Here is a 60,948-nt window from a genome sequence, read left to right on the forward strand (position 1 = left end):
TTATACTAATGATCCAATCAAATGATCAAATCATTATATTACTTTGGTCCCTCCAGAACTCTTGGTCAAGATCCACCACTGCTCACATAGGCAAGAGCTTCTCGTTTGGGCGAAAAACCACTCGCTTAGGCGAGTATAGGAGAAAACCACCTGCGCTCACACATGCAAAGCCAAAAAGCAGTGCAGAAACAATCTACAGTCCAATGCAAACATCAATCCAGCAACAAAAAACACATGCATGGGTTAAAACAAGTAAATCATCTAAAAAAAAATTATAAACCCTAGCTTTTCTTACCTCGACTAAAGTTAACACAGCAACAAAAAAAAACCCAGCCCCAACGGAAAGGTACTACATCTCCAGAAACAACTACAGAGTTGAAAAACAAGGCACGTGAAGAGAGAGTGAATCTCCATACAAGAATCGAAGTGGAACTATAGCTCCAGAATAGAAAAACGAAAAGGAAACAAATGTTGGGGATTGACTTACGTGGAGGAAGGAACGTTCCGCTAGCTCGGAGGAGGATCTCTCAAGAGCCCTAGCTCAACTCCTATTTCAGAAAGGGAAGAAAAGAGTGTGAACTATTTTGGTTGAGAAGACAGAATGAAAAGTATGTTAACAACTAAAAGAGGTCCTGAAAAAAATAAGTAGGTTGCACTACAACATTTTGTAGTTTAGACCACACTAAATTAGACAACGACTAAATAAATGTGGCCTAAACATATAATAAACAACATTTTTATAAATGTTGTATAAATATTATGAAAGTCCATGATTATATAACTGTTGCTTTAAACTATGTGGGCAAAACAAGTAAAAATGTGGTCTAAAAATATAAGTTAGGTCTAAGATCAACTTGAAAAACTGTTGTCAATTGTGAGGATTTTAAGGAACAGTTTTAAAAGTGTTGTTGTACTAAAAACCGTTGTCTATTATCTATAGTTACACTCACCTATACCACATCTAAAAAATTGTGGTCTAATCTTTAGACCATGATTTTTATAATTTACATCACATATTCATATGATTGTCTAAAATGATTTTTGTTGTAGTGTTGACATTGGACTCTCTAATAAAGTGAGACCCAAACCCAAAGATTTTATAAACAGAACCAAGTTTTACGATTCTTAACTAGAACAATTTATATTCTTTATTTATGGCATGTCCTTCTTTTATATATATATATATATATATATATATATATATATATATATATATATATATATATTTATTGTAACATATGTATATAATGAACTTTGACTTCTGCTCAACTTTAGGTGTCGATGCAATCATTTTTAGTAATTTTGCATCGTCCGAAGAATTTGTGATGGTTTAAGAAGTGGTTCTAGGTTGTTGCTCGGTAGAAGAAGTTTCCTTGTTATTGTGTGTAATTAATAGCGTTTAACTTGATAGGTTATATATATTTCATATAGGTTATGGTCATGGCATAGTTATGGTCATTGAGAGATTGTGGTTCTATATGGTTATATGACATTAGTCTTACACATATAAGATCTTAGACACCACTTTTACACCAAAACCTTAAGGCAATGTTGTTATGAGTCTTTATTCTTATATAGTGTTTAACTTTGTCTTTTCTATCCAATGTGAGACTTTTTGACTCACACTTGGACTATTCCCAACATAACTCTTTGTGCATTATTTGTTTTGTCTGTTTGGACGATCATCATACGTTGTTGTTGTCGTTGGTGTTGTCTAACGAAAAGTGAGGTTGCCAACCCATACAGAAAGATGCTTCAACCTTATTACCAGGCTTCTAATGCTCTGTTTTCCACAATCCTTTTTGCATATGCAATCATAATCATTTTCCAAGCAAACAAAACACAATCATTTTTATGTACTATAAATTTACGTCACTTTGCTTCACATTTAAGAAAAAATGGTGAGCCCGTTATACAAATGAAGGAGTAATAAATCATTTGTAATTGCAAAAACATGCGCTCTCAGTTTCGTATGCTATTTAGAATCTGGGATACATGTTTTGGATGTAAATAATACAAGTTATGCAAAGTAGCGTTCACTTAAATATGAAATCATCATGTTTATACATTTGACTTCATCCAAAGCAGAATCAAACATTTACCTAATATATTATACTCTTTTAAATTTAATTTTGATGCACATTTAACTGACAAAATTCAAGATATCTTTTTAATTGATATTTTATACTTTTTAATATATTCCTATGAGTACAAGTATGAAAATCGAGAAAATTCAGAATATTTATCAGTTCCATAATGTTAACTTTCACTATACCCAACTATAAAAAAAAAAATCCAAATCTATTGGACTGAAGTAAATATATTTTAACTAAATTGTATTATGATGGGTCTGGTTGATTGGGCAATGGGCCGGGTATACCCAGGACCAGAGAGCTTTTTTTCGTTATTGTTAGTTAAATTTTATTGTTTTCTAGTGCAGCATTTAATTAGTTGTGGAATTGTACCAATTTTCCTGTTTATATAGTTTCAGTAGAAGGCTTGAGATGTTATGAGTAGGGTCGTTAAAAGTAGCTACCGATTTGGCTCGGTATAGTTTATGGGCTAACTTCACTAATATATTTTTTTCACTTAATTTCATCCAATCTTAGGTCAATAAGTCAACGACTTATTTTTTATTTAATTAAAATTTTAAAGAATTATAATTTTTGTGTGAAATAATCATATTAACATGTCTCACTTTTTATAACATATATGTAATTATTACAAATAAATATCCATACAAGTACATAATAGGATATATCACTTTAAAATTGACAATTCTAATCAAACTACCACAATATATATACACGTTGTAGATGGTGTTCGCTGAATGTTTTTACTAATTGGTCTAAACGAGAATTTAACATTTTATTTACCCCACAAATATCAAACCACCTCTCTAGTACTTAACATAATTAGATAGAAGATCATGCTTAGTAATATATCAGTATATCCTAAAATAAATAGATCAATTAGGACTCCATCTATATGAACATTGAACAAGGCTAAAAAAAATTATTTCTTTTTCAACATTGTTTTTGAAGTTTCATATAACGTGAATCGTAAGTTATATGAGCGTGCTCATCAAGTCAAACCTATGATGAGATCTATTTGTAAGAGGTTTTCTTTTAATCCTTTTTTCTGAAATCTAACTAAAACTTAGGAATGTCAAAAATATTCGTACCCGCAGATATCCGCGGATAAAACCCGTCATGGATAGGAAATGAATATTAAAAATGGATATCCGCTACCCGCGGGTACGGGTATTTTTTATACCCGCATGTTAACGGGGCGGGTACGGATATCATAGTATCCGTACCCGTGGATACCCGTACCCGCTAAACTTTAATTCACACAAATATCCTTATATATATATATATATATATATATATATATATATATATATATATATATATATTAGTAAAAAACATTCTGATCTAATATTTTCTAAGCTGTACATTTTATCTTTTTTTGTCTCCATTCTTTCGGCTTCAAATATTGGTACGTTGTCTTCTTCCAAGTACATCCCTTAACATTCTTCTCTTACCCTTCTTTGAAATTGGGCATATACATCAAACCCTATATAGACAATGACGTTTATGGTATGCTTGTTGTCAAATGATGGAATCAAAATAAGAATACTTGACACGTGACATTTGGGGTTTATTATTTGATTATTTTTCAAGAATCAATCGGAGAAAGTGAACTTGTTGATCAAAACACTAATTAAATAATTTCCATTGTGTTGAACCGTCATTCTATATTTATTTTTATAATTATTTGGACTTATAGGACTTGAGTTTGTTTGAACTTTATTTAAAATTTATGACAGTGGTGTATTTTATTTTATTTGAATTTATGATTAAATATTTATTTTTTAAATAATTTTGTAAATACCCGCGGGTACCCGTGGATACCCGCGGATATAAAAGAAATAGACGGGTACCCGCATAATGGATACCCGACAAATATGGGTATAGGTACGGGGCAAATATTTATCTAGCGGGTAAGGTACGGGGGATCTACTACCCGTACCCTACCTGCCCCGTTGACATCCCTACTAAAACCTATTAAAATTTTGTGAAGCTTGAATTTTATGAGAGTCTCGGAGTCAGCATATACTGTGCAAAAAAAAAAAAAGTGCAAAAATGGAAAGGATATTAATCTCCTCAAACACATACATCCTCTACAGTGACACATCTTTAGTAAATATTTTGACACAAAATATACTATAATTAAAATAAAATATTTGGTATATATATTAAAAATTTGCAAGGATATTAGTGTTGGAAAGATATTAGTTTTGAAAGGAAATAAACAGAGCTAGTTTCAACAGTAAGATCTAAAATGATTTTGAATCCAGTTTTATAAAACAAAGTGGTCTAGTTTTAAAATTGAACTTTCTTTTTTCTGATTCTACGAAATGCATAGCCTAATTATTTCTTTTCTTTTATTTTTGTAAAAGCCAAATCATGTCCACCCCCAATGTGTCTTTGTCCTTCTTTACTAATCATGTTTAATTTGAATAGTTAAACCCTATAATTAACTGCATACACATATCTTTTTTAAAAATTTATCTTGTTGATTTCTACAAGATTCTTTTCAAATCATTATCGCAAACCAGGCCATGCCATGTAAAAAACTTCTATATTATTTATTCACAAATTACCTTACACATAATATATTTGTTAACTTTTATAATAATTTTTTATCGATTCAGTATGTAAATATTTTCTACCAGTAGAACATAGAATTAATTTCATTATCTACTAAAAAATATTCTGTTTAATAAACAGTTACAAATTAGTTTCTTCAACTCTTTTTGTATCTGCAAAGTTCAATCTAAGAAAAGAGCAAAGAGAAATGAATGTTAGAAGAACTTTAATTCCTTTCCATATATTAACTCTACATTGATGTGAACAAAATTACAACCCTGAGCTTTGTATGTAACACGATTTGATTGGGTAGCAAGGTATCCTGTCACAGAATACATAACGGCGTAAAGGCACCACAACATTTTTTCACTGATTAACTATGCTAAAAAACAAAAACAGTTTTAACAAGTACGAGAGTTTGATTTCGATAATCTATTTAACCATCTCTGCAAATTTTGACTAGATCATCGAAATGAAACTACAACCGAAACTAAAGAGTTAAAAAAAGTGGAGACAAAAGTTAGGACTAGAAAGTCCTGAGGAACAACCAATGAGTGTGTTTTCTGTCAATGTTCTTCTCCTTAATGGTGTCCAAAGTAGGTTTCCACCCTTTTCCCGACAACTGCCGATTCAAATACTCCGGCCTGGCTTCTAGAATTTCCGGCAGAAGCTCCGAAAACTGACACCTCTCTTCGTTCTTCTCTCTTTCCTCTTCCTTTCTCCCCGGTTCCACAATTGTAGTGTTCTGGCACAAACGCGTAAGCCAAGGAACAAACTTTGAGGACCCCACAAGAGACTTTGAATGCAGAGCAGAATTAAGGATGAAGAGAATGCGTCGGGTTTCTTCCCCGCTTAACCCAACGGGCTTCCCTCGCTTCACGGGAATCATCAGATACGCCTTGTTTGTTTCTAACTTGTTATCAGCCGGCAATGGCGTCGGCCGTTTCTGGTTCACCGCCGAATGCAACTCAACCACCACCTGTTCCGGGTGCTCCAGCATCAGCTCCGCCACCGTCACCGATTGCTCAATTTCATGCACGGAACCGTCCCACCACACGATTTTGCCCCTGCCATCTGAGGGACGAAGTGAGACTTGGTTCCCCATCTCTCACAATCACAATCACAATCTATTGAGTTTAAGTAAAAGGAGTTTGGGTTTGGATTGCATTATATTGGGGTTTGAAAACCTACGTCAAGGGCACGTTTGGTAAAGGAATTGATGTTTGTTAAACCGCTACATCCTGTGACGCACATAATGGTGAACTTGGTTGTTCTCGTTTAGATGAGTATTGGCCTTTGTGTCTGTTACAATGTCACTTCCAAATTTGACTTGGGGTATAACATGTCTGCCACATTTATCCTTATTTCTAGCCGGGGATGACGATTTTGATTGAGGTAAAACTTAAAACTTAAACTGCTGAATATGTTGTAATCAATATGAAAACTCTTTTTAATAAGATAATAAATTGTTTAATATTAGTTTTTCCCGAAATGTTAAGTGTGAAAATATAATAAGGTGGTTTGGTTGTACTGTTAGGGACGTGGTACTGAATTAAAATGAAGTTTTGGTTGCTTGCATGTGGTGTAATTGGAACCTTGTAAGGTTTCTCTGTGGAAGGGTAACGATGGTCAACACAAAATGTACATGTATTTTGTAGCATTAATGAATGGGTAGTCTGTGATGTACGCTATCATTAATATGATGAAGCATCAACGACCAGAATTATGACTAATTGGTTTGGTCGTGAGCTTGACCTGCAGTGGAAGGAACCATGGATAATGTGGCATGATTCAAGGCGAACTTTTCTAGTAACTTAGCCTCGGAAATTGCAATAATAGATACCAGTTAGATGAGAAAAGAGTCAACATTACGGTCATTTTATGATTTCATTGTTAAGGAAGAATAAAGATTTACAAATGCAATTGGGTGTGGATGTTAGTTCATACAATTACGTAAAAAACATTCATAATGAACTTCGTCTGCTTATATATTATGATTTTGGTTTATGTAACAGTACTTTATGTTCTATATTAACACTTTTTATTATTGTCACTTAAAATAAAATATAAAAATTTGGTTAAATTTTAATTTCATATAAAATTTGAATGAAACTAAACTAATATTTTGAAGTTTAATTGGAGTTATTTCATGTGGTTTTCCCTGACATGAATTTGTTACCTTTTGTAAATAATTGCAACGTATTTTTACTGAAAAACTAAATATGTTGTAATAGAAATTATCCAATAAAAATGTTGTAAATTATTTTATAATTATTATCAAAATCATAATTTTAAATTTTTCCTGAGAGATAAATTACATAATCTTATAATTAAAAATTATAATATAAACTTATCAATGTATTTTGATAAATATAAATGTCATAAGCAAAATACATTCAGGTGGTAAGTCTTAAATATGTTTAATAATTGCTAATTAACTATCGTCATATGATATTATATTTAAATGCTAGGTTTGATTCGATTCTTAATGTTATCATATTACTTCTCAATTTTACCGCTTTTAGACATCAAAAAGTAATTTAATTCAGCTAAAAGTCCTGTACATCAAATAGCGTAAAAACGTTAAAATAAATTACAGTTCACTCAATACAAATTTACAGTAAATACGGCTTTCATTTATAGGAATTACACGACTCTTGTTCAGTCGTTAGTTTCTCTTTAAATTACGATGTCGTATAGACGAGAATGTTTATTAAAAATTTTATTAATTTTTATTTGTGTGAGCAATAACATATGTAGCATTCAACGTTGTTAGAATTGGTTGGAAGAGTGTGGTCGGCGGAAGTCCAGTTTTAATTGCAGCCGTTTAAACTGATTGCTCCAATCAAATGACGTCATAAATATTTCGTTAAATTAGGAACACGAAATTAAAATATATGAATATTAAATATAAAAAAGTGTTAAACAATGAAATGATTAGTTGGTTTAAACAGTTAATATGTGGGTCACAGTGCTTCGCTGATTGTCAATCTAACTGTATCTAATGCCCAATTCATAATTACATTTGTTACGGCACTCACACTATGCTTTTATTTTTCTATTTCTTTTTTTTAATGAAATGGGGTCCATTTTTTATGATCATCATTCTATTGTTTTAAATAAGTTACCAATAGTTAGTCTTTGTTATTGCCACTTTACCTAAATTTTATTTTATTTTCTAAAGTATTCAAATAAATTAAATTTAAATTTATTTTATTTTATTTTTTGATTGAGTTTTTTTTTAATTGTCATTGAATAAAAAAGTGGTTGTGAAATATTTATTTTGATCAATCTTGGTTAATGATATAAAATTAATCGACATTAACCGAAACGTAATTCTCCTATTATTGGTTAATAATTTCCTAATTAACATTGATTGTGAAATATCACTGATTAACTTTATGTAAAAAAAAATTAAATTAATATTAATTAAAAAAATCTTAATTAAAATCAATTCAAAATAATTTTAATTTACATATATGAAAAACTGATATGTTTGGGATTAACGGCTGAAAATTAATATTTATATTGATTAAGGAAATATAACTAAGAATGATTGTAAAATAATTAGGACTTAACGTTAACAATAAACCCATCTTAATTATATCAAATAAAAAATAAATATAATTAATTTTAGTCTAAAAGTAATTTTTATTGCTATTTAAAAAAATTATGTTGAGATTATAACTCTGAAATAGTAATTAAGCCAACAATACCCCTCTCCTCTCTCTCTCTCTCTCTCTCTCTCTCTCTCTCTCTCTCTCCTCTCTCTCTCTCTCTCTCTCTCTCTCTCTCTCTCTCTCTCTCTCTCTCTCTCTCTCTCTCTCTCTCTCTCTCTCTCTTCTCTCTCTCTCTCTCTCTCTCTCTCTCTCTCTCTCTCTCTCTCTCTCTCTCTCTCTCTCTCTCTCTCTCTCTCTCTCTCTCTCTCTCTCTCTCTCTTCTCTCTCTCTCTCTCTCTCTCTCTCTCTCTCTCTCTCTCTCTCTCTCTCTCTCTCTCTCTCTCTCTCTCTCTCTCTCTCTCTCTCTCTCTCTCTCTCTCTCTCTCTCTCTCTCTCTCTCTCTCTCTCTCTCTCTCTCTCTCTCTCTCTCTCTCTCTCTCTCTCTCTCTCTCTCTCTCTCTCTCTCTCCTCTCTCTCTCTCTCTCTCTCTCCTCTCTCTCTCCTCCTCTCTCCTCTCTCTCCTCTCTCTCTCTCTCTCTCTCTCTCTCTCTCTCTCTCTCTCTCAATCAAATTAATATCTGAAGAGAAAATATAAAAAGGAGAATCATGATTTTAGGATTAAAGAAAACTAGCATGAGACCTGCGTACGCACGGGTCGTGTTTTTGTTTTTAAAAATTTTTGTTTAGAAAACGGATTTAATATTATTATCAATAAATCAATAATTTCATTTAAAAGTTATAGATGTTTATTTTTGAATTTTAAAATATTCAAACAACAAATTCATCTAACGATTATGAAATTATACATTTACGTATAATTAATTATTGATATATATTATGTGTTCTATGTTATATGTTTTTGAGTAATTTGGAATAAATTATTTGTCATGATATAGATTGTTATTTTGTTTGGATTACGAAATCTCAGTTTAATTTTTTTAGAAATTTAATTACAGTATGTTGTTTGTGCTAATAAGTTTAGAGTTTTGGTGAACATTAAAGAGTAAAAAACAGGTGTTAATTTATTTGTTTTGGATTTTCTTGTTAGATTTAAAAGTTATTTTTTAAAAAGAAATTAATATTTATATTTACATGGTTATAAAAAATATGTAATAATTATATTCTTTAAATAAATATAATTTTGAAATAATTTTCTACAATTAATTACAGTTATATATTAGTGTTGTTATATTTGTAATATTATTCTCTTATTCAATTATTTATTTGACAATTGATTTGAATTTAAGATCAATGTTGGTGAATTGTTTTATTTTTTTGTGTTTTCGTTTCTTGTTTAAACCTAGCAGTAGATTATTAAAGTGGTATGGTAAACGTTTTTACTACTAATTTAATATATCTCTCAGAATACGAAAAGATGGCGGGAAAACCAACTTATTACATGTCTTGTCGTGGGGATATTTTTTTTGCACGTTGATTGGTTTGGTCAGGGGATTTTATTTCGTTCAGTCGTAACGTTTAGTGGCTTTAAATGGTAAGTTGGATCAGTGTGCGTGTGTTTGGTCAGAAAGAAGAAAGAAGCCATCATCCCTGTGTTTGGTCAGAAAAGAAGAAAGAATCCATTATCCCTGTCGCAGTTGCAGCAGCATCCAAACGTTAAAATGTCTTCATCAAAGGCCATCAGCTTCACAAACTTTTACCAAAACTCAGTGACTGTCATGGAGCCCGCAGAGGTTGGTGCATTATTTTGTTCGTTTATTTAAAGTTTCGTTTTTTGGATATGAAAACCTAGGTTCTGGCGTAAAGTTAATCTTTTTTTGTACGATGGTGTTGTGGTTGAAGTATTTGTAGAAATTTGTGTTGAAAGTTTTCATTTTTATGAATGCTACTGCTTTCGTGTATGTTAGGAATGTCTGGACTTCGAAGTTGGTTTTTATGACCAATGGGGTAAAATGCTACTGCTGAGGACCAACTTCTTTAGCGATCCGAAAGGAAATACCATAAATATAGAGTTTGAGGAGGGTCTTTTGGGTCAGAGACAGTTTCGTGGTGTCCAGAGCATTTGGTCTTTTTATAACGTCAACGATGTTTATTATGTGTGTACTGTTTACTGTGGAGACCGATTTTTTCGTATAAGGCTTTTTGATCTGGACTGGAATGAGTTTGACTACCCTGGTACAACAAGGACTTCTCTTGGATGTAACCCTTTGTCTTCAATAAGGTTTTTCCAAGCGTTTAGGGTGCAGTTTATCCCAGCGACGGTATGCTATATTAATCCATTGTTATTACATTTACAGTTGCATTTGTATGGCATTGATTCTAATATAGTTCATGTCTTGATTGTTGTCTTAGATGTTGATTAATGTCCCAGATTACTTTCAAATATTCTGTCGGGATAAACTTGCGTTTCATTACGCGATCAAGTTGTATGATCCCCTGTCAAAGATGTTTGAAATATATGTCGATACAGATGAGAATTTGAGGATGGTCCTGTTTGGTTTTAGTAGGTACATTCCATATTATGGGTTGACTGGTCCGTGTTACTTACATTTAAACTATGTAGGAAACAATGTATTTCTTCATAGGATATTCTCGGCTGAAGGAGTAGAAATGGATTATAACAGAAATTCGGGCAGTGCTGCAAACACCCAAGTTCCAGTTGCTGCTCCTAATTTTGAGAAAGAATTAAGCAATTATGATGTTAAAGCATCTTCTTTGGTAAGACAGATATATATAATCCTGCTTTCATACATGAACTCCTATCTATGATGCATTAACATGTTTTTTCGAATGTAGTATCTGGATTCCAAATTTGCAAAAGAATGCTTGATCAAGGGTCGCAAGAGCTACAAATTGACGAATGACCAAGCTCAATTCTGGGACTGTAAGATACGTTGGACGGCCAGAAGTTCGTATGAGTGTTACTTAACCTGTGGTTGGAAGAAGTTTTGCAAAGAAAACGGATTGGCTGCTGGTGATCGGATAAGATTTGTTGTGGAGGATGAAGAAAAGGGCGTAATCCACATATTGAAGAATTAGGTTACTGTAATGCTTTGAATATTTTGTCTGTCAAAGTATTACGTACATCCTACAAACACTTAGTTTAAGTTTCGTTTTTATGAATTTTGGAATATATAGTTTAAGTTTATGTTACATATTTAGTATATAAACATTAATGTATTTTGGAATGTTGATATAAAACTGCTTATTTATATTGACTATTATACTGACTATATCTACTTAATGATAAATATGTACACGTCTCTTACCATTATTATACCAAGTTTCAGCTTTCGTTATCTTCATATTTTGATTAAGTTTAAAATTTAAATTAATATAAATTGAAATTAGCGAAAACTTTGAGTAAATGTAAAGTGTTATTACCAAATATGAAATTATTTGTTAATTAATAAAAGTATATTTAAACCTTAGTATTCTTATTGGTAATATCATTTTATAAATAACATTATTTACTTTTATAACTGCTACTCATAAATAACATAAATAACAATATAACTCTTACTCTAATATTACGTTAATAAAAAAACAAAATAATGTCTATATTTGTTTCTATATAATATTACTTATTTATGTTAAAAAAGTCAATTTTATAAATAAATTTAATGTCCATAATTTGATGTATTTGATATAGTATGGATAGTTGTTAATAAAAGAAAACGGATGTTCATTTGCATCAGCATATTTGATTAATAATGTCAGATATCTGGGAGGTGCGTTTGATAATTAAGGTAGTGTGTTTAGTTAAATATTCAGTATTACTTGGGCTGCTCGTATAACGTTGCAAGGTCTTGTTGGGGTTCAAAACATGATTAAACTGACAATTGTGGGAGGTTAACTACATATTTAAGGTGGTGTGTCAAGTAAGAGATTCAATATGAATTGGGCTAATTATATGGGTGCAAGACAATATTATAAGGAATTGCTATATGAACCTAGCAGTTATTTAACAGTATTATCTGCGCATATAATTAATTCTTGTTTTCTTGTTGGTCAATGGCAGCTTGCATATTTAATGCACTATGGCCAATACGAATTTACCATAATGTAATTGTCAGTTCAAACATGATAAATGCAAGGGATAACATCAAAGTACCACATATTCATTTATTACTGCAAGTCATTATGGCAAAAAACTTATACATTACGCCAACACATCATATTTAAGAATATCAGTTAAGCATTCTTACTCTGTAACTACTCCACATATGCATGGCTAGCCAAAAAAAGATCAGGTATGTAATCGTTCATTACACATTGTTGAAAACTTCTTTAAAAACTACATTTGTGGTAGCAGTCAAAGGCTTATTGTCGGTGTCATGGATTAAAATCTTTAATCCAGACTTGCTTTTAACTCTGGAAGCTGCAACATATAACTGACCATGACTGAAAACTGGTGTAGGCAGATACAATCCAACACAATCTAAAGACTGACCTTGAGATTTGTTTATGGTCATAGCATAAGATAGCATGATTGGGAATTGTCTTCTAATCATCTTGAATGGCCATGGTGACTGAGATGGAGACATAGACATACGCGGGATGTAAACTTCTGTTCCTTTGTTTTTCCCAGTTATAATTTTTGCACTAATTACATGCTTTGCTAGTCTGGTAACTACTAATCTACTTCCATTACAGAGACCTTCAGATTGATCTAAATTTCTCAAAAGCATTATTGGTGTGCCAACTTTGAGTTTTATACTATGATTTGGTAATCCCGATGTTCTCAATGAATTTAAAAATTCTGGTGTAATACCGTCATATACATCAACGTCCATGGTATCTGATGTATCAATACAGTCTGCGCTGAGGTACTCTTTAACTTCACCTAAATTTGATCAATAACAGTTGTTAGACTTATATAATATGACACATGTATGAAAAAATGATAAGTATGAGTTAAGCATCACCTGGAATAGAATCCAGAATAGATTTATTGATTTCATCCACTGTCTCAATTCGACTGGCTAGAATAGCTCGTGATATCAAAAACATCTCATCATTGAATTTTTGGTGTAGTTGTGGATAAGTGCTATTGATTATAGCTTGGATAGGGTCTTTGAAGTTTTTGATTAGAAATTCTGGAGGGATTTCTATATCTACTAAGCCATCATTAGGTTCATTCAGTGAACCATCACCAATTTTTATTATCCACGAAGAAAACTCTTCAATTTCAGCAACAGTAGAGCTGTGCAATCCCTGCTGTAACAGTCGCATGTTTTTGGTCAAGTTTAGAATCTGGCAATGCTCCCAAAGATAGGATGAGTTGATTGTTGCATGAACAATATCAGACCTGCTTCCTCGAGGGATAACAGGAAGAATTTGTCTAAAATCCCCTCCAAATACTATTACTTTGCCACCAAAAACGAAATCTGATTTGTTGTGTTCTTTCATGATATCTTTTAAAGTTCGATCTAGTGCCTCAAAACAAAACTTGTGTGCCATTGGTGCTTCATCCCAAATTATGAGGTTTGCCAATTTCATCAAATCTGATAGTTCACTACCTTTTGTAATGTTGCAGACAGAGTGTTCAAGTGTTGGAACTGGAATTTTAAATTTTGAATGAGCTGTTCTACCTCCAGGCAATAACAAAGACGCTATACCACTTGATGCAACTGTTAGAACTATTTTTCCTTCAGAACGAAGAGCAGAAGATAATGTATTCCACATAAATGTTTTTCCAGTTCCTCCATATCCATATAAAAAGAACATGCCCCCTTTTTCATCATGCACAGCATTTATAATCTTTTGGAAAATATGTCTTTGTTCATCTGCATATCAATTATAATTTAGATAAATAGCAATGACTTGTGTTGCAAAAATATTAGGAATAAAAACTTACCTGTCATACTGCTAAAATTTGTTTCAAAGATACGTAGTTCATCATCTTTGTTATAATCAAGTTCAGCATACACTAATCGGTTCCCACAGTAATTTACTGCAAAATCATTAGGATAAGGCATGGAGGGAAATTCCTTTAATGATCTCCTATTGTTCTGTAAAAGCTTCTCAATTTCAATCAAAGTTAAATTTTTCAGTAGTTCAAAATTCAGGTTGAGGGCTGCAACAAATAACATGAGTTAACATAGTTTCATATCCAAAATTGACATTAATATTGTTAAAAACTATTTCACCTGGATTTCGTGCAATAATTCTTTCATTATATAGAATTCCATCAGAAAGCATTTCCCATGTTTTCTTCCAAACTTCGTCAGGTTTGTTGATACTATTTGACATGAGCATAGTTACGAATAATCTCCTCAAGAAGTTTCCAGATCCCCATTCATTGGCTTCCTTGATAGCTTCGATGTATTCTCTATCATCTGCCAAAAATCCAGAAGCTTCACATGCTTCTCTAAATGTAGGATAAGTTATGCTTTCAACAGTTCGCAAATCTATGTAGGATATTGGACCTTTAACAATTGTTAGCATCCTTCTTAGGTAGAAAAGTTCACCAGTTGCAGGGGGAACCCAAATAAGTCTTCCAATGGTATTTCCTTTTTTCCTTGGTTTCCAACACCTTTGATTCTTATTATACACATACTTAGTAACAAATTGTGGATATGTTAGTTCCCTTGCATCTGAATATTTCTTGTTGCACTCCATCCAACTGGTGAACATGGACTCCCTAACTGTCGGTTTTGCCATGATATCATCAATGTCATCATCATCCTTGAAGTACACAGATTGCTCGCCTGGTAGATGAAAAAACAATCGTTCAACAGCTGGATTTCTTCCATGAATTGGAAATGAAAATATTCTCTAACATGCTTCGCATGGAGAAATATATCTACAATCAATATATTGTTTGATTTCATCCCTTGGAATATCAGTTGAAAAACCTTGGTTCTCATTAGAAACAATGGCAGCAGTAATTCTATCATAACCCTTATTGATGTACTTAAATAAGTACTTGATTGAATTAAAACGGTTGCACCATTCTACATTGACATGAGCCTGATATTTGACTAATATTGTAGATTGTAAGGAACCACAAATCGATTGTCTAGTGCAATATCATTCTTCACAATGCTAACACCATTGTTTGTTCTGCGATAATGAGGAAAACCATCTTCTGAAATTGTTGTAGTATCTTCAAATTTCTTTGGATAAAATCGAGAACATGATCCATTTTTCATGCATGGAGATGATATCTTAGACATTCCACATGGGCCGTGAATCATATGTTCTTTTACGCAGTTATACAATTCTGTATCTTCTTTGGCACATGGTATTTCAGCTGAGATTACTTTGTCAATATCCATGGCTGTCGGGTACTTGCTTGATGGATGCAAAAATAACAACAAATGAGCATGTGACAAACCACGTTTCTGGAATTCAATACTATACATGTCTGCAATCATACATCAGTTACATGATTAGAATAATCAATTAAATGAAACAAATAAATAGTAAGTATATGAAGTATACAGACATGCTATGACCCTTCCCAATATGTTCTTCTTTGTTAAATCTGACAATAGTTGGTCAAATTTGATTCTGAAAACTCTTGCAATGATATCTGGCCTATCTGAAGGACTTAATTTTAAAGGGTTCAATATTCTGCAAATCTCTGGCCATTTTGGATTGCAAGTAAAAGTTACAAAAAGATCTGGGAATCCTACATGACCACATATTGTCATCCCATCAAAATATAATTGATCCATAAATCTCCTACCACCGACAAAGCTAGATGGAAGCACAAAACGTTTTCCTTTTTGTGAAGCTTCTGTGTAGCTCTCATTGGTTGGTTGGCAGAGGTTACTATATTTGTCAACCCTCAGCTTGGACTGATTGTTTCTGATGAATGATAGTCTTTCAGACTCAATCATTGTATATCCATCTACAACAAATTGTTGGAACAATCTTCTCGATCTAAGAATGGTCATTGGCTCACATTGTCGGGTTTGAATTCTGAAACAAAACCATTCCCTAATTGTTAAGCGGTTACGTTTGAGTGCCAAAGAATCACGATGACTAATATCATGCCTATATCCATCTTCACCATAGGGAAACAGCAGCGGATACTGATATCCCAAGTAGCTTGTGTGCAACTCGTTTATTCTTTGTAATTTTCCTGTTCTGCTTTCCATAATAATATCCCTAGGAGATGCAGTGTCAACATCTTCTACTATTAATGCAGCAACCTCTGAAACGGTGGGGATGTTGTATATACGTCCATCGTTATGCCTATCAGCAATAAGTTTCAATTTAAGATCATGACATGGCTGCTCCGCATATTTGTCCCTTGCCATACGAAAAGATTTAGCATGGACATTGTACTTATCTAGCATGTTTGTTAATGTTCTAACAATTTCAGCATCAATATCATTGTTGTTCCTACATTCATATATGGCAATTGAATGAGCATATCAATACAAACATGCTACATAATATAATAACAATTGTTTAGACGAATGAATTGTACCTTAGAGATTGAATTCTGTTGTGTATCTCGTTTTCAGTATCATAAATATATAATTGAGCAAACTTTGGCTGTTGTCCAATTGGTGGAAGAAGACTACCATTTCTATGGCATGATTGTCCTTGGATTCTCAAATTTGGTGGACCACCTCCATTGTTGTATTTATTGTCAATTTTTGCTCCAGGTGATGTAAATGCAAACATCATGTTGTATGTTCTAATATTCTTCTGATAAGTTCTGCTCTGTTTTGAATCTGATTGAAATAAAAGTTCACTTAGCTCATCCGGGGGTTTTTTCAACATTGGCAATTCAACTTTTCCATTTGAGCAACATAGCTGAAAGTTCGGATTAATCATATGATGAGATTTGCCAATGCGTTCTTGATACCACATATATGCATTGCAATGCTGACAAACATATATCGGATCTCCTATATCTGCATACAATTTGGAAATTAATATAATTATTAGTTGAAGTTCTCATATATCATAACAACTATGTTGATAAAAAACTTCGTAGATTACTTATCTTGCATTAGTCTCCATGCTTTGATGGTTCCTATCATCTACTTCATCAATGACTGCGTAATTAATTATGATCAACATATCAGTAATAATGATGAACTGTTAATTTCATTTCAAAATAAAATTACCTTCTACTGTTTGACCAAGCGATTCAGACTCATCTGAATATGATTCTACTTCATGAACATCTTCCAATACAAAAGATTGACTTGGTATATTCCCTTGATTTATGTTAGTCACATTATTCACAGTGCCTTCAAACTTGTGAAGCAAACTTTGAGGCTTCTTTCGTGAGCCTGTAACATTTCTTTGAACATTCCTGAATCTAATATCAGAAGATCCAACTTGTGATTCCATATGAAACGTATCTTGATTAACATAATAAGTTGTTACATCTGCTAATGGGGTACAATCTGGCATTTTGTTTTCAACGCGCTTCTGATTTTTGTATGTAGCTTTCATCCTCTTCTCCTGCATTATGAGTTTTCTTTTTATTCTTGCTCTTGAACTGCAGATACTATTTTCATCGGCCATCATTCTACATTAAACACAACACAGAATGATAAATATTTGGGAAATAACAACATTTGCATAATATATAAAGGTTATACTTGAAGATCATAGAAAAACTTCTACACAAAATTTTGAAAACATTACAGATATAGTTCATAATACTGGTTTGTGAACAGATAAATGAAACAATTCCAATTAATGAATAATAATAGTAAGCTCTGCTTTAACCATTTAGAACAGACTTGATTTATCAATTCTCATCTACTTAACAATTAAAGGTTGTCTTAACATAATGTAATCTAAAGATTTTCGTAGTTGCATGATGCTGAATACATGACTCGTAAAATTTTTACCGCCAAAATGAGCACCACTATAAAGTCATGTCAATGCGAAGCATGATTTGGGGTTCTTAAATGCAAGTCTTTTCATCCTAATGTGTCTAATCTGCCAGCTTTATACAATTACATTTCATTATATTATATATAATATTGTACATGCACATTGCTCTTACACATTGCTTGTAGCGCAGGAAACAATTATCAAATGTACTGCTTTAATAGAATACAATATCGTACCATCAACATTAACTATTGCACGTTTTTGGCTTTAATAAATGCGGGTTTGATGATTGCTTGAATGAATTATGATATCCTACTGCTCTATAAACTTCAACGTATCTTTATTAAATGCATGTCTAATCAATCCAGATAATATGTTATAAAAAATATATGAAAATGTTAAACTGAATGCATAGGTTCGAATGTAACAAAATGAAGATATATCAACGCGTATCATGGTAGTATACTTAAAGAAATATTAATAACACGTTGTGATGGTAGTCTTCCTTAATTCTCATTATGGTAGTATACTTAAAACAATGCATAAAAGGTTGAATTCTGACTATAAATACATAAACCTTTGGACGGTTACAATTTTTTTTATAATCGACCTTAGTGTTTAATATTAATATACAAAAAGTGTTCAAACTTTGTTCAACGTAAGCACAACCAAAACTCCTTAAAATACCAAAGAAGGTTTCCCCAGTACAATTTATCAAAACAGGAAAGACGAATGCATCCCTTGAAGGAGCCAAAACATTTCTAAGGAAACTAACATACAGTCTTAAGCAACATTAATTACAATAATTTCCATAGCTTTCATAAATTAAATATCATTTCTCCTTCTTGATAATCTTCATTGTCTTCGTAGCTGACAATTGGGCTAATGGGAGGTCCTCCAAAAGATCAAAATCCATGAAATTTTCTGGAATATACTGCATGTCTTCATTGTCACTGGTAGTGGAAAGATTTTTTCTGGGCGTCACACATAAAACAACATCCGGATCAAGATCAGCAGTCCTAGAAAGGCACATCTGCAATGAATCATATGTTTAGTCAAATTACATCTTTAAACTGTCCAGTAAAATTAAGACACTAAATCTATCTAATAATATACTTACTAATGAACTATCAGTATCAGCAGATAAGTCGCATGCTGCATTATCACCACATTCAGCAAGTTCCAATGCCTGGAAAATTTAACATTTAAAATTATAAATCTTGATTACACCACAAATCATACCTACATTAAAATACTTACTAAAGAACTCCCAGTATGAGTATGGACATCAGATTCACTGGCACTCCTACGTTTCCCAACCTCAATTGCCTGCATAACTCAATATACATTAAAACATACAATACATGAAAATGGGAATTAACAAAACCAACCAATTTAATAAGTACTTACTATGGACTTGCCCTTACGAAGCTCTGATTGATCAGAACAGTTTTCCTTAGCTTCAACAATTTCCATTACCTGCAAAATTTGATTTCTTTAGTTCAATCTCAAAATACATCACATAATCAGTACACAAAGATTAAAATAACGACCTCAGTTTGTCCAAGAAGACTACTAATGTGTCCTATGATTTCACGATCAGTTGAAACTCTCATTACTGAAGCAGGTCGGTTATTTCCTTGTGGCTTGACCTTGAAAGCCAAAGTACAACCCAAAAGAACGTCTAGATCCTGTGGAAAACACTTAGGATCCTCCTCACCATCCTAATATATTTTAAAAAACAAAGATGAAATCAAATGAGTATTATTATGCCATTATTATATTACTAATGGAAAAGAAAAAATATACAACCTTGATCATTTTCTTTCGCAAGTCACCAGCAGAAAGACCAATTAAATTGATGCAGTCTTGGTCCCAAAGCATGAAGTTAGCAACCTTTTTTCCATCAGTCACTTGAATTTCAAGCTTGTACCTGAAAACATATATTTAATCATAAATAAGATGCTTGTATCCGAAAACATATATTCAATGACGAATAACATAATTTCACAATACAACTATTACTAACCTCATTTTTGGATACTCATTATAACCATCACAATTCAAACACTTAAAAGAACCAACTTCATATGTTCTTTTTGCGCATAAGTTACAAACCAAGTAACTCCATCCATGATTTCCTAAATTAAATTTAAGTGTATGTGCAACAGTAACACATGAAATCTCCTACAACAATAAAAGAAGGGTTAATAATAACAAAAATCGATTATAAAAGTATACAAAATCGAAAATACCTCTATCACAGTCAGGATCTGTGAAACACTCTTAACAACAGTTTTATACATAAACCTATCAACATGACTAATCTGGGAAGATCCACTATATTGGCTTCCCTCCTCGAAAATTTCATGAGCAGTAGTTCTACACAATAAACATTAGTTAGTACTTATGAAATACAAAGAGTTATAGAATAAAATAGTCGTTATATAAAACTATTACTTTGAAAATTCCTTCCTAAATTCAATCAGTTCTGATATATCATCTCCCATAAACAACTTCGATCCATTCCAACAATTAGACAATGACACCGGCCATGGACCTATATACAAAATAATTGAAATAAATTTCCATTTAACGTAGACTAATCAATATAACAAACATCTCCAAATACGATGAAACCTGAGGCAGCCTTTATCTTTGCCTGAGTAAGAATAATAGCTGGATAAGCTGTGTCACGACTTTCCCTCCAATAACTAACCAAACGCAAACAATATGAATCCCAAAGAGTACAACAGATTGACGCACCACTACAATATACAAAAAAAAAAAAACAAATTCAAGTCACCATTAAAATGAAATAATCAACTTAATCTGTGACATTCAAAACACCATTACAATTCAAAACAAACAATTGAACCTCAAGTCCTTTAGGTCAAACACAACATTTTTGTAACTTGGTTTCTCCTCCACATTATCCACCACACCAATGACATCTAAAATGGAAAAACAAAATAGTAAGTAAAGACAACAAAAAAATAGAAAACAAATATAAATCAAGCAGAAAAACTTACCAACCAACAAATCTGCAGAATAGTTTCCATCAATGATATCCTTTATACTCTTGAACTTCCAAACTTTTGCAGGAATACTGGCAATTGGTTGTCGTCGTACAGATGTTGCTCCAATAAACAATAGCTTATAAGGGTGGTCGCAAACTCTATATTGAGCTCTGTTGTTGAGAATTTTGAAGTTATGCATTATATAACTTTCTCCTTCCTTTACCTTGTCTTCCCACGTAGCAATGTCTTCCTTCTTAATCATAGCAGGGATAACATCACCCTGACCACCATAATCATCCATAACCATCAAATACATACACATACAAAATACACTGATACAATGACAATACAAACATACATTACCTTTTGATCTGTCAGAATCATCTCCATATTTCGTTTTGAATCCCATGACTCAACAAACCACATATCCACAATTCGGACAACAAGTTTCAAAGTCTCCCTTTTTCCATCAATATCCTTGATCATATCAAATTTCCTTGCCATCTAATACATAAAAATAACAGGTCAACTGCTGTATAGGAAAAAAAAACAATACAACTTAAAAATAACAAAAACACATGAACCAAAAAGAAGAAGAACATAAAATCAAAGTTGTTCGAAGAACAACAAAAAAAAAAACGAAGAACAACAAAAAAAAAACGATAAAAAAATAAATACAACGAAAATAAAAAGACGTACAAAAAAATTTTGAACTTAAATAACTCTTGGTACGAAGAAGAAGAAAGATGAAGAAGAACAAAGAACATGCAACGAACTCGAAGAAGAAGAAAAAATAAAGCAAAAATGTGTTAGAACAAAGCCAACGTAAGAAAAAAAAATAAAAAAAAAGGAAGAAGAAAGCTTACGTTGGTATGAAGAACTAAAATGCTTCTGCAAACCTTCAACAACAAAAAAAAAAATCAAATAAACAGCAGAAGAAGAAGAAAGCAGAAGAAAGCATCAGAAGAAGAAAGCAGAAGAAAGCATAAGAAGAAAAAGAAGAAGAAGCAACCATCAACCAACAAAAAAAAAGGCAAAAAAAAAAATTATAACTTACGTCGGTATGAACAACAAAACAGGTTCTGCAAACCTTGAACAACAATAATCACAAACATATATAAATAAACTGGAGAAGAAGAAGAAAGCAGAAGAAACCAAAAGAAGAAGAAGAAGAAGAAGAAGAAGAACAAACAAACATCAACCAACGAAAATAAACAACCAAAAAAAAAAATGAAACTTACGTTGCTATGAAAAAGAAGAAAGAAGATCCAATGAAGTGTTGAAGAAGAAGAAAAAAGTAGCACAATATGTTTCTGAACAAACCTAACGCAAGAAGAAAAATTCAAATACCACCGCCAAATGCAATGCCTTCATGCAGAAGCTTCCGTCTGTAGCAACCATCAATCAACAATTAATGCTTCAGCTGAAAAAAAAATTAATCCAAAAGACGAAAATGCCCTCCATTTCAGACACGTGTCAGTTAGATAAGATGTCCAATCCAGTAATTTACCTATACTAAAGATTTCTTAGATATATAGTAGATTTCAAATTCTTATTAATAGTAAATGATTCAGTTACTTTCATATAATTTAGAATTTCAAAATTCTTTTATAACTCTTTACCCAAACGTTAAAATGTTTCAAATTGTATAACAAACCATTATCCTTTTTAAGATTCCCAATCCAATGTCATGAAACTCTGATTTATGTACGTTATACTTTATTTATGTTTTCGCATTACCGCAAAATAAGGTAATATTTTTTTGGGAACAATAGTTTCAGAAGAAAGTTTGACTATTTGACCTAAGTCTGAAATAGCAAAAGTGATTATGCAAGAAGTACTTTTCCGTAAGGCCTCACAATATATTCCACTCAAAACCCAAAAGGAACTCAACTCAAATTAGGTAGAGGCCAATCGGTGCCAAATTAAGAAATTAAAAGACATTTTTCTTATTAATCTGCAAAAAAGTTTTTTTTTTAATTTTATATACCTTTTTATATGTTTTTTTAAAATTTTATTACTAATGTCTTTATGACACTATTTAGTAAGATCCAAAGTAAAATATGTACTTCTTCCAAATATTTTGAGTCTTAGTTTGTTATAATTTTTTTAAAATTCTGTATTTTAATTTTTGTTATTACTTTCAAATTAATCGTTTTTATCCTTTAATCACCAATTAAAACCACTTAAAATAGTAAAAGAGATGCATTTTCAAAATAAAATTATTAAAAGTGGAATTAATTTTGAAAAGAAAACTAAATCTGAAACTTGACCTACAGTACCAAGAACCACCTGTTTTCATTCCCAAGTCATCATAATTACAATTTACAATCACGTCACTTTCATGCATAATCTTTTTTTTTTTTCTATCCTTAATGGCTGAAGTTCAGTTGTGTATGAAAGAAAATTAATCTAATCTACCCTTTCGTTATATCTCATTTTATTTGTGCCTTATGGAAATATCCGGGATAATTAGGAGGTTAAAAAATTTCGAAAAGTTAAATATATTTTTTTTTCTTAATAAAAATTAGAATTAGTTTTTTTTTTTAAATTTTTAAATCAATTAATTTTTTATTTTTATAAATATGTAAATTTAATTTTTTAAATTAAAATTTAGTTTTTAAATTTATTTGACATTTCAAATTCGTTTTTCAATTAATATTCAAGCAAACGTAGATTAAACTATTCAAGCAAACGTAGATTAAACTGTGTAAATAAATCAAAATTTTAAAATGTGAAATAAATTTAATAAAGTTTGATTAAAAAAATTAAATTAATACATTTATAGAATTAAGAAACTAAATTGATTTAAGATTTTCAGAAAAAAAAATAATTCTAATTTTTAAATAAAAATTAAAAGACAAAAATTATATTTAATCCGATTTTAAAAAAATACCTTATCTTCAATTAACAGAACATTTTTTTCAAAATCCTAAATGATAAGTGAATGTGGGTAGGGTAGGGTGTGTTGTCAATATCAGCACTATTCAAACAGTTTAAGAATGCATCTGGATTAAATAGTGAATCTGAAAAAGTAAAGAAAGAAGAAGAAAACAAAGGAGAATGAAAAATATATTGTTTGGATTGATGAAATGATGTAAAAAGTGATATAAAGGTTTATAATAGATTTGATTGATATTATAGAATAAATTTGGTAAAATATTAATATATTTAGGAAATAATTGTAAAAAGATATATTTTGAAATAAAAATATATTAAATCATAAAATTTTGAATTGATTATGTACCTGATCGATATTATTTTGGTGCGGAACCAGACCATCTCAAGAATTCTCTGTGTAGAATCTCTTCCTGTTCCTCCCTGGACTCCTTCTGAATCTCCCTGCCGTCTGCGCTCCGGGGGTGGGGGTACCTGCAGGCACTCCGACGCGCTCAAGTCAAAAAGTGATTGATATGAGGTGTAATTGGTTAGTGAGAAAAGCGTACCTTTACCTGTTCACTAGACCTTAATATTTGCGGGCCATTTGTATCCGAGGATCGATTTTTTCCCTTACCGACTGAGGTTGCACGCATCGGTTCTTTCCTTATTGGCTGAGATTGTTCTTCTGTGTCTTTGTCAAAGATCAACTCCTTCCTTTTTGGGGTTTGACTGTCTGTACTTCTCGAATATCAACTCCTTCCTTTTTTGGGGTTTGCCCCTCTGTACTTCGCCAAATATCAACTCCTTACTTTTTGGGGTTTGCCCGTCTGTATTTCGCCAAATATCAACTCCTTCCTTTTTGGCTGATATTGCGCGCTGCTCCTCTGTACCTGTGCGCCATAATCACATGTCTCATCTGCCACTCCCTTGGGCCGGGTTGTACTCGACCAAGAGGGCCGGAATGTACCCGGCCATCACACTTATTGGGCTGTCAGCATCGCGCTGGATCGAAGCCCCCGCGATTGGGCCAGAGTATGAGGGTTCTCTTACCTGAACCGGGATGTACCGACCATACACTAACAGATTAATTTAATTTAATTTATTATTTAATTATTATTAATTATATTTACATATTTAAATAATTTATTATGCTAGAATAAAAAAACATAAAAGCTTTCCTTTATTTTATTTAATTTTTATTTTTTTATTTATAAGATTATCTTAAGTATAAATTGTTAGTTTTCTTCGTATTTCCTCGTATGTAGGATAAAATGTTTGCAGTGTAATTTTGTTTTTCGTGATTGAATGTATTATTTTTCTAAAATCTTAGCATTTATTTTCTCACCAAGTTTTTATCGTTGGAAACAAATAGAATGTAAATGAAAGATAAATAAAAACAAATATTCTCTAAAAATTCCATAATTAAAAATATTCAGTGGAAATCTTTTAAAAGTAAAATTAATAAAAAAAGAAGCTTAAGATCATCAATGTCTTAAAGGATGTGACATAGATTCACTGTATTATCCATTGAAAATAAATCTTACATAACTTTATTATAATAATTTAATGAATAATTTACATTTAAAAGCTGAAAGCAAAATTTAAAAATGTGACAATCATTTTTAACAGATTGTTGTCTTATTTCAACAATAACTCTTAAAAGTTTGATTTAGGCCCAAAAAATATTGGGCCAGTGATATCTAATTTACGTCTGTTTGGTTGATCACAAAATTAAGTTGGGCTTTTACGTTTTGCATCCTCAGAATTTCTTTCCACACTTCCTAAATTTCTCAAAATGGCCGTAAAAATGATTTTCAGATTAGATGTTCTTGAAACTTTCTGGAAGAAGTATTTGTGAAATTTTGAAATAAGATTTCTGGAACAAAGTTTTCAAAAAAGAATTTACAAGATGGGATTTTTAAGATAAGATTTTTAGAACAAAATTTTGAAAACACATAAAATGTATTCTGAAACAAATTTTCGGAATAGGATTTCTGGAGCAAACTTATATAATAATTTTTGGAATGATTTTTTTTTTTAAACAATCCTCTATCAAATGTGTTTCAAAAATAACTTTTGGAAACACATGAAATTCGTTTTGAAAATTTTTTTTCCAAACTTTTTTCTCTTTTTCTTCTTCTGCAGCAATTTTTTCTTTCTTTTTCATCTGCGACATCAATGCCGTGGCAGCAACAGCAACAACAATGTGTGATGCACTGGTGAAGGTATTTGAGTCTTTTCCAGTTACCACGAGAGTGTAGTTAATGTCTATAGGGGTGCAGGAAGCAATAGGCATTTGCTTTTCCAAAGTCCAATATCACAAGCCCTTGCATTCACGTCTCTTCAGTTAGGATTAGTTACTGTATGCAATAATTGGAGGGACTTTTTTGTACTTAACAATGCAGCACGCCACCTGCAAATTTATTAAGCAACAACCCCTTTTATTTTTTAGAAATTGAGGTATGAAGTTTACTAATACATTCAAAACTTAATTAATAACAAAAATTTGTAAATTTATTATTTTAAAATTTTAAATTGAAAATAGTGTATGATTGTTTTATGAGTTATTGATATCAACCTTCTCCATCCATATTCATTTAAAATTTGTTATCAGAAATTCTATACCATAAATTCAATTTATTTTGTCTAAATAAGAGTAAGTTTGATTTTACAAATTGATATATATTCTAAGGAATTTGTCATTTGTTCACTCTATTATTCCACTAAGTACTTGTAGTCAACTTCTCAAAATCAATTAGTCTCAAATGGTTAATTAAAATAGTTAGCTTCGAGGATCTGAGATTGCTTATTGTGGCTAAACCTGATTCACTTTGCAAAAGCACACGTTGATGTCATTTCATGATTTCCAACCTTAGGAACACAACCTATATCACGATTCAACCACAGCAAAAATATAAAACAAAAGTAAAACTTATATACACAAACTATAGGCAGCAAGAAGATACACTCATGAAGTAGTTAAAGCTATGTCCAGAAAACCAATCTCTCTTATGGGTGCTTCACGATTACAACCGGACACTCTGCATGTTTTGCACAGTGATCACTAACACTTCCAAGGATTGCCCTGCAAATTACACCCAACAATCCGATTAACTCATCAAAATTTTCAGCTGCCTCCAAACACAGATAAAATAAAAATAAACTTTGTAATCAAACTTTACCTCTTAAAGAATCCATAGCCATGGCTTCCCATAACCAAGGTATCAGCCTCTAGTTTCTTCGCCACACTGCATATTACATCCTTCGCATCTCCTACACCAACTACCCTCTCCATGTTCACCTGCAAAATCACCAATTTCAGAGAATCAAAAACAGAACGGCGAAACCAAACCCCCCCAAAAGGACTAATCAAGATATGTAAGGTGGATCTACATTTGTAGCCTTCAAATCTCTACATGTAGCTTCAGCTCTTTCCATCACTGAGTTAACCAAGTGCATACTGTACTTTTCCATAGCATCAATAACATCATTGGAAAATATATACCCTGCAAAACATGATTGTAAGATAAGGTGCAAACAATATGAATACATAATAAGAAAGTGTCATTAATGAAGTAACCTGCAGCATCCAAGGAGTAGAAAGCAGAGGGTGGTTTAACATAAAGAAGCACGAGCTTGTTGGTATCAGAAACAAGATTGGTGATGCACCAAGACAGTGCATACATGCTCTCTTGGCTCTCATCCACAGCCACCACAATTTTTCTCTCTTTCATCTTTTCTATTTCTTTATTTCTCTCTGCAAGGTGCGAACTTTTCTATTTCTGTGTTCAGAAATGTTGTTGGTTTGAATAATAGTTAAAAGGGATGAAGTGGGGTTGCACTTTATAGCGTCACTCACTGCTCATGCGCTTTTTAGAATAGTCTTTGGTGTTGTTTAAACCTTTGAATTCTAATCTACTGAATCATGAATACAAACAAAACACAGCACATGGTTTCTGTGCTCTAGTTTTCAAATCGACAGTGTTAAAAAGCGTAAGCTAGCAAACAAAAGTTAGATGGATGAAATCAAATTATAACAAATAATATTAATTACACAAATTTAATTAAACGTCACTTTTATTTTATAAATTGCAAGTATCCTTCAGTTTCAATTTTAAAATTATCCATATAAGGCGCATCAACGTCTTAAACAAAATATGAGTGGAATTTTTTTTTTTCAGATATGCCACCCTTAATATCTTTGATTTTATTTAGTTCGAATAGATGAAAAAAACAAATTGTTGTGAAAAAAAAGAAAAGAAAAAGAGAACAATAATTGATGTGCATGAGAGTGAGTTGAATAGGTTGTTGATTTTTATTGGCTGTGGAAAACGTACATAACAATCTTAGCTAAGATAGAGGAAACTCAAATTAACAACCGATGGTGTCGCGTTCACAATTATGAAAAGCTCTATCTCTGGAACAGTCTCACGACAGTAACTTGTCGACACAGATAAATGCTTTGAAACCTAGTTTCACAACTTAAACTTAAATTCTCCATATAAAACAATGCACATGCTTAATTAACATAGATAATTTTATTTATATTACTTAATCAAGTGGTTCTCAAAACTTAATAATATCATAATTTCGGGAGAACAATCCTAATGAAATTATAATCTTCACTGAACCATATTTATTGAGAAGAAAATACATTTAGGATATATCAAGAAATAAACCTAAACTTATGTAATACTTTCTAAAAATATATATAGTTTTATTAATATCAAAATTAAAAATTTCAAATATATTATTTTTAGATTTCAATTTGTCATATGTTAATTTAGAAGTATTTAGTAGGTTTTACTTGGGTTCATATGGTGACTAGGTGCATAATTCTGTGGTATGTCATTATCCAGAGGTAGCCGTGTTTATGAAGTTGAGAGAGACGCGTGTGTCGATTCCGGTGGGTACCGCGTTTTGTTATCTATTTAACTTAATAAATTGGCTGAATTTAAACCCATCAAAATACAATCTAATCCCAACTTATTTTCCTTGCGCAGTTGCCTTTCTTTAAAACCAGGAAAAAGAAAAAAAAAACAAATATTGCCCGATAAAAAAGAGCCAAGGATCAAAAGGATTTGACTCATTCACCAATAAATGCCATCTACTTTTTGTAAGGGCACTGTATAATTTAATCTGATCCCTATTTTGTGCTGTTTTTACCCAGCGTTCAGACAGTTAACTCACCAGTCTCAGGTAGTTTGAACAGAAGAAGGAAGTCTTGGGCTAGAAATTTAAGTCTAAATGTAACTTTTATAGAGATGTAAAATTTGTTAATTATTTTTGAAAAGTGTTATTGGAGTAAATTAGGTACAAAATTATTCTTTTCTATAACTTGTCATTAGAAATGATAACTGATCGGTCACAAATAATATTTTATCCGGAAAAAAAAATTCACTTGTTATTTGCTTATTTATTTATTGGATATCCGATTAAAAAGTATTTATGAGTATTTTAAAATTTGCGGTTACTCATATGTATATATCTACAGATATTTAAAGAAAAATATTTTTTTAATTTTTTTTAAATTTAAATTAAATTACAAAAAGATATAAAACAATAATTAAATTAAATAAAAATAAAAATATAATTTTAATTAAATTTAATTTAATAAAATATAAATTAAATTAAATTTTAATTTTAATTAAATGTAACTTATAAGACATAAATTGAATTTTAATTTTAACTTTTGGTGAATAACGGATACTCGCGCGTACAGATAGTATGATGCTCGCATTTGACCTATCTATAAACGACGATTATTAAAGTACCTATGGATAATAAATACTTGAGGATGCCAACTATTACTTATCTGTGGGTACGAAACTCGTCATCATGAGACAATTAGACAAATCTAAATGATAAATAAAACTTTGTCTCAACTTCTTAGATATTTTGTAAATAAGAATTTGAAAACTTGGAATTACCTCATGTGGAGTTTGCATAAAATAGGGTAATTCATTCTACTACTCAAATAAATCCTTTTGAGGTAGTATATAGTTTTAATCCTCTAACTCCCTTAAATTTGTTGTTTTAGATTTGATAAAAAAAATTTGACGAAACTGAAAAAATCGAATACTATATAAAAATAAAAATGTAGATCTATAAATTTATTATCTTAAATTTTTGAATTAAAAATCGCAAATCTTTCACATACAAGTTAGATTCATATCGTTCTCTCTAAAAGAATTGATTATCATGAAATTTGAGAGTGTAGCGTAAAAATATTAGGTGATAGTAACATATACAACGGCGGACCTACTCAATGACAAGGGGAGCCACGACTCCCCCAAAATTTTTTAAATTTATTTTTTATATATATTCTAAAATTATATTTATATATTATTTATATTAAGTTTATATTATGAAAAATTATAATAAAAGATAAAATAAAAAGTTCAATGGAGACATTGATTTATAAAAAAGATTAGAGTTTTTTTTTTCTATCTATAATAAGAACTTTCCATAATGTAAATTATCATGAAAATGTGTGAGAAGAAATAAATACAAAGAGATAGATTAGAAAACAGAGATTGGAGAACACATAGATTGAAATTGAAGTATATATTTTCGGATGATCTCTCACATATCAAGGTTAGTATCTTCTTATAATTTATATATGTTAAATTTATGATTCTTTTTAGGATGTTTCTCCCAAATTAAGTTTATTCCAAATGAGTATAAATCCTAATTTTGATTTTAGGGATTGTTTTATGAAATTTGTATGAACCTTAATTATAATTTTTTCCAAATTATTATAACCCTTAATTATGAAATTTAGGGATTTTATGTTTTTTGCTGCCTATGGTAAATTTTTTAAAGTTTTGAATTTATATAATGTTGCTTATTTAATTAAAGTTATATGAATTTTATTATGTTTTGCATCGTGATAATTGTGATTTGTGAATACAAATTTTCCTTTTCTAAATAGGTGAGAGGTGATAAATTTAGATTAGAAAGAGTATGATAAAGAGTAAAATAATTGATTTTTTTTAAAGAGGAAGGCTTGTTATGAAGACGAAAAAAAAAACATTTACATTAACTAAACTTAAAAAATTTCATGAGAACCAAGTATTCAAGACAATGAAAAACAAATCTCTAAAATTTCTAGGGTTACATATAATGAATTTAAAAATTCATTAGAACACGATCCGGGAGAAACATCCTCAAATTTGATAATAAATCAAATTGATGAGGTACGAAGGGCTTATCAAAATAGTATTCATGGTTTATATCATGATATAATAACAAATGATAGTCATATTTTTTTGAATTCTATTATTATGTGTGCTTGTTTTAAGCCGAAGAAATGAAGAGAAAAAATGAAAAAAAAAATTCTAACTAAAAAAAATTATATGTAACAAATTTAATTTGGCACCTCTGAATTTTTTGTCCAAGTTCCACTAATATATATATATATATATATATATATATATATATATATATATATATATATATATATAACCCTTATCTCGTTGGGTAGAGTTTAGGAAATATTAATTACCTTGATTGGGCTGAATTGAGCATGAGAGTGTTGAGTAGTGGAACAACGATTGAAGTGAAGGAGTGTGAAGGCCTAGCAATTACCAATCAAACTAAGATACATTAATTAGCCTATATGCTCCTTTCCAAATGCTCAATTATAACCAACCCTAATTGTAAATGATATTTGCATCAACTTTGAGGGTAAGACATCAATCTTCAGTTTGCTATCATGCCTTCTTATTCTCACTCCCAATCAAAACAGTTAAATTTCCAAACATTGGGCGAATGCTTTGTTCCCTTCTTTGTAGGAGCACAATTTTTCATCCATACATGCCTCGCTTAAACCATACTCAAACGTTGATGGCGTTCTCTTATCTAACCGAATAACTTCCGTATCAACCACCACCACACTACCACAGTTTACAACAACCTATCAACTCTTACCCTTTATAAATCTCCATAATTATAAAACATAATTTACCACATAAAAGTAATTGTTTAAATTAAATAAAAATTTTAATATAATAAAAAAAGTCAAGTTTTCAAATCAAAACTACAATAATTGTGACTTTGGTGTCTTTTAAAAGAAGGGGTTTTAAAACTTATTTTAGGGAATTCCATTCAGCAGTGTATCTTGGCCAAGTTTTAGAGGGAATACAATAATATACTCAAAATTTAGATATGTTTCAAAGAGGTAATATAAAAATCTTCACATGCACGTGTAATTATTAGAATCTTAAAAAATAATCTCTCTAATTTAATAATTGAAGTTTTAGTATTGTCCTTTCAAAATATGTGGAGAATTCAAAATATGTGAAAATAAGTAGAATTTGTCTTGTTTACCTCTTCACGAGTATCTTTCTTTATATCATCTTTAAAGAATGAATCTATTCTTTTACTCTTTATTTATATACCTATTTTTTTTAAGTTATTTTTTTTTCAAAATCTAATAAGAAATTGAGAGACTTAATTATTAAAAGAAAAAAGGTTAAATCATTCTAGAGGTCCTTATTTTTGTAGCGAAATCTCAAGTAAGTCCCCCCATTTTTATTTGATTCAATTGAGTCCCTATTTTAGAAAATTTGTTGCAATCAGGTTCTTTTCGTTAGTAGTGTAGTAAAGGTGTTAATTATGTGCCACGTGTCAACCCGTGTTTTTTTTTATAATTTTTAAATTTTGTTATAATTTAAAAAATAAATAAATAAAAAATTGCCACGTGTCAATATGATATTGTGCTACATGGCAGAGATAGTGTGATATGGTAGTGACAGTGTCACGTGTCACTATAGGTTGTGAAAAGTCTTGATGTAGTTTATGTATTTGTTATTTTGTCTCAATTTGATCCTAATTTTTTTAAAACTGAATAAATTGCATCCCTATATCAAATTTAATTTTTATATAAATTTTACAATGGTATTTTGATTATAATTAATATTTAAAAAAAAAGTTTATTTAAATATATATTTTGCATTGAACTTTATTTAAATATTGTTTCAAATATTTATATATCAATAATTTATAGACAAATGTTAGAATTGGTTTAAAAATAACAAATTTATAAATTGAATTGTAAAATTTTAAATAAATATATTTATTTTAAATTGTTATAAAATTGTTTTAAAATTTTATATTTGAATTTATAAAGTTTTTTTTAAAGCAACTCTAACATTTATCCATAAATTATCTATAACTATATATAAAGGGGATTCCCTCTTTTGTGTCCACATTTCATAATTCCAACTTTACCCTTTATAATTTAATTATTTATTAAATTTTTAAAAATTAATGGTTATTTGTATAAGTTTTTATAAAATTATTTACTTATCTCCTTTTTCTTTTTTTCTCCTACTATTCATCAACAGTTATTTTTCTCTTATTTTCTCCGTACATTTTATTTTATTTTTATAAATATACTTTTATTTTATTTATTAACTTAATAACATTACAACATCATCAATTATTAATATAATTCAAAAAAATGTGTACACACAGGCGCGATAGCGCCTGTGTTTACACTAGTAGATATATAAATATTTAAAACAAAATTTAAGTAAATATCAGTGCAAAATATGCATTTAAATAAACTTAATTTTGTTAAAAATACTAATTATAATAAAAATACCATTGTAAAATTTATATAAAAATTAAATTTGATATATGGATGAAAATGATTCAGTTTTAAACAAATTGGGACAAAATTGAGACAAAATAACAAATACAGAGACTACATTGAGACTTTTTACATCCAATAGTGACATGTAGCACTATCACTGCCACATCACACTATCTCTGCCACGTGGCACAATGCTAGATTGACACGTGGCACAATGCTAGATTGACACGTGTCAATTTTTTTAAAATAAAAATTAAAAAAAAATCACGTGGTGACAAGTGGCACATAGTTGACACCATTAATGTACTACTAACGGAAAGGACGTAATTACAACAAATTTTCCAAAATAGAGACTCAATTGAGTCAAATAAAAATGGGGAATGTACTTTAGATTTCGTTACAAAAATGGGAACCTCTGGAATGATTTAACCAAAGAAAAATTGTTGATAATCAAGTCCCAGTAAAAAAAGTCATGAAAAAACATATAGGACACAATGTTTCCTTCTATATTCATAAAAAAAATCTACAAAAAGATATTAAATAAAAAATACTATTTATTAAACTAATATTTCACTATCAAGTGAGATAAATAAAAAGTTACCCCTTTTATGAGAAACAAGAATAAAAGGAATGAATTTGTGTATAAGTTCATAGTTTTCTTCATAAACAAATAAAAACATGTAAAACATGTGAGATTAAGAATATGTGAGAAACTAATGAAAGAGAATATAAAATATATCTTAAGAATTTTGTTTATTCTTTATTATATTTAATTTTATGTTTTATTATTTATTAACATTAAAAGTTATATATATATATATATATATATATATATATATATATATATATATATATATAAATTCTCTTTTGTGTTCACACTTATTTATTTCTAATTTACCATTTACAACATAATTATTTATTTACTTTTGGAGACTAACAATTATTTTTACATGTTTTCTAAAAATCTATTCTAACAAATATATATCTTTTGTGTTCACACTTACTTATTTCTAATTTATCATTTACGATATAATTATTTATTTACTTTTAGAGACTAACAATTATTTTTACATGTTTTCTGAAAATCTATTCTAACAAATATATATCAAGAGGATCTCTTTTATGTCCACAGTTACTTATTTTTAATTTACTATTTACAATATAATTATTTATTTACTTTTAAAGACTAACATTTATTTTTACATGTTTTCTATAATTCTAACAATTATTTTCTTCATCTTTTTTATTTATTAACCGTTATACTTTTCTTCCTTTATTCCACTATATTTTTAATAAATATAAATTTATTTTTTATATTAAACTAGTGATATTACAATATCATATATAATTATATATATTTTATAAATATATATAAATTTTCCATGGAAGGCCATGGAGGAAGTACTCAAGGACTGTGGCCAGGAGGACTGAGTTGGATGGAATGACTACATACAACAAATGTTGGTGCATAACACTTCGATAGGTGTTCAAGTATTTAGTATCTAGCTCCGCCTTCGTATACGAGCGCATCTTCCTCTTTGTTCTTCTGCTCCCTTCTTCTCCAGCAGAACCATAATCTGTATTTTCCATGTGTGAAAGCACCTCTCGTTCTGTTAGGATTGGCGGAGTATTTGAATTTAAACCATAGTAAAAAAGTACATGTATTTATGTATTTATTTTTTCATCCCCGAACCTACAAATTTAAAAAATAATAGGTTAAAAAATAAAATAATTTTAAAATTAAAATTAAAAGAAATGAAAGAATAGACGGACTTGAGTGTTAGGGATGGCAACGGGGCGGGGCGGGTACGGGTATCATGATCCCATCCCCATCCCCATCCCCATAATAAAAATTCATCCCCATCCCCATCCCCAAACCCAACGGGTATACAACTTTTGACCCATCCCCATCCCCACTGGGTAACGGGTATTTTCTTATACCCATACCCATACCCATTTTTTTATTGTTCCATATATCAATTAAATATTTTTTATAAAAAAAATTTAAAAATCACACCAACGGAATCATGATACTATCAAAATATTCAATATTAAAATAACATACTCTTTTTGATTTTCATGATGTCAAATATTAAGAAAAATATTATAATAGTATAAATCTCAAATTAAAGTATCAAATAACAACTAAATAAAATTCAAATAATTATATAAAAGCTAAAAAATTACACATTACTAAAATTTTATAATAACCAAAATATTTATTAATTTTACAAATGATCAGTGGTTTCATTTGCATTCGATCCACCTACACATAGAAAAAAAATGAAAAATTAGATATGATATAATAATTGAAATTGAAAATTTTAATTACTAGAATATAATGTACCTTCTTCATCAGATTCATTTTCACTCATGAGAACATCTTTTCCTTTTAATTTTTTAACACCTACAAACACCAAATGTAGAATATTAGATGAGAATTCACAAAAAATACTAACAAAAAATATTAATAAATTTGAGTAACTTACCTAGATGGTTTGAGTTCCATATCCAACTTCTTGTACACATCAAAGCCTTTATAGTAATATGATGAAGTCGACTACGGTGAGAAGTTAATATCTGACCACCAGTACTAAAAGCAGATTCAGAAGCTACAGTTGTTATTGGAATAGCTAAAACATCCCTTGCAATTGCTTGAAGGGTTGGAAACTTTAACCCATTTGTTTTCCACCATGATAGGATATCAAATTCTTGTGTAACCGGCAAATTATCTTCTTCCAAGTAATAATCCAACTCTGTTTTCATAATTGTAGTTCTAGATTTTTTCTTTTTTGCCATAAACTCTAAAAATTCATTCGCATCATTATCAACATCCTTTCCCAACTCCAATGATGTAGCTCTATAAGAGGAAGTTTCATTCTTTTTTGATTGATATTCCAAAACCAAATCATAGCACATTTGACGAATCCTACTAAGTTTCAGATCAAAATCATTACCATACAATTTATAAAAATAATATTCTAACATGTCCATCTTGTACCTTGGATCTAAAACTGAAGCAATTGCTAATATGTTATATAACAAAAAACAAAGAGAATGAGAAATATATTATATATATATATATATATTATATTATATTATATTATATTATATTATATATTATATTACTATGTATATATATATTATATGTGTGGATATCTTATGTTTATATATATATAATTATTTATATATATTATATTATATTATATATTATATTATTATTACTATGTATATATATTATATGTGTGGATATCTTATGTTTATATATATATATATATATATATATATATATTTTTTTTTTTTTATAGATATATATTTATTTTAAGTATATATTATATTATATTATATAATAATATAAATATAATAATATATATTATATTATTATGTATATATATTATATGTATATGCGTAGATATTTTATGCTTTTATATATATATATATATATATATATATATATATATATATATATATATATATTTCTTTTAAATTTTTATAAATTTGTAATGTTATAAATTTGTTTATAAAAGATCTCACTAGTTAAATGATTAATTTGTTTTATACGTATATATTATATATATTATATTATATTATTATGTATATATATTATATGTATATTATATTATATTATATTATATTACATGTATATGTGTAAATATATATATATATATATATATATATATATATATATATATAAAAGTATATTTTATTTATATGTATATATACTATATTATATTATATTATATTATATTTTATGTGTAAATATATTATTTATTTATATATATTTTTTAGATTATTTAATAAATTATAAATAGTTTAGTAATTTAAGCGGGGACGGGTATTTGGGCGGGTATATATATATTCCCATCCCCATCCCCATCCCCAGTTGAAAATTTCGGGTATTACCCATACCCAGTCAAAGCGGGGATTCCCTGTCAAAACGGGGACGGGTTCGGGTGATACCCACGGGCACGGGTTTATTTGCCATCTCTAAGTGTGGCCATCAACCGTCATAGAGTGAATCAAGGGAAAATATTAGGATTAAGGTTAGGGTTGACCCCAAAACCCTCCTCCAAATTGAAGATCAATCCATTGGTTAAGGAGGGAGTCACGTTACTGGTTAAATGGGGAGCCATGTTATTTATGTTGGTAGGGGGAGCTACTTCACCTATGAATGAAGAATGATTTTGATGATGTCTACTTATCTAGGATAAAACATAGCTTGGTCCAGTTAGGATATGCATTAGGCAATTAGCTTCTCTTTATCAAATGGTATTTTAGGCCTGCTGTGTAATTCTGCATATGATTAGTTTTTTAACTAATGGATTAGCTGTGAGTATGGTACAAAGTAAGTGAAAATATACTCACGATAATCGATTAGGTAAATTGCTAATCAAATTAGTGACAGCAAAAACCTTTGTATAAAAGCTGTTCTGGAATCTATTTTGGGTCTGGAAAAAATCAGAAAGATCACGCAGTTTTCATCTGAGATAGAGCCATCTGAGAGACACAAAGTTTCAGAAGATTCTGCAAGATAACTCAAGTACAGATCCAAGAAGAATTGATGGTTTATTCTACCATGATGGATCTTGCTTGATTCAAGGAGCATCAAGTCAAATTTGCACAGCTTAGGTGTATTCGTTTCTTGTTTTGTTTTCTGTATTTTTGATTACAGTTGCTTCAGTGTTTGAAGTGTGGACCTAGGTGCAATTGTGTGGATGCATTGCTCCTAGGGGGAGTTCTTGATTGTTGAATCAAGTTCTTGGGTTTTGGGGGTTAGAATTACATAGGTGTGCTTGTAATTCTTGGAACCTTTCTGTTTAGTGGAATCCTCCTAAGTGTGTTACTTAGGAGAAGGCTGGATGTAGATTCGCCTTGAATCGAACCAGTATAAATTGTGTGTCTTGATTCCTTCTTCTCTCTCTTAATCCTTCTTGATTGATTTAAACAGTCCATTAACCTAGAACTGTGTAATTGATTAATTGAGCTTTAAAACCTAAAGATCTTTTCAAGATTCATCTTAAACCAGTAAAAGCTATTAATCAATTCAGATCCCCTTGTGGTTAAGGTGATTAGACAGATCTATTTTTTAACAATTTATGACTAATCCTCCCCCGGGAACTACATTACCATAATTGGTGGTGGCAGTCGCACCAACTAATTGAGGAATACCAAGGTTTGCAACGCCGACGTGAACTACAACTGCAGCTAAACTTTCTGCAACCACAGATGAAAACTTTTGGTTTTGATCCTTAACTAGTGCAGCTACCTTGAGGAATAGATGCACTTGCACGACAGAGGTGTCAACATCTCCGACAACATTACTCTTCGCAGCATTCTGCAGATGTTGGAGCATAACACTCTGATAGGTGTTCAAGTATTTAGTATACGGCTCCGCCTTCGTAGACGAGCGCCTCTTCCTTTTTGTTCCTCTTCTCCCTTTTTCTCCGACAGAACCACAATATGTATTTTCCATGTGTTAAAGCACCTCTCGTTCTGTTGGGATTGGTGGGGTATTTGAATTTAAACCATAGTAAGGAAGGTAATGTATTTATGTATTTCTTTTTTCATCCTTGAACCTACAAATTTAAAAAATTATAGATTAAAAAATAAAATAAATTTAAAATTAAACTTGAAAGAAATGAATGAATAAATGGACTTGAGTGTGGCTGCCAGCATGGCCGTCAACCGTCATAGAGTGAATCGTGGGAAAATATTAGGATTAGGGAGTAGGTTTGACCCCAAAACCGTCCTCCAAATAAATGATCAATCCATCCATTAACGAGGGAGTCACATTACCGGTTAAAGGGGAAGCCATGTTATTTTTGGCTAATCCTCCCCTGGGAACTACATTACTGTAATTTGTTGTGGCAATCGCACCAACTAATTGAGGAATACCAAGATTTGCAACGTGGACGGGAATGCAGCTACAGCTAAACTTTCTGCAACCACAAATGAAAACTTCTGGTTTTGATCCTTCACCAATGCAGCTACCTTGAGGAATAGATGCACCTGCGCGACAGAGGTGTCAACATCTCCGACAACATTACTCTTCACAGCATCATGCAGATGTTAGTGCATAACACTCCGATAGGTGTTCAAGTATTTAGTATTCGGCTTCGCCTTTGCAGACGCGCGCCTCTTCCTCTTTGTTCCTCTCATCCCTTCTTCTCTAGCAGAACCACAATCTGTATTTTCGATGTGTGAAAGCACCTCTTGTTCTGCTGGGATTGGCAGGGTATTTGAATTTAAACCATAGTAAGAAAGCTTCATGTATTTATGTATTTCTTTTTTCATCCCCAAACCTCTACAAATTTAAAAAATTATAGGTTAAAAAATAAAATAAATTTAAAATTAAAATTAAAATTAATGAAAGAATAGACGGACTTGAGTGTGGTCGCCAACATGGCCGTCAGTGGTCATAGAGTGAATCAGGGGAAAATATTAGGATTAGGGCTAGGCTTGACCCCAAAACCCTACTTCAAATCGACGATCAATCCATCGGTTAAGGGGGGAGTCACATTACCGATTAAAGGGGGAGCCATGTTATTTATGACAAATCCTCCCCCGAGAACTATGTTACCGTAATTGGTGCTAGTAGCCACACGAACTAATTGAAGATTACCTAGATTTGCAACGCCGATGGGAACTGTAGCTGCAGCTAAACTTTCTGCAACCATAGATGAAAACTTATGGTTTTGATCTTTCACCAATGCAGTTACCTTGAGGAATAGATGCACTTGTGCGATAGAGGTGTCAACATCTCTAGCAACATTACTCTTCACAAGATTCTGTTGATGTTGGTGCATAACACTCTGATAAGTGTTCAAGTATTTAGGATCCGGCTCCGCCTTCGCAGACAATCGTCGCTTCCTCTTTGTTCCTCTCCTCCCTTCTTCTCTTGCAGAACCACGATCTATATTTTCTATATGTGAAAGCACCTCTCGTTCTGTTGGGATTGGCAGGGTATTTGAATTTAAAGCATAGTAAGAAAGGTTCATGCATTTATGTATTTCTTTTTTCATCCCCGAACCTACAAATTTAAAAAATTATAGGTTAAAAAATGAAATAAATTAAAAATTAAAATTAAAAGAAATGAAAGAATAGACGAACTTGAGTGTGGCTGCAGACGTGGCCGTCAACCGTCAGAGAGTGAATCAGGGGAAAATATTAGGATTTGGGTTACGGTTGACTCCAAAACCCTCCTCTAAATCGACAATCAATCCATCGATTAAGGAGGGAGTCGCGTTACCAGTTAAAGGGGGAGCCATGTTATTTATGACTAATCCTTCCCCAGGAACTACATTACCGTAAGTCGCACCAACTAATTGAGGAATACCAAGGTTTGCAATGCCTACGAGAATTACAGCTAAACTTTGTGCAACCACGGACGAAAACTTCTAGTTTTGATCCTTCACCAATGCAACTACCTTGAGGAATAGATGCACCTGTGCAACGGAGGTGTCAATATCTCCGACAACATTACTCTTCACAGCATTCTGTAGATGTTGGTGCATAACACTCCGATAGGTGTTCAAGTATTTAGTATCCGGCTTCGCCTTCGCAGGCGAGCGCCTCTTCCTCTTTCTTCCTCTCCTTCCTTCTTCTCCGATAAAACCACAATCTGTATTTTCCATGTGTGAAAGCACCTCTCAATTAGTATACACACAGACGCGACAATGTCTGTGTTTATGCTAGTATTTTATAAAAGAAATAAATTTTTCGTAATTTAATTTATATTAATATAATATATATTACATATAATTTAAAAAAAAAAATCAAGTGGGTCATGGCCCCTACACTAACACTAATCTCCACCACCTGCTCTATTTATAATGTTTCATTTGAAATTATTTTTAGTGTCACTTTATTTATTTTTTTAATAAGAATCTAAATGTAATTTTGGTTTACGAGACTCTTCCTCTACCAATGGCGGAACTAAGATATGACAAGGGGAGCCACAACTCCCCCATTTTTTTTTGAATTTTTTTATATATATTTATATATTTTTTAAAATTATATTATATATTATTTATATTATGGAAAATTATAATAAAAGATAAAATAAAAAAATTTAATAGAGACATTAATTTATAAAAGAGATTAGGTTTTTTTTTTCTGACTATAATATCTTTCCACCATGTAAATTATCGTGAAAGTGTGTGAAGAGAGATAAATACAAAGAGATAGGTTGGGAAATAGAGGTTGGAAACACATAGATTGAGATTCATGTATACATTCTTGCATGATCTCTCACAAATCAAGGTTAGTATCTTATTAAGATTTATGTATGTTAGTTTATTATTCTTTTTAGGATGTTTCTTCCAAATTAAGTTTATCCCAAATTAATATAAACTCTAATTATGATTTTAGGGATTCTTTTATGAAATTGGTATGAACCCTAATTATAATTTTTCCTAAATTATTATAACCCTTAATTATGAAATTTAGAGATTTTGTGTTTTTCGCTACCTGGTAAATTTTTTTTTAAGTTTTGAATTTATACGGTATTGCTTATTTAATTAAAGTAGTATGAGTTTTGTTATGTTTTGCATTGTGATTTGTGAATATAAATTTTATTTTTTCTAAATAGGTGAGATGTGATAAATTTTTATTAGAAAGATTATGATAAAAAGTAAAAAAATTGATTCCTTCTTTTCAAAGAAGAAGGTTTGTGATGAAGATGAAAAAGAAATGCATTTAAGCTAACTAAACTTGATAAATTTAATAAGAACCAAGAATTTAAGACAATATAAAACAAATCTCTAAAGTTCTCAAAGTTACATATAATGAATTTAAAAATTCATTAGAACGTGATCTCGGAAAAACGACATCAAATTTGACAATACCACCAATTCAAATTGATGAGATACGAATGACTTATCTAAAATGGTATTCATGAATTGGTATCATGATATAATAGCGAATGATAATAATATTTTTTTGAATTCTATTATTATGTGTGTTTGTTTTAAGGAGAGGAAATGAAGAGAAAAAAATGAATAGTTTTTGTTGTAAAGAAAAATTATATATAACAAATCTAATTTGGTTTCCCTATAATTTTAGTCCAAGTTTCGTCAAAACTTTCATATCATGTAGGTGGTTGCACAAGCTACCAGTAGGAGAGACTAACGTCGAGGATTAGAGTGGTGACCACCACCCATGTAACTACATTGTATGGTGTGCCATTCAACTCAATGTCGGTCACCTAGTTCTCGTCTGCGACGACTTTACCTTTCCCGCCTCACAAATACCACACCCTGCCTCCACGACGCATCTTGCCTCCGCGCCTTTGTGCATCTTCGTTGTGCATTGATTAAATAAGGCAACAATTCATTGATATTGGAAGGAAATGAAAGTCTATCAAGATGCAAATTATGTATTTCATTACTTCAATGTGGTGCTAATGGAACTTCTTACAAGGAGCGAAGACACTAAAGAGATGGTGGTTTAGGTGAAGAAGGCAATAAGTAGAAACGTTTTATACTGCCTATATCTAGAGTGAAGAAGGCAATAAGTAGCATAAGAGTACTTTTGTTGGTGTTAAAAAAAAATTCAAAACATTTGAGTGTTATATGGTCATAATATGTCTTATACGCGCATATCAGGATTTAGTTTGCTATTTAGCTTATTGTCAACAGGATGCAGCTGTAATTCAGCCATATCATATGATTGAACCCCACTTCATAACATGCTTAGACAAAAGCTAAAGAAAGGTCTCACTTTTATATATATTTTTTTGAATTTGAGAAGCTTCCATATGGCAAGATTGCTTCGCAATTGTTGGATAAATCCACCCAGAGAGAGAAACCATAAACACATTCCTCACTTTTCTCTCGTATTATAATATGGAACAAATAACGTCTGAAACTATATTATTGTAGTATTCTTTTTAAAAAAAAAGTATAATCTCTCTACCATGGTAACAAATTTGAAATCAAGTGGGTGAGCAAATCGATAGAGGAGGGGAATATTTGTACCTATATACGTGAAGAGATCAAACCCTCAATTATTCATAATTCTATACGCCTGCGCATGCATTTCCTTTTTTTTTTTTATAAACAAAATTATAAAACTAGACACACGTAGTTTTATCTTACAACTATTTATTTATTAGTTAAATCATTTTAAATAATATTTTTATAACATTATTTTCTCTCTCGCTGTCTCCTTTTACACTTCCCCATTTGATAAAGAAAGAAAGAAATGATAGATCCGCCGAATCACCGTTGATAATTATGTATGGATTTGGGTGAACGCGCTTGGATTAATCTAATGAAACAGCGGGGCCCACTATTTCAAATTTGGATTGTCTCAGGTTGTTTGTTACCGTTGGTGAAGAATCGTAGGTCTCAGATTTAAATCTGGACATGGCAGTTTCGAAGGAATATGATATTGCATGTTTTTACAAAAGTAGCGGCGTGGCTTTTCACTTTTTACCCTTCCAAAATCCACTCATAGCCTTTTGCTATTTGCAATGAATAATCAAATGTAACAAGTTTTTCATTTCCCTTTCTTTTCTTCTTATTCGTGTCACTTCAATGTCTTTATAAAATATTTTTGATTGTTAAAGAATACCCGCTAGATTTACGTGCTAAACCAAATAACACAAATTACTTCTGTCATTTTTGCCGTCCTTTTTAAAAGAGAAAGGATAATCTGAAATTTCAATCACAAGGTTTATTTATAATGCAAGTTGTTCTTGTCTTGTTCATTAATAAATTGTTAAAATGTTCATATGCATTCTTTACGATGAAAATATGATTACGTATTTCATATTTATGCATATAATTTGGTTTTGCAATAATATAAACGAAATAAATGAAATAACAAACATATAACATTAATTACTTTTATTCAAAAATACAGAAGCAGTATAAACTTAAAAAGCTCAACAATTTATATATTATTCGAAATTGATGTATATTATTATTGTAGATGAATATCTTCACTTTTTTTTTTATTAAAGGCTAAATTACTAACTTTACTCTAACTTTATATAATTAAATCTCAACACCCAGTGGGTTTGGCTCCTCTAAAATGAGCATGAATAAAGTGATCCTAGAACATGATGAGAAAATCAATAGGGATATTTGATACACTTCAAAATTTATTATGTTTATGTGAATAGAATAGTAAATTGTTCACTTTAAAACGATTAGATATTTGTGTGATCAAAATCTCACATTGATTAAATCTATAATTTATAAGAATAATTTTAGATAATCATATTCCATATTTCCATTAATTATCTTATTAAGTGAATAAAATACTGAGTATCTCGGTGTTTTTAAGATATTAAATACATTTGTTTATGAAAAAAGGTTGCGTAATAAAAATATAAAATAATTTTACATGTCATTAAATCATAAATCACCATATATAGTAAATTTTAACTTTTATAACAAATAACAATATATTTTACACTACTTATGTATTTCACAAGGTATTAAGAATGTGAATATAGAAGAAATACATTGCTAGAGGAAATAACATTATTATGTGCTCAGCTTGACAGAAAGATATTTTGCTTAAGATTAACAGTTTCATTTATTAATTATACTTCATCTAAAACAAATTATGTTTATACATTTTTTTGTTAAATCAATAATAATTTTAATGCGAATGCATAGTCAACAAGAATAATCAAGGATTTTTTTATTATATTTTATGTATATTTTAAGTATTTTTTTAATTTAACCACAGAAATGTGAACTGAAAAAATAATCTCACAAAGGAAAAACATGTTCAAGTGGTAGAACAAGGAATATACAGAAACATAATACACAGTACCCGACCGAAATTTATAATGTATATTTTTGTCACCAAAGGATAGATTCAATGCATTTTTCTCTCCAAAACTACTATTGTTACAAAATGATTTAGTAATAATCAATGGGTATCGTTGTTGTTGGTTCATTAACAGGTTAAGAAAATAAAAGTATACTTGGTTGAAATCAGCAACTTCAATAGGTTACACCTCTGGTAGAAAATTCGTTGCATTTAGCAACATTCTTCTTTCTGCTTATCTCTTCTTTGTCTCATTTACCATAGCCCATGACTTGTTCTCCTTCTTTAAGCAAGGAATTCTAGAACACATTAATGTTCTTCTATCTTTTTTCTCTTAATTTTGACTTTCATAAATCCTCCATGCCTTCCAAAAGGAGGTTTTGTTTGACCCTGCCTTGCAACTTCTCTTTCCCTAATTTATGGGGTCAAATCTACCCTTCATTTTTTCTCAAGTACATTAAAAAATATATTTAATTTTAATTCATTCTTATATGGTCAATTAATCACAATTTCCTATTGGGTTAATTTTAAATATTAAAAGTAATTATTATATTAGTTAACAAATTTATTATAGTTGATCAAATAATATAATATAATCTATATATTTATCCACAATGTAATTAAAAATAGAGATGAAACTATAAGGAAGAAAAGGTTGTATCAATATTGACAGATTTATTTATTTTAACAATCATACGAGGGCAGTATTGGAAGTTCAGTGCTGTGTAATTTTATATATAAAGTTCAGATTTTGGAGAGAGGAAAACAGAGTTCTAAACGGACTTCGAAAACCAAGGCTGAAATTTTACGAGAAATGGAGCTCTCTGTGATTGCTAGAAACATGGAAGAAGTTGTCTTGTTGGTCGATGATTTGAAATCGCTTTCTGGGATTTCTCGCTGTAGAATATGTCATGAAGAAGAATTTGAGAGCACCAAAACCTTGGAAGCTCCTTGTGCTTGTTCGGGGACAGTTAAGGTAAAATCCAGGTTTTCTTAACCTCGTATGTGTTTACTTTACTTTCCACAATCGTCTCATCTTCGTATTTTTTTTTTCCAGTTTGCTCACAGAGACTGCATTCAGACGTGGTGCAACGAGAAAGGAAACACAACTTGTGAAATATGTCTCCAGGTATGAACCATGAAGCTTTGGAACAAGTTTCTTTATTCTGTTTCTCACAAGTTTCAATCGATCATGATTTCTTGATGCTAATGCTGGTAATCCTCGTTTGTTGATAATGATAAACAAGGACTTGTCTGCGATCCCTTTTTCTGTTTAGCTTTTGGGTCAATTATTATTTTCTTAAGTGAAATGTTCATATATTATTTCACGAACTTGTCTCCTTCATTCATATCCTTGTTTTTGCAGCAATACGAACCTGGATATTCAGCAGTTCAGAAGAAATCGCAAATAGCTGAAGCAGCAATGACCATTAGGTATTCCCCAATTACATATTTTAATTCCCTTATTGAATATGTCACATGATTAATTTGAATGTAACCATTTATTTAATACAGTTTTAATTTTCTTGGTTGCAACGTGTCTCAAACCGCCTCTTCCGCGTGTGATTTAATCAAAGGGAGCTTATGTGTCTTGCAATTAATTATTTAGCCTTAATCGTATCAAATTTCTAAAATGTGGCTCCTGGACTAAGCTAAGATCATCATTGTTTTTCTCTCAAACCCAATTTTTTTAATCTTTTAGGTGCAGAAAGCTTTTTACTTGATGATTTGTAGAAGAATTTGAGAAATACTAAAATGTTAGTTTGAATTGTTTGCTTAACGTTGTTCCTGGTGTATTACATTACAGGGACAGCCTCCAAATTTCAATGTCTGAACAAGAACCGTTAAACACAAGAATAGTTGAGGGAAACAATTACTCGGAATGCACATATGCTGCAGATAGAAGCGCTGCTTGTTGTCGATCCCTGGCTTTAGCTGTAAGCATTATTTACTTGTAAAAATAAAAAAAATCAAAATATTTTAAAAAAATTATAATGTATTAAGTGTTTTACCTTTTTCTCTGGATTTATTGAGAGTGCCGTTGGGCAGTCCTACCTACTCTTCTTCTTGTTTAGATTTTTTTTTTGTTTAGTAGTGGGTGATGGTAAATCTTAAACATAAGATTTTCGTAAATGGCATTGAACAGTAGCATTGGCAACTGGCATTGTGGTACATAACATGATTATTTGTGTTGAATCATGATTAATAGGTCTGAGGTTGATTTTTAGAAATGGGAATGAATGAGTCAAAAACCCGTAGAATGCAATTATTGCCACCGGAATGGGCCAATTGTATGAAACTGGATTCAGAGTAGTGAATGCATTTATACCCGTTACATGGGAATTGGGCCATTCAGATTTTGAAAGTGTGTTTTAGTTTAAATTTGATTTAGTCGGCGAATGCGTTGTTAATGGGAATGCCACGCCACTACCGCACGCGGTTTTGTTCAGAGTCATATTAAATGACCATAACAATTTTATGATAAGAGTATCTTCTAATTCATTCTCTTACATAAAAAATACCATCAAATAAAAATATACATATTTAAAATTTTGAAAATGTACAAAAAGGAAAAAGAATTGGTTTAAAATAACCGGTGGGTATTTGTATTTGATTTTGCAGTTCACTCTTATCTTGCTTGTAAGACATCTTTTTGCACTGCTTACGAATGGAATGGAAGATTATCCATTTACAATTCTTACGGTAAGTAAGGACTTGATTTCAAGTTTTCTACTAAAATTAATATTTACTTTGTGAATCATTGAATTAACTTTGGATATTTTTAATTTTGTAGGTTTTTTTACTGAGGGCCAGTGGGATTATTATACCTATGTACATAATTATTAAGACGATCGGAGCCATACATAATAATATCAAACGTTATCATCATCTTCATCAGGTTCTAAAGTTTTTCTTTTTCATGCATTTATATTTTTTATTAGGGTATTTTGTTTATCGGATTATTACGAGTGACATGCTGAAATCACAACTAAAAAATGATTGTTCCTCTACTTATCAGGATTCTGATGATGACTCATCGATATCAGATGGAGATGAAGAAGAAAATGAGAGAGCAGATGATGATGCAATTTTAAGACATTCAGAATCATAGCTTGTAATTTGATTTGATTTGATTTGTATCAGAGCATTATGCTGATGCTCTGTCAAATTCTACCATTTTGAGGCATAAATTTACTGTAGAAAAAAAGAAATGAAATTTCCATCGAAGTGCAAATAGCTTTGTCGTATTTCTACTTTTCCCTACCAACCCAGGTAGATAAAACAACCACACTTGAAATTACAAATTGTTGGTTAAAACTTGAAATTACATGGCCACTTCCACTACAAACAAAACTGGCATGTCAGATAACGTTCTGTCTGTCTTATCGTACTAATTATTTGTTATACATTTTAAAACTACAGTTTTCCTTTTCTTAAGCTTATTTATTTGTTTTTGGTTGGAGTTAATTTGGAAGGTGCATGAAATTGTTTGATCTAAGAAAGAAGACGATCAGAAAATGAGAGAAAAATTTATAATAATTAATCAATGATGAATTTGATAAATTAAGAAAATATTTTAATTGATAAGAAGAAAAAAATTATCATTTTATCTTTATATTAAAAGTAGTTTAAATTAAATTGTAATTAGTGTAAAATATATTATAATCAAATATGAGTGACTGTTTTAAATGAAAAAAAAATTAATATTGACAAAACATATCAAATTAAAGTATGACTTTTACATTATTTGTTATTCTCAAATTTTCATCTTTTTTTTCTATTATAATATACAATTTTTTGGACTAACATCTATTTTGATATAATTAAGATCAAACTTGTAAATCACCTTTTTGGCCCCATAAAATGAAGTAACAAATTTTTATATTCAAATACATCTATTAATAAGTCTGAAAATCATAGTGATAGCTTGCTAGTCACAACAAACATTTTATATGAGAATGAATAATGGAAATAAATGAACAAAGGACAAATATGAAGCAAATGATGAAAAACTAGTACATGCATGAATAATAAGATATAAATTAATTATAACATCACTAAGAATCAACTATAAATGAAAGATTGTGTCATAATTCACTAGATTATGTCGTGGCCTAAAGGTCTCATCCAGAGAAACTCCAAATGTGCAAGAAACACATTTTATTATGGACTCATAAGAAGAAAATGGAACATTTATCCAACTTTTGTTTTTTATAATATAAATACAAGCAGAGTATAAAATAATAAATATTTTTTCATTACTTAACTAAACTAGTAAAACTATATTTTTGTTTCAAAATAGAAAATAGTTTAACAAATAAATGTTACTCTAATTTTTTTAATATGAATTACATTTCAGATTTCATATTATATATATATATATATATATATGTTTTTCTCTAATTTTATATGGTACTTACTATATATTTTTTTAAGATCAACATGTTATATTTACTTCGTACACATCTTAATGTAAGATATGCATTTGATTTTAGTATTATATATAATTTAAAAAAATTAATTATAAAATTTAATCATGTTATATTATTTCTTATTATCACTCATGAATTATTATGTCAATTTTATAATTTAAAACAAACAAATTCATATTTAAATATTATTTTTTAATCTAATTATAATTATTGGTATTATTAATTGTACTTTTAATAATATATTATTTTAATAAAATAAAATTAACATTAAATTATTTTATTTTATTTTTTATATATAAAAATATTTATAATTACTTATTTATCTTTTTCTCATATCATTACTTCTATTAAAATTTTTATTTATAAGAATATCTAATTATAACACTTAATTATAATCGTATAAATAAATTATTTACACAAATATAAAAATAATTACATTAATTTTTAATCTAAATTAGAAAATAAGAACTTCTTTTAAGTATAATAAAAATTAATTAATATTTTTAATATAATAAAAATTAATTAATTCTTTTAACACAAAATTAGAAAAAAAAAAACAAAGACCCATACGGGTCAAATACTAGTTATGGATAGAACGTGTGTTACAATTTATTTATGATTTTACTTTTTGGATAAATAATTAAATAAAATAATAAATAAATAAAATAAATTTAAATGATTTAAAAATGATTAATTTTAATATATTATTATTTATTAAATTTACAATATTAATCTACATTAATTAAAAATTTATCTGAACTTCAATTTATATTTTAAACATTTATTTCATTAATTATTTTTTAAATATATACTAATATGATAAATTATTTTATAATATTAATCAAATCAATTACATTGTTTAGTTATTTTCTTTCTTTTTTTTTCTTTCTCTTTTTCTAGATAACATTATTAATTTAAAAACAAAGATTGAAACATTCTCAATAATATATATATATATATATATATATATATATATTTATAAATCTTTATTCTGAAAATTACAAGAGTGATTTTTTGTGTTTTCATTCCATTTAGTTTTTGTTGAATTTTTTTTAAAAAATTGATAAAAAAAATTGACTATGATTGAGAGTATATACAGGAACTATTTTTCATGCTAATAATATCGCAACACATTGATAATTATATAGTTTAAAGCAATATTTAAAAAATATATATTGTGATTGTTAAAGATTCATCAGGTTTAGCTCCTAAAAGAGTAGGAAAAAAAAAAGGTAATCCAACACATCATTTGTTATATTAAAGAATACTCTTCCCATATTTAAAATTACAATATATCATACCTTTTCTATTCATATATTTGCATTTATTTTCATTTAATTAGGAATCTATAAAAATAGTATAATCATAATATAAGGATGTATTTAGTTTAGTTTTCTTTTATTCTTAGAAATTTTTACTATTTTAAATATTGGTTTTCACCCTTTGTATAAGGAAGATTTATTAGTTTTTTCTCTCATTTTCACCCTTTCTTCTATTTTATTTTTGCCGTAAAGAAAAGCTACATGATTGAACTTACATGTTGGCTTAGTTGACAAACATAAAAAAAAATGCATGGATTTGTTTTGTGTAAATTATTATTTGAGAATGAATATTATTTTAAACTATTTATTTTATTTTGAGTTATTTATCATCTCTAAGATTAAAATATTACTTTTTACTTTATTATTTCAGTAGTTTATACACCTTTTATATTTATGTTTGTTACTTATGATAAAAAATCATTTCTGATATGTTAATAAAACTCACCCAACTTTGTGTTTGTTAATGAAGATGTATTTTCATTTGTTTAATATTTTACTTAAACTAAAATGTACACGCGTGTTTAAATAAAACATTTTTTATTTGATTAGTATGAAGTATTTTAAACATTTTTTTTCTTAATTATTACATTTTAAAAGTAATATAATAAAGATTTAAAATAAACTAGATTACATAAAAACATTGAAATTGAAATTGAAATCTCTCCTAATTTACTATAATTTTGTGGTGAATAAAATATTTGGAAAATTTGGAGTTGAGATTATGAGCCTTTTCCGTATTAGAAATCAGGCAAATCCACATTTCCACAAATGTCCATATACAAAAATGGTCATTCATATATTTAGGAAACTTACAAGTAATGTTATTTAATTGCTTTAAGATAGTATATTTCATTACCTATTCCATCATTAAAATAGTAAGAATTAGTACCTTGTATAGAGTGTAGTATATAAAAACTACCACTGATAACTTTGTACAAAGCTTAAAAACGCAATGAAATTAAGTCACTTGAATTTGATGAAGAGTTTGGTAAACTGGAGGAGAACATGCCTTTAAATTTCATAATGTTTGTCATTAAAAAAAGTAATGAAAATTTAATATTTAAAAGTATACATATCTGAGTGGAAAAGTGTTTCAATTTATAATTATTTCCATGTTTTCAGTCTCATTCTGCAAAAAAAAAAAAAAAAAAAGGAATAGATTGAGTCTTCATATTCATATGATCAGAGATGATTAATTAACCATATATATGTCTTGTGCTTGAAGAAATTCTTTGATGGTTTGATTCTGTATTCAAATGATGTTAAGGCTAAACTAAATGTTCTAAACATTTAAACATTTGATATGAGTGTAAATGAAATTAAATTGAATTATTTTTTGGTAGATGTAATAGTGAAAAATATTAAAGTTTGGATTATAGGGAATATTTTATATTGCGTAGAGAATATAAAATATTTTGGGAGATATTTCCTCCTTATTGCTAAATTTTACCTTGGTAGTATTTTCACTATTTAGTATATCAAATCTGGAAGAATATGAGTTTATTGAGTTTCCAATGCAGACATAGACTAAGAAACTTGTGATCATATACAGAAGACTCAGAGAATCTCCATTTATCAATGGCCATGAGGCCTTCATCTTTCGTGATCCTACTGGTATTTTCATACATTTTATTTTTTGATCTTCTCTTTGTTATCATTTTAATGATATCTTCTTTTTCCTCATTTCACCAAATAATTTTCATGAAAATTGATTCATGGACACTTGAACCATCGAGATGGGGAAATAGGAAAGATAATGTTAATGTGAAAATGAGATGATTGTGAAAAAAAATAGAAAAAACAAATTAAAAATGACAATTAGGTGTAGAGTATTATTTATTAGTTTGTTTGATTATTTGAAGTAAAGCACAACCTAATTGCATAAAAAAACTGTTTATGTGAAACAAACATGTGATGCTAATTATAATTTTGTATGTTTTAGGCATATGGTGCTTTGTTAATTCTGATTTTTGTGACGCCATGCTCGTATGTCATAGTCCTACGTATGGAAAAACATGTGAAATTGTTGAACTCAAAAAACAGTGTCTGGCAATTGCAATCAGAAATTGAAGAGTTAGGTGAAGTGTTACGGCCAATGAAATCTTCGTCAACCAACATGGCAAGATTTTTTAGCTCAAACCTTGATGATACTACTAATGTATCATTCTCTGATATTAAGAACAAGGTTAGTTTATTGGTGCTGCTGTGTTTTAATATTTTTCAAAAAAAAAAATGAAATAAAAACTGTAGTTCGTGGATTTTATGCAGGACACATTGTGTTGAAAGTTATTATAAAAATTATTAGTATAACATGTAGCAGAATGAATTATTGATTTTTTGTTATCTTTCTTTCTATTCTTTTATATCGTTTAGTCGTTTTATTTATTGGTATTAGTATTATGTACAAATAAAAATATCAAAACTTTTCAAATACAGAGTTAATTGTATATTAGCTGTAAAAATTACCTAATTGCTAATAAAAAGGATTTTTCTAACTAGCTTTTTTTCATACATTTTACAACCCTTATGTTTTTTTTACTGATTTATGATTTATTTATAATTTTAATATAACTTATACTAATAATTATTATTATAATAATAATAATTTTTTTTATTATCGTAAAGAAATGGGCATGCACTTGTATTTTCACTATGTAAGACTAATAATATTTGATAATATCAATTTTATTATTATAATTACTATTTATTTGTTATAAATAACATATGCTTAATTTTTTAAATAAGGTATTTTAAAAATTTTAATATTTTAACCTGTACCTAACACTAAGAAATAAATAAATAAATTATACTAATAATATTGATAATACTAGTTTTATTATTGTAATTATTGTTTATTTATGATAACTAATATATAACTATTTTTTTCAAATTATATAATTGGAAATTTTTATATTTTAACTTGTACTTCATACTAAGAAATAAACAAATAAATAAATGAAAGGTAAAAAGAGAAGAGAAAAAAAAAAAAAAAAAACTCAATAATGCAATCCTGAATGTTTGTGCAGTAATGATTTCTACCCAACGTAAAAGATATTATTATTTATAATAATAACTAGAGTTTGTCTTTTTCATACTAAGCAAGTGTTTGATAAATAACTTTCTGGTGGGAAAATTTTTGCTTTGTATGTTACAGGTGGCTCCGTTTTTGTTTGCAGCATTTGAGACTGTTCCATACTTAGCCCAAATCTCATACATAGGTGTAGAAGGTTTATTTTTCTCCTACTACACTCATAATCATCAACTTCTAGCTATGTACTCCAACTCATCATCAATTTCAGTTGCCTCCAACAAAATCTTCATTCAACCTGTGAATCCTGAAACTGGAGAGCTTCATGGTGAACCCACAATCATGCTATCTAACCCCTTTATCAATGCAACTTGGATTGGAGAAGCACTTAATGTCTCAACTGGGTTTTACTCATTTGGACCCAACTGGGCCAATTCTGAATCTTTGTTCCTCACTTCAGCCAGAATCATGAGAAGAGGACTCATCTCTCTTGGCTTCTCTGCAACGCCAATAACTCATTCTGTTACTCGCATTGACCAACAACATGGCACAACCTCCTATTTAGCTACCAAAGATGGAAAAGTTGTTGTGCCAGGGATTCAACTTACCCATTTCCTCATTTCTAATGATACAGTTTCGTTTCAATCACTGAATGCAAATGGTGATCCCACAGTTAATAGGGGCACTGTCTCATGCAAGGATGAAGCTGCTGCTTCTAGTTTCAACATTAGAGATATTGCATATGCAATTCACTGCTACACCATCGATATAATGGGAATAGAATCGGTACGTTTTTACACTTGTACATGTTTATTGAACCACATATGCAAGAAACTAATTTCAAATGGAGGTATACAGTGTAGACTTTGTAATCTGTTTTGAATGACACTGGAACGTTCATATCTGATTTAAAAATGTTCAAATAATGAAACGTTCTTTGATTCTTTCGTTTAATCACATTTCAGGTGTATGTGTTGGGTGTCCCAGAAGAAGGATATGCGAGCATTGATCGGAATTACAAGGAAAAGGGATTGATGGTGTTTGTGGCAACAATGGTCACTATATTTATTGCTTTCTTCAGTTTTCTATTCGTAAACTGCAGAGCCTTTAGGCGAGAAATGCATTTGTGTGCCTCACTCATCAAACAGTGTGAAGCCACCCAACAAGCCGAGAAAAAGAATATGAACAAGAGCACCGCTTTTGCGAGTGCCAGCCATGATGTTCGTGCTTCTCTCGCAGGCATCACCGGTTTGATAGAGATATCTGCAGAGTTGGTTGCCCCCGGTTCAGAATTGGAGACCAATCTCAAACAAATGAATGGTTGTACCCAAGACTTACTAGGTATGTAACCCTAACAAATCAAATTCGGTCCGAGGAGTATCACGTTGACTAGAAATAAACTTTAAATGTAATTTAACCCTATAAAATCGGTTTAATGAATGAGATTTTACAATTTTTTACATACTTTAGATTGGTCTTGTTTAAATCTTACCTTACAAACCTTTTATGATGTCATAATTGAATGATAGGTGATTGGTGTTGGACATCCACGATGAATTCGTAAGGAATAGATATAGTAGTAGTCTTGTTAATTGTGTTTAGCAAACTAATGTTGTGATTGTTTACTCTTTATACTGTATTAGGACTGTTGAATTCTATACTAGACACAAGCAAAATAGAGGCAGGAAAAATGCAACTTGAAGAAGAGGAGTTTGATCTGTTTCATCTCTTGGAAGATGTAGTTGACTTTTACCATCCTGTGGCTGCGAAGAAAGGTGTAGATCTGGTGTTGGACCCTTGTAACGGTTCTGTAGTGGGATATTCACGCGTGAAAGGTGATAGGGGCAAACTGAAACAAGTTCTGTGTAATTTATTGAGCAATGCTGTCAAATTTACTGATGAGGGACACATAGCGGTACGCGCATGGACTCGGAAGCCAAAACTACTGCAGAACTCAACAGTCACTTTTAACCAATTTGGTTTCAAGCAATATTTATCATGCTTATTTGGTAACAAAACTGAAGCACGTAGTGACGTGGAATCCACGCGTTCAATCCAAGAAGATCCTCATTCTATGGATTTTATATTTGAAGTGGATGACACAGGAAAAGGAATTCCTAAAGAGAATTACAAGTCTGTTTTCGAGAATTACGTCCAAATAAAAGATACTGCTCTTGGCCAAGGGGGAACTGGCTTGGGACTTGGGATTGTGCAGTCGCTGGTAAGTACTATCGGTTTTATTTTATTTTTTTATCGACAAATGTTAATTGTTAGTATCATTGTGCCACATAGTGATTGTTTTAAAGGTTATATCAAAGATTAGGTGTGTGATTGATTGGTTTTATGAAAGTTTTACATTGAAAATGCCTGCTTGTTAAACTCTTCTCTCCACTAAAAAAAATTGTTTATGATTTTCTTTAGGTGCGTTTGATGCATGGAGATATTGAGATTGTGGAGAAGGATACTGGTGAAAGAGGGACATGCTTCAAGTTCAATGTGCTTCTCACTGTATGTGAGAATGAGGCAGTGTCAGATGGTAGCAGAAGGGAGGGTATTGGTTGTGGATCAGGAGATAGAATAATACAAGTTCAGGAGCAAACTATGAACGCTTCATGTTCTGGTTCTTCTAGAATTTGTTCCATGAGTCCTAAGTTACGAATCTGCAGCTCTAGTCCTAAGCCCGAGGCTTCCCTTGTGGTTCTTTTGATTGTTGACGAAGAGCGCCAAAGGACTTCACAAATGTTCATGGAGAGATTAGGGATAAAAGTGAAAGTTGTGAACACAGGGAAAGGTCTGTTTTATACTCTCAGGAAGATCAAGCTTAAGGCTAAGCATTCTAGTGCCCAAAATTCTCCAGGGTCTTCAGATTTGAGTTATTGGTCTACATCTCATAGTTCTCTCGACATAGCCACAAGAGTTTCTTTGAGTTCTATGGATGGAACTGAGCACATGCCTTTAGTTTTCAAGAAAACTGATGTGGGAGCTTCTCCTGGCTTCATTCTTGTTGTGATTGATGCAAATGCAGGACCATTTTCTGAGCTTTACACGATTGTGTCCAACTTCAAGAAAGACCTTCGCAACCCTTGTAAGGTTGTGTGGCTGGATAAGCCCTTTATGCGTAGAATCAACTTCAAGGCGCTTAATCAAGATGACATCGTGACATCGAAACCATTTCATGGTACTCGTTTGTTCCAAACCATAAAGCTCCTTCCTGAATTTGGTGGTTCATGGCAGAGCAATTCTAGTAGAGCAAAGAGGGAAATGAGTAATGAGAGAGCTACATTGAAGACTTACAAGGATCCAGGTTTGTCAAAATACACGTCTCCTCTGCTGGACACATCACAAGTGTGTTCTTCAACTGATGAAAGTACATTCCAAACTGGTGAACAAATTTTGAAGGGAAAAAGACCGTCCAAGGCAAAAATAACTCTTGTTCATCAAGGAGAAACACAAGAGATTGGAAACTCATCAGGGTCTCACAAACCCTTGAGGGGTAAGAAGTTTTTGGTTGCTGATGACAGTGCAATTTTGCGCAATATAGCTTCTGCTACTCTGATTTCTCTTGGTGCAACCGTGGAGCAATGTGAGAATGGTGAACAAGCTGTGAGGCTAGTTGATGAGGGTCTACCTCGGGAGTTTCCTAATCCTCCTTATGATTACATCTTAATGGATTGTCAGGTAATCACCATGCACTATGGTTTCTTCTATCTATGATTTGATTTTGTTGGAACAGCTTGAAATAATGATCATTATTTTATGACTGATAACTTTTAATGAGCATAATTGATTCAACAGATGCCAATAATGGACGGGCTTGAGGCAACAAAGTGGATACGAAAGATAGAGAAAGGTTATGGTGTTCGCATTCCTATCATTGCATTGACTGCTGGAACAGAAAGAATAACGATAGAGAGTGGAATGGACTATCACATGGATAAACCTATTAACAGAGAGGATTTACTTAAAGCCATCACATATATAAATGGTAAAATGTGACACAATGTACGTGTATATGGTTCTTTTGATTATATTTATGGTATGTATATATATTGAAGAATAAGAAACTGAAATTTAACTGATGTAACCGAAGGAGTTGAAATTTAACTATCCAGTTTGTGCAGTTTGCGATGAAGTTAATATGTTCCACAATGTGTCTACATTAACAATAGACTAAAAGTTTGGATATTGCACTCTAAAAATTAAAGTTAATACTGCTAAAAATCTTATTTTACTATTCGAACAACATCAATTCAAACATTAAAACAGGTTTAATGCTTTTATGAAGAAGAAAAAAATAAAAAAATACTTTTTAAAGGTGTGTTTTGTGATAATTCATGTAGTAGTGCGACACTACATGACTATTACTCTCCATATGGGGCAACCTGGATAAGCATGATATGGTGGCTTTCTTAGAAAAAGAAAGGGTTAATTATGTTTTTCGTCCTTCAAATTGTGCGATTTTGTTTTTAATCCTCAACTAACGTTTGTTCTAATTTGGTCCCTCATGTTTTGAAACGATTGGAAATGGTCCTCGTTTTTGGACGTTAGTTTTGTTTGACACCGGGCAAATGGATTGCCACATTTGAATCTCGTTTTAAGCTGTGTAATACGTTTTAAGCACGTCTTAATTAATGGAGCATAGTGTTCTGAATGCATATTCATGCACTGTTATGCCTAAACCACAGAAAATGCTAGACAGGGAAATAGAAAAAAGTGAGAATTGGCTTCCCGGGAATTCTAAGTTTGAAGTGACGCAGGGGTTCACTATGGAAAAGTTTGTTGTTGATAAAAGAAAAATAGCCAAAAGCGGTAAAGGCTTGAAACAGAGAGAAAAAGAGAGAATGATTTTTCTTATTGGTGATTTTGACAAAAGCAATGACAGTGAATATATACAGCATAGAGGTGGTACACCTCATTTGTTTTAAGAATCATCTCCTATGTACTACAAAATACAGCTGTAGAAACAGACAAAAGAAACCGTTATGCATAGGGCTAAATATTTCTATATGGGCTGCAGGGGCTGCAAGCTTGATTGTGCTGTTGTGGGCTTTTGATTTGATTCTTTTTCTTTTAGTTGATTTAAGTAACCATAGTTGTAGTTGTTATTTTTGGGATTTAGTAGGTATACCTTGTAGGCATGTTGTGGCAGCCATTAACTACAAGGTAGAAAACCCAGAGGCTTATGTTCATGCGTATTACAAAAGAGATGCCTATCAAGCTTGCTATGGCCCTCAAATTACCCCAATCAATGGACAAGCCAAAAAGTAATCAACCTGAACTACTGCCACCCATTTACAAAACTCCACCTGAGAGACCCAAAAATCTAAGAAGAAGGGAAATTGATGAACATGTCAACCATTCCAAACTTTCAAAAAAGAATACCATCAAGTTTAGTAGGTGTAAACAATTAGGATATAGGTAAACGCACATCTATGATATTTGCAATTTCTTTCCTTCCTAAGTACAGACTTCTGAATCTTTAATTCATACCCAAGGACACAGGGGCGAAACATAGTTGAGGCAGGGAGGGGCCACGCCCCTCCAAACTTTTTCATTCTTTCAATTTTTAAATTATATATGCTTAAAATTTGTTAATTATTTATTTTTAAATTTTTTAAATGCATATCTTTTTAAATTAGATAATAGTATATTGAAAAGTTAATAAAAATAAAATTAGGTATTTTTTATTTCTATTATAGAGTATAACATTTAATGTTAATAAATTATAAAATATAAAATCAAATATAATAAAGAAAATAAATTATTAAGATAATTTTTATTTTTTATTCTAATTGTCTTTTTAGTTTTTCACATGTTGTATTTATCTCTCATTTTTACCTAATTTCATTTTGTTATGTTGTGAAGAAACAAAAAAAAGTTAAGAAAAAATTTATTATCTATGTCCTCATTTTTTGTATCTTCTCCTTCCATTCTTAAAAAAGAAAAAAAAAAAGTAATTTTCTCCGGTCTCACTTGGTACTGAAATACGTTTAATATTTACCACTATCTTTTTATCTCATGACCCTTTTGTATATATATTTTTTTTTATAGACAATTTTTAATTGTGACTTGTTTATCATAATTTTTTAGTAATTATGTCTCTCAATTATTGGTTATATTATGATAAATTATTTTTAGTCTTAAACTTGTTTTTTAAATAAGTATATTAATGAAAAACAAAAAAATAAATTCATTTTTTAAAATTGATAAAAAATGAGTGAAGATTAAAACATGACAATATGGTTACTCATCGCATACATACGATGGACAATCCATTAAATAGTATAGTTTGTTTTATAGTTATAATTATACTAAAGTATTATTCATTGTTATTGAATGAGTGATAATAATGTTAAATATATAAATTTTAAGTATATTATTTTGGCTCCCCCATCAATTTTGATCAAGATCCGCCACTGCAGACGCATACAATTGGTAGTGCAGCTAGCAACACTGCAGGAATATAAACCAAAGCTCCACCAGTAGAACCAGATCCACACCTCGGGTTGCAGCAAACACGAACCAAGGAGAAAAAGCACCAACCATAAGGACAAGAAGAATGGCAGCACAGGTTTTAGGGTCTCAAGCAAGTACTGGAACTTCCGCATAACCCACGTGAATTTGAAGGAATCAAGCTTTTTTGTTGCCTTTTTTGTATGGTGGACCACTTTTTTGGAATATAGGGCATAGTGATAGTGGACCACTTTTTTAGATTATCGGGCATAGTGATAGTGGATAACTTTTTTGATTGAAGAACAAGAATTGGATTATTGTATTGAAAATTAT

At 30.4% G+C, this 60,948-nt stretch overlaps 5 protein-coding genes and 1 pseudogene across 5 annotated transcripts; 2 read left to right on the forward strand and 4 right to left on the reverse strand.

The window, feature by feature from the left end:
- Positions 1–4,874: 4,874 nt before the first annotated feature.
- On the reverse strand, positions 4,875–6,132 carry LOC114192283. The gene has a single exon (XM_028081961.1). The coding sequence runs from the start codon at positions 5,758–5,760 to the stop codon at positions 5,182–5,184; it is 579 nt and encodes a 192-aa protein (XP_027937762.1). The 5' UTR covers positions 5,761–6,132; the 3' UTR covers positions 4,875–5,181.
- Positions 6,133–12,540: 6,408 nt separating this feature from the next.
- LOC114191312 lies at positions 12,541–17,716 on the reverse strand (annotated as a pseudogene).
- Positions 17,717–18,751: 1,035 nt separating this feature from the next.
- LOC114192828 (replication protein A 70 kDa DNA-binding subunit E-like) lies at positions 18,752–22,259 on the reverse strand. Its single transcript, XM_028082652.1, has 15 exons — positions 22,169–22,259; positions 21,978–22,010; positions 21,475–21,615; positions 21,124–21,391; positions 20,970–21,045; positions 20,732–20,859; positions 20,552–20,651; positions 20,347–20,473; positions 20,121–20,278; positions 19,904–20,024; positions 19,645–19,815; positions 19,502–19,570; positions 19,352–19,420; positions 19,212–19,280; positions 18,752–19,124 (listed from the first exon to the last, which is right to left on the reverse strand). The coding sequence occupies exons 3-15, from the start codon at positions 21,613–21,615 to the stop codon at positions 18,924–18,926; spliced, it is 1,698 nt and encodes a 565-aa protein (XP_027938453.1). The 5' UTR covers positions 21,978–22,010; positions 22,169–22,259; the 3' UTR covers positions 18,752–18,923.
- A 4,557-nt stretch (positions 22,260–26,816) lies between these two features.
- Positions 26,817–27,862, reverse strand: LOC114190273 (universal stress protein PHOS32). The gene is made up of 4 exons (XM_028079086.1): positions 27,572–27,862; positions 27,385–27,497; positions 27,174–27,292; positions 26,817–27,076 (listed from the first exon to the last, which is right to left on the reverse strand). Exons 1-4 carry the CDS (start codon positions 27,723–27,725, stop codon positions 27,001–27,003), a joined length of 462 nt encoding a protein of 153 aa, XP_027934887.1. The 5' UTR covers positions 27,726–27,862; the 3' UTR covers positions 26,817–27,000.
- Positions 27,863–46,160: 18,298 nt separating this feature from the next.
- LOC114192355 (E3 ubiquitin-protein ligase MARCH1-like) lies at positions 46,161–48,612 on the forward strand. Its single transcript, XM_028082054.1, has 7 exons — positions 46,161–46,355; positions 46,437–46,508; positions 46,746–46,813; positions 47,187–47,316; positions 48,002–48,082; positions 48,174–48,278; positions 48,399–48,612. The coding sequence occupies exons 1-7, from the start codon at positions 46,194–46,196 to the stop codon at positions 48,489–48,491; spliced, it is 711 nt and encodes a 236-aa protein (XP_027937855.1). The 5' UTR covers positions 46,161–46,193; the 3' UTR covers positions 48,492–48,612.
- Positions 48,613–53,139: 4,527 nt separating this feature from the next.
- LOC114191313 (histidine kinase CKI1) lies at positions 53,140–58,247 on the forward strand. Its single transcript, XM_028080482.1, has 6 exons — positions 53,140–53,319; positions 54,289–54,948; positions 55,128–55,503; positions 55,806–56,383; positions 56,584–57,840; positions 57,958–58,247. The coding sequence occupies exons 1-6, from the start codon at positions 53,140–53,142 to the stop codon at positions 58,156–58,158; spliced, it is 3,252 nt and encodes a 1,083-aa protein (XP_027936283.1). The 3' UTR covers positions 58,159–58,247.
- Positions 58,248–60,948: the final 2,701 nt, after the last annotated feature.

This window comes from Vigna unguiculata, chromosome 7, assembly GCF_004118075.2.
Source record: "Vigna unguiculata cultivar IT97K-499-35 chromosome 7, ASM411807v1, whole genome shotgun sequence".
NCBI lineage: Eukaryota > Viridiplantae > Streptophyta > Magnoliopsida > Fabales > Fabaceae > Vigna > Vigna unguiculata.

What these genes read in the sequence shown, in the direction of transcription:
- LOC114190273 (XM_028079086.1), bottom strand. Translation starts at nt 27,725, where the DNA reads ATGAAAGAGAGAAAAATTGTGGTGGCTGTGGATGAGAGCCAAGAGAGC. An exon ending in CTACTCCTTGGATGCTGCAG is followed by an intron (nt 27,498 to 27,571) that starts GTTACTTCATTA and finishes CATGTTTTGCAG; the next exon opens with GGTATATATTTTCCAATGAT. An exon ending in GGCTATGGATTCTTTAAGAG is followed by an intron (nt 27,077 to 27,173) that starts GTAAAGTTTGAT and finishes TGTAATTTGCAG; the next exon opens with GGCAATCCTTGGAAGTGTTA.
- LOC114191313 (XM_028080482.1), top strand. Translation starts at nt 53,140, where the DNA reads ATGGAAAAACATGTGAAATTGTTGAACTCAAAAAACAGTGTCTGGCAA. An exon ending in TTGTACCCAAGACTTACTAG is followed by an intron (nt 55,504 to 55,805) that starts GTATGTAACCCT and finishes ATACTGTATTAG; the next exon opens with GACTGTTGAATTCTATACTA. An exon ending in TTGGGATTGTGCAGTCGCTG is followed by an intron (nt 56,384 to 56,583) that starts GTAAGTACTATC and finishes GATTTTCTTTAG; the next exon opens with GTGCGTTTGATGCATGGAGA.
- LOC114192828 (XM_028082652.1), bottom strand. Translation starts at nt 21,615, where the DNA reads ATGGCAAGGAAATTTGATATGATCAAGGATATTGATGGAAAAAGGGAG. An exon ending in TTTGACCTAAAGGACTTGAG is followed by an intron (nt 20,860 to 20,969) that starts GTTCAATTGTTT and finishes TGTATATTGTAG; the next exon opens with TGGTGCGTCAATCTGTTGTA. An exon ending in GTCTTCTTGGACAAACTGAG is followed by an intron (nt 19,571 to 19,644) that starts GTCGTTATTTTA and finishes CAAATTTTGCAG; the next exon opens with GTAATGGAAATTGTTGAAGC.
- LOC114192355 (XM_028082054.1), top strand. Translation starts at nt 46,194, where the DNA reads ATGGAGCTCTCTGTGATTGCTAGAAACATGGAAGAAGTTGTCTTGTTG. An exon ending in CTTGTGAAATATGTCTCCAG is followed by an intron (nt 46,509 to 46,745) that starts GTATGAACCATG and finishes TTGTTTTTGCAG; the next exon opens with CAATACGAACCTGGATATTC. An exon ending in GTCGATCCCTGGCTTTAGCT is followed by an intron (nt 47,317 to 48,001) that starts GTAAGCATTATT and finishes TTGATTTTGCAG; the next exon opens with TTCACTCTTATCTTGCTTGT.
- LOC114192283 (XM_028081961.1), bottom strand. Translation starts at nt 5,760, where the DNA reads ATGGGGAACCAAGTCTCACTTCGTCCCTCAGATGGCAGGGGCAAAATC.